Source organism: Coturnix japonica, chromosome 2 (genome assembly GCF_054131305.1).
Source record: "Coturnix japonica strain WE chromosome 2, WE-NBRP24, whole genome shotgun sequence".
Classification (NCBI taxonomy): Eukaryota; Metazoa; Chordata; class Aves; order Galliformes; family Phasianidae; genus Coturnix; species Coturnix japonica.
The window spans coordinates 31368193-31440281 of record NC_140664.1 but is presented as its reverse complement, the minus strand read 5'-3'; positions in this window follow the sequence as shown (position 1 = coordinate 31440281).

Genomic DNA, 72089 nt, shown 5'->3' with positions numbered 1-72089 from the left:
TGTCACGGGCATAGGTAAATCTAAGTAACCCGTGACAGATTTTTTGGTGGAGAATGTGGGCATAGAGCTTTTTAGCTTTTAGAACAACTCTCTCTTTACTCTTAAAGAGCTTCGTTAGGGGAGTGTTATCTTTTCGTAGCTGCTCACTGAGAACGTGACCTTGAAATACCAGACAAATTGTCAACATTAAGGGCTGCTGTACATTCTCAGCACTGCTATCTAACTTTTGTGTAGAAAACAAAGGGATTTCTTTCTCCCTTAGAGCAAAGCTAGCTAGCTCTGACTTTTACAGAGCCTGCCAGCTATGAATCCACTCTTCATCCCAGTTGCTCTGTTTAAGGGATTGAAAGCAATTATGATCTTCTTAAAGTATTGGTCAACTATTAACACCATAATTTGGTGTTGTGGAATTGTGCAGGTATATAGCCTAATAAGGTGGATACTGATGGAGACACCTGCCTGGTACTTTTATGAGATGTGGTATGGTCAGAATTTTGGCACCTACATCCCAGATGGAATTGTGAATCTTACAAACACTTGCATCCCAGATGGAATTGCAAATCTTACAAGTACTTGCATCCCAGATGGAACAGGCAATTTTACAAACACCACCATGTTTAATTCATTGTACAGGCTAAAAAAACCCTTTTTATTTAGGTTGTACTCTCAGATTTCCACACGCCTTTCAATAACTGAGATAGGGTTCATACTTGCATCCATGTTATCACTATTAATGAATGCATATATGTTCCTATGCATTCGTTCTATGCGGAAGTCTCCTCCAGAACCAGAGAATGATGACTGGCAGGGAATATGGAAAGGTTTAGGAAAAGTCTTAGAAGCATGGGGACCCGCAGTGTCATGGGATTTCACTCTTGAACACCTAAGGGACCCTAAGAAATTAAGTGAGTATTTGGGTCAGAGATCTAAGGAGGTAAACCTTATGTGGGGTTTGGCTTATGCATACCGTGCTTTGTATCATACTATTCTGGAGAGAGAGAGTTTCCGATCTGAGATTCAAGCCCAAGTTAATTCTGATCAGTCACAGGAGGCATCAGTAGCAATATCAGTTGCCCCTGTGGAAGGCAAGAAATGGAAACGGGTGTCCACGCGTCTAGAACGAAAAGAAGGAGAAGCACAGGGGGGGGCTGCAGAAGACCCAGGTGCCGGGCATGGAGCAGTACCGAAAAAAGCAAAGGCAAAAACCAAGAGGCATGAAGAGGAGACTGATGATGAGGAGGAAATCACCTATTGTCGACCTCTGAAGCTGACTGAAATCCAAGGCTCAAGAAAGGAGTTCACACGGCGTCAAGATGAAGGTATCCTTGCTTGGTTGCTTCGCTGCTGGGACAACGGGGCCAACAGCTTGTCTCTAGATGGTAATGAAGCTCGCCAACTAGGAAGCATTGCCCAAGATGCAGGTATCGACAGAGGGATTAGTAGATGTTCGGATGGAGCTGCCACTCTCTGGTTGCGGCTGTTAGAAGCCGTGAGAGAAAGGTACCCCTATAAGGATGCTTTGAAGCCTAAATTTGATAGTTGGAATACCGTCCAAAAAGGTATTCAGCGCCTGAGGGAATTGGCCATGGCGAAAATGTTGTACAGCCCTGATCCAAGCGAACTTGACCCTGAGAGAGTGAGGGCCGATCCTGACATGTGGCAGAAAATCACAAGTACAGCACCAGAGAGAATGGCACAGTCATTGGTAACAGGTTCTAAAGGGTTCGTGGACAGATGGCCCCGAGTTGTTGAGCTGATTATAATGCTTCAAACCACCGATCAGCAGCTCCCTCAACTGCATGCCGCAGTTTCTGCCATCTCACGGCTAGAAAACCGAGTAGATGAAATGTGCAAGAAATTGTTTCCATCAACTAATCGTAATGATGATCCCGTAATAGTATCAGAAACAACTGATGAAGGTCAATCCTCGTACGGGCCACCAGGTCTAATGAAGGATCTGATCAAAGTATTCCAGTCCTACTCCTCACCTGCATCATCAAAAGTCTCAGCTGTTAAACGCACACGCTTCCCAGCTCGAGCAAAGAACAACAGTACGATTGCACCGCGTGTTTCCATGTGGCGCTACCTACGTGACCGTGGAGAAGACATGAGGAAGTGGCATGATCAGCCCACTTCTGCACTACGAGCACGGGTGAAAGAACTACTAGACATACCAACCACCAGTGGAGTTGCTCCAGTCATCACAGGTAACCAATAGAGGGGCCCTGCCCTCAGTCAGGGGAGGGAAAGGGATAATAGAGTTTATTGGACTGTGTGGATTCGATGGCCTGGCACATCAGAACCACAGGAATATAAGGCGCTGGTGGATACCGGTGCACAGTGCACCCTAATGCCCTCCAGTCATGAAGGGACAGAATCAATCCATATTTCTGGAGTGACTGGGGGCTCTCAAGAATTGACTGTGCTGGAGGCTGAAATAAGCCTCACTGGCAAAGACTGGCAAAAACATCCTATTGTGACTGGCCCAGGGGCTCCATGTATACTGGGTATTGATTACCTCAGAAGGGGGCATTTCAAGGATCCTAAGGGGTATCGATGGGCCTTTGGGATAGCTGCTGTAGACATGGACAACATTAAGCAGCTGTCTGTTTTGCCTGGCCTGTCAGAGGACCCGTCTGTTGTGGGGCTGCTACGAGTAAAAGAGCAGCAGGTACCGATTGCTACAAAGACAGTGCACAGACGGCAGTATCGCACCAACAGGGATTCCTTGCTCCCCATTCATGATTTGATTCGCCAGTTGGAGAATCAGGGAGTGATCAGTAAAACTCACTCACCTTTTAACAGTCCCATATGGCCAGTGCGTAAAGCCAGTGGAGAATGGAGGCTGACAGTAGACTACCGTGGCCTGAATGAGGTCACACCCCCATTGAGCGCTGCTGTGCCGGACATGTTGGAACTCCAGTACGAGCTGGAGTCAAAAGCAGCCAAATGGTATGCCACCATTGACATTGCCAATGCCTTCTTCTCTATTCCTTTGGCTGCAGAATGTAAGCCACAGTTTGCCTTCACCTGGAGGGGCATTCAGTATACTTGGAACCGTTTGCCCCAGGGGTGGAAACACAGCCCAACCATTTGCCATGGGTTGGTCCAAACTGTACTGGAACAAGGTGGTGCTCCTGAACACCTGCAGTACATTGATGACATTGTTGTGTGGGGTGATACAGCAGAAGAGGTTTTCACAAAAGGAGAGCAGATCATCCAAATTCTTCTACAAGCCGGCTTTGCTATTAAGCGAAGCAAAGTAAAAGGACCTGCCCAGGAAATTCAGTTCTTAGGTATAAAGTGGCAGGATGGACGTCGTCACATCCCAACAGATGTGATCGACAAAATCACTGCCATGTCTCCACCAACTAGCAAGAAAGAGACACAATCTTTCCTGGGTGCAGTAGGCTTTTGGAGGATGCACATTCCAAACTACAGCCTCATTGTAAGCCCCCTTTATCAGGTGACGCGGAAGAAGAACGATTTTGCATGGGGCCCTGAGCAGCAGCAGGCTTTTGAACAGATTAAACAAGAGATAGCCCGAGCTGTAGCTCTGGGGCCAGTACGGACTGGACAGGATGTAAAGAACATCCTCTATACTGCTGCTGGAGAGAAAGGCCCCACTTGGAGTTTGTGGCAAAGAGCCTCAGGAGAGACCCGAGGCCGACCCCTGGGATTCTGGAGTCGATCATATAAGGGGTCTGAAGAGTGCTACACTCCAACTGAGAAGGAGATCTTAGCCGCGTATGAGGGGGTTCGGGCTGCTTCCGAAGTAGTTGGGACTGAAACACAGCTCCTTTTGGCACCTCGACTGCCAGTGCTGAACTGGATGTTCAAAGGACAGGTTCCCTCCACCCATCATGCTACCGATGTCACCTGGAGCAAGTGGATTACGCTGATTACACAGCGAGCGCGAATGGGAAACCTCAATCGTCCAGGAATCCTAGAGGTAATCATGGACTGGCCTGAAGATAAAAAGTTTGGAACATCACCAGCAGAAGAGGTATCACGTGCTAAAGAGGCCCCACCATACAACGAATTACCAGAAAATGAAAAGAAATATGCCCTATTCACAGACGGATCATGTCGCATTGTAGGGAAGCATCGCAAATGGAAAGCTGCTGTGTGGAGCCCCACACGACAGGTTGCAGAGGCCACCGAAGGTAAGGGAGAATCAAGTCAGTTTGCAGAGGTAAAAGCTGTCCAGCTGGCCTTAGATGTTGCTGAACGGGAGAGGTGGCCAATGCTGTATCTTTATACTGACTCATGGATGGTGGCAAATGCCTTATGGGGGTGGTTACAGAGGTGGGAACAAAACAACTGGCAACGGAAGGGTAAATCTGTTTGGGCCGCTGAATTATGGAAGGACATTGCTGCCCGAACAAAGAATATGGTTGTAAAGGTGCGTCACGTGGATGCACATGTGCCCAAAAGTCGGGCTACTGAAGAACAACAAAACAACCATCAGGTAGATAAAGCTGCCAAAATTGAGGTGGCTCAAATTGACTTGGACTGGCAGAATAAGGGTGAATTATTTCTAGCTCGATGGGCTCATGAGACCTCAGGTCATCAAGGAAGAGACGCGACATATAAGTGGGCCAGAGACCGAGGGGTGGACTTAACCATGGACGCTATTGCGCAGATTATTCATGATTGTGAAACATGTGCCATAATTAAACAAGCCAAAAGGATGAAACCTCTCTGGGAGGAAGGGCGGTGGCAAAAGTATAAATATGGGGAGGCGTGGCAGGTTGATTATATCACCTTGCCACGATCTCGCAGTGGTAAATGTTATGTACTCACCATGGTAGAGGCAACCACTGGGTGGCTTGAAACATACGCAGTACCCCATGCTACTGCTCGAAACACCATATTAGGTCTTGAGAAACAAGTCCTGTGGCGACATGGCACCCCAGAAAGAATTGAATCTGATAATGGGACACATTTTAAAAATTCCCTTATAAATACTTGGGCCAAAGATCATGGCATTGAGTGGATTTATCATATTCCCTACCATGCACCAGCTTCTGGTAAAATTGAACGATATAATGGGTTGTTGAAAACTATGTTGAAAGCAATGGGTGGCGGAACATTTAAGCACTGGGAGAAGAATCTGGCAGAAGCCACTTGGTTGGTGAATACTAGAGGATCTGTCAATCGTGATGGTCCTAGTCAATCTAGCCCCCTACACACTGTAGAAGGAGATAAGGTCCCTGTTGTACATGTAAAGAACATGTTGGGAAAAGCTGTTTGGGTCCTTCCAGCTTCTGGAAAGGGCAAACCTATCCGTGGAACTGTCTTTGCCCAGGGACCTGGGTGCACTTGGTGGGTAATGCAGAAGGATGGGGATGTTCAATGTGTGCCACAAGGGAATTTGATGCTGGGGGAGTGCAGTCAATAATTTTATGTATTTATATGTATATATGTTTGCATGTGTAGTGTATTTTAGTTATTATAGTTGTACATTTAGTTATGTTACATGTAATTCTACTGTTTAGCTATCATAATTTTACATACGTGTATATATATGTATATATATATTTACCATGATGTAATAATGTAGAATAAGGGGTGGAATGTCATGGTTTTGTAATTTTGCTATCAGTATCAGTATTCCACATCATAACATCATGTAAAGTATGGATACTTCTATTGAATGTGCAGTCCACAGAAGAAGACTACATATCCCAGAGAACAACAGGGTTAATGATAAGTCACGGGACCAGGACGCTGTATAATCTCGTTCCCAGGCTGGAGTGCCCTCCTTCTTCTCTCGAACTTCTCGGAGAGTGGGAAGCGTTCCAGCCGTGTCGCCTAGAGTTCACAGTAGGCCTCTCGGTTTTCGGGGACTCTCTCTCTCTCTGTTTCGTTCAATTTGTTAGCCTCAATTATATTATATTGTGTTATCTTGTATTTCGGTATCATATTTAGTAAAATAAGTTTTTCCTCCTTAGATTGTCGCTGTTTTATCCCACTCCCTTTTTCCCCCTCCTTTCCGGGCCCCGGGAGGGGGGCCCACGGGGTGGCTTCCCCTGTCACGGGCATAGGTAAATCTAAGTAACCCGTGACAGGAATACACACAAAGCTTGTGCAGATGAAGATCCTTCCTTTGTTTATGCATCATAAAGTGAATGTATTCAAAGGCTGGAACATGGTTGGCAAAAAGATGGAGGTAACATCCTTCCAAACTTGGATCAAAATTCTTCATTTTGTAGAGGACATGATTTACCAGTGGTCTGTATCCTAACAGGCACTGCCTGGAGCACAGTGCCCAAGAGTGTGTTTCCAGTGCAGCTCCATTGCCAGGACCATGAGGAAGGGTGAAGCAGAGCCATGAGCAGCAGAGCAGCATGTTGCACTCAGTGGGCTGCTTGTGAGAGCTGACCTGTGGCAAAGCATCTCCTGAGGTAGGTGGTGAGGAGACAACCCTGGGGATCTCAAAAATAGGGGCAGGGGAGTTGTTCAAGGAATGTTTGGACACTGTGTTGAAGGACATGGTTTAGTAAGAACTATTGGCAATGGGAGGGTGGTTGGACTGGATGGTCTTTTCCAACCTTGGTGATTCTGTGATTCTGTGAAATTGAAGCTGGGTTTGGAAATAATGTACCTTGAGAAGATTTTGCAGGGTTGTTAATCAGACTTCAGAGGAAACTACTTTCTCTGAAATGTTGCTCATTTTCTAGATGTCAGGACACTTTAAATGTGTTTATCAACATCCTTCCCATCCCTGCCAAGTCAGCAGCAGCAAGCTTATGGAAAGAAGGAGCAGAGTTACCACTGATGGCTATTGAAGAATAGCAGAAAAGTGGGAAAAGGACTGCAGGAAGATAGGTGGATACAGAAATCAACGGATTTGGAGTGTATGCCTCAGAAGACTCTGACAGGGAAAAAGAAGAAAGCAGTTAAACTGAAAATCAAGATAAGAATTTTCCAGGGTCGAAAGTTCAGCTGCACTGAATAGGGCAGAGTGCTGCCATAGATGGGAAAGGTGATGAGAATTTGGTCTCTGGGAACCAGAAATTTAGTCTTTAAGAAGGCCTTTTTGAGCTGTTCCCACTTAGTTATAAGGTATCAGTGGCTGAAGAGAAACTCTTAGGTGAACTCTGGGAGAAGACATTTTGTCAAGACTATCAGAGGTAGTGAGGAGGCCAACAGGACAGAGGCAGCCAATGCATATGAAGGAAAACCATATTCTTGCATAAATATATACTTAAAGGGATGAGTGATGATGCTAAGACAGAGACAAAGATATACAGCATCAGTAGTAACACAAGAATAATATTCCAGGTCAGATCAATAGTCCATTTAATTGGTCTTTGATGTGTCAGAGCAAGGTTTAAAAAACCATTTGAAGTCAACTGCCTGCACCGGAAATAATGTCCTAGCCCGGATGATCAGGCAGTCAGAATACTTTTTTCCTCAAGATATGGGTACTCACAATGTTAGGAGATAATTTCCTCTAATTCTATGTGACTGAATGCTCTCAATATCAATATCTGCAGAAAGGTTTTATACATTTGCTGAATCCTGCTGATTTTTGGCTCAGTAATATCTGCAAACTGAGTTATACCAGTCAATAAGGAGCTATGTAAAGATAACATTTTACTTTGATAAGTGTTAACCATTCCACTTCATTTAATTCTCTCTGCTCCTGCTTTTAAGGGAGAGTGTAGAAAGAAATCTTCAGGAGAGGGACAATGTATTTGTGGGCAAAATGTTGCTGCTCTGATTTTTTCATCTTACTTCCTACTTACTGTAGTTAACAGTTTTTTATTGGTTTCAGGCAGGTAATAAAGAGAACTTGTGCCTTATGTTCCATAACAAGAGGAAATCAAGGTTGCTGATTTATTTTTATTGTTATTCAAGAATGTTGGCTGTATTTGTCATACAGTGTTATATACTGGGACAATGTTTCTTGGTTCTTCCATGTTGAGATCTTTGAGCTGCAGATCCTATGAAAGAAAAATCTTTGAATGATTCTTTCACAAACAAATGAAAACACAGACCCAGGGTAGGATACGTTTTCTCATAGTAAAATATAGCAGGGGTTATTTGATACAGAATTTATTCAATAACAAAATACCGTATGTTAGTAAGGCCACACTTATCTCACATTATTCCACACATTTCTTTATGCAATTAGAATTTATCCTGGTCTGTTAGTATATTTTCATTGAAAGATTTCAAATAAATCTTTTCCCAGTAGCAATGAAGAGGGGTTGATATCATATTTAGTGTTTCACCTCCGTGTCACCTTTTTGCATTTTGATGCAATGCAGCAGAATGACTGCTACTATTTAATTAAACAGGAATCTGGATTAACTCCAGCTGTGGGCCATGTAATCAGGGCTTGTGAGTGCGTTCAGAAAGGGGTGTTTTCCCTTCCTCATATTTCATTCCTGCATGGAAATCTGCTCTCACTCAAACCTGTCCACATGCTGCAGTAAGTGATTTTCTCTCCCTTCTGAATTATGCACTGAAGTACCCGCTCATACTATGCTTCTACGGAAAGAAACAAAATGCACAAACACCTTGACTTGTCCATTTACTCTAAGTACTATTTAATGATTAGGAGTTTTCTTGTTGAAGTATATATAGACCATTTAATCAAGTTTATACTATAACTACAGTAATAACTGTTTATACAGTTTAGTGCAGATTTATGTCATTCTCTAAAATGACTACAGTTTTACTGTTTGGTGCCCACTGTATAAGATCGGTGTAATGCTCAGAAGTTATTTTACCTCATCTTAAAAAGGCATATAAAAATCATGAGCCACAGGCATGTTTTCAGTTTTTACTACTTCTCAAAGCATGTTTGCTTCCACTCAAAATAATAATTATATGTCTAATAAATATGACAAGTTGCACATCTACACTTTTTCCTAATGAGGGAGAAGGATCATAGGACCTACTTGTATGTTTTGGTGAGAGTCAAGCCTATCCATAATGATCTGTGTGTTCTCCAAGCTGAACGTGTGTGTGCAACACTGCAAATGTGTATGCAAATTCCCTAACTGACACATTGATGAGAATCTGTGCTCATATTCAGTTTTGAATGGTCTTTCTGAGTGTGCACTCTGCCCCTTAGATGTCATCACTGATCCGTACTGATGCTTTTGATAGAGCATCTCTTGGCCAACCGAGAAGACAATTGTCAAATAGATGTTGTTCATTGTTCATTTCCAGAGACTGGACATCTTTGTGCAGTAATTTGATATGGCAAGTTTTCTCAATCTATCAGCAGAGATTCAGATGACACACAATGAAAACTAAAACGGAGTTTGTCATAATCGAAATGTTCTGAGACTTTAAATTTTTTAAATTCTACCACTTGTGTAGGTAAATGCAGGGTGGGTAAAAAGCAATACTAATTGGTTTTAGTTTAATGCCGAATTTGCTGCTAAAAGCAACAACAGAAACCCAGTCCTAGAAATAAATTGCACTTAATTTTCTTCAGAATATATCCATTTTCCTCCTTTTTAAAATTTCTATTCTTATCTTTCTTCTGCTCTATCAGTGTGAAAGGGCTGTTGAAGAAAATTCTGGAATACATGCACAAATGGTTTTGACTTTGGATAAAGTTCCTCAAGGATATTATAAATAGCAATTTTGATCACCGCAGGCTGCTTGAGTTAGTTACATAGTTGGGTGCAGTAGGATGTTTGTTTACATGTGTTTCTTCCATTCACTGCTTCTCACAATGCTGAAGTTTTAGATGCCTCTTTCCTTCAGTTTCTATTTTAAAATTAAATAAAGAAATAAAAATAAGAAAGAACAAGTAGAAATGCTCATTTCCTTTTTTTAATGCTGGAAGTTTACCGAACCATTTCCTGCAGATGTTCAGCCCTGCTCTTCTATGTACTCTTCATGCTGGTCTGTAGAAAGTACCTAGTCATTGTAGCGCCACTTCCCTCATACTTCTGATCAGAACAGTGGTTTTATGAGAAAGCTGGAACTTCAGCCCTAGAATCTGCCCTAATGAAGTTCTAATTAAGTTGCCAGTATCACGAAAACCAGAAAATCGCACTAGTTTAAGGCTTAACCTTCAAGGAATTTTGAACAGAGATGAATAACATTAGTTGTGAAAAACTGTGAGAGCAATTGCAGGTATTAATGTGTATGGATGCGTGTTCATCTTTCCACACTGTTAAGTGGTACAAGTCACAATGGAAATGTGCATTTGTGTGCTTCGGAATCAGGGAAAGATTCTTATTCTTGAAGGAAATAAGGTTGCTGAAGACAGCTTAAGTGAAATTAGAAGTGCTCTCTGTACTTTTTTTATTTCTCTCAGCAATCCAGGTCATGGTCCAGGGTTGTACTCACATCATTTCATTGTTATCAAATCTCACCCAGCAATAAACAGTCAGAGTTTCTGTGCTTTCTGATTTTTTTAAACAAACGCAGATTTATGATTACATTTCTATCCATGTTCTTATTCTTGGAGAGCTATTTGTCTCAGAATTTATATCGTGTATATCATTTGGATATTTAACTGCATACATATGAGCTATAGCAACTACATATATGCTCAGACGAATTTCACTCCTTTGGAGATAGGGGCATCAAAAGACAGTGTGGGGTGGTATGTGTTTTTCTGTATTATCCTTCTTCAAATTCAAAATGGGGACAATATCAATCTGCTCAGTGCAGATATACTTCAAAGCTGACTTTCACCTTTAACATTACTCTGGATTTTTCTTTCCATTCAAAAATGACTCCACGTTTGTCTTCAACACTGTCGTGGTTTTCAGCTGCAGAGACGAAGCAAGTCAGCCAGGCAATCCCACGACAAACTTCACTAAGGACTTCACAGTTAACAAAACAATGAATGAAACATCATTCTGGCACACAGAACAGCTTTCTGCTGTCTTCTGCCGCCTTTTCTTTTTTTTTCCCCTCCCCCCAAGTGGAAAAGCAACTTCAAAAACAAGGTGCTGTCATTTTAGCAAAGGAGAATTAGGACTGTGAAAGGATGAAGTGTCCTTGCACAGAAAGACTGCAGCTAAAATTGTATCAATATTCCTGTTATAAACTGATAAACACAGAGCTCAGTGAGGTCAAGTTGTACATGCTTGAGCTGACATGCCAATCTGCCAGCAGTCATATGGTTCTCATATGGCGACACGCCACAGATGCCAGGAAAATGTGAGAAGTTTCTGGCTCATTTCATTTCACTCTCCTGAATGCCATGTTTGCCTGCACGCACATACACACACACACTCACATACACAGAGAATGTAGATTTTCTATTTTAAATTGAGCTGTTACAGCTTGTGTACTCCCATTTTCTTAAAGGGTTTGTAATACTTCACCCAAACTGATTCCTGAGGCTTCGTAGCACGGCTCGTCTTGGAAACAAGTGCAGGCTTTTCTTCTTACAAGCCTTCAAAACACTCCCCTAGCCATTTTTAAATGACATTAAAAGACAGAATTAGAAAAAAGAGACAGACAAGATAACAACACATCATATGTGGATGCATTTTGCACGCTTATAATATACATTCAGGCAACAGAGTCTTAAAAGTTTCAGCTGCCTCCAAATGAGACTTCTTCCAAACCTCTCGTGACATGAGAGCAGTTCTTTTATTAATGCTTGAACAGTGGCAAGTACTTATTTCTTTGGTGCTGTTTCTTCAATGTGCATTTTTGTATCAAGAATATAAAGTCTTTGTCGCATGGACTGACATGATACTACATTAACAATTGTCTATATTTGTATTTGGTAAACAGACCACAATTATTCATTGAGTATACAATGCACAATTTACAAATCGCTGAAATATGTATTTTCACATTAGACCATCTTTCAAGCTTTTACAGTCTTTTGTGTCAGGTTCAATTGTCTTCAAGATGAATTGTTTTCCTTTTTCTTCTTTTTATGTGTTACTAAAACAAACAGGCTGAGGCAAATTCAACTACAGCCATGCAACATTTTTTATGAAATTACTTGCTTCTGCAAATACAGAGTACAGCTCACCCCTGCCTCACCAAGTCAAGCTACTGTGATTTTAAATGAACTTTATTAAAATAATTAATGCAAAAACATTGATTACAATTCACAATATATATATTGTCTGCTTCTGTACAAACATACACACAAATACAAAAATATTGGTGAATTCTCCATATAGAGTCCTGTTTGAAATGAATTCAGCTATGACATCTCACTTGTCTTTGGTCAGAAATACATCTCTTCAAGGACTAATGCTAACTGCAACAATACCATATTTCTAGGTAGAACATTTTAGATTAGTCTACAGGGAAATAATTTCTTCTTTTCTAGACTTCTCTGGTCTCACATTCACCAAAGTCTCAAGTTGAGAAGACCTAATCAAGAGGCAAAAAGGCAAAAGGCAGTAACTTTCTTGTGTTAGTAAAGTTATAATTTGGGGGTTTTAGCCACTAAATTTACAAGACCCCCAAAGGGAAACAATAAAGATAATTCTCTAGCTTTTAAAACAGGTCCCATCTCTCTGAAAATATCAATAGTCTTAATTCAGATGTATTCTGTTTTCTTTTACAGATAACTGATAATGGAGGGACAAAGGTGAGCGCAGCCTATAGGTGATATACATATATATATGGGTTCCTTGATTTGCCAAAAGTTTTGTTCATGCTTCCTTAGACTCTAAATAGTGTCCAATTCCTCAAACTCATTAGTGTTTTTCACTTGAGCTTTACATGAAAGGAACTGGGAGTACATCTCATGAGTGCTGATCACACATCCTGATGCTGGGGAAATGCCTTTGCTGGAAATCCTAGCTGTTTTTTCCAGCACCCCCGGTTTCTCGGAAAAGGCAGTGCAAATGCCAGAAGACAGCAGAAGTGGGTGTTGATGTAATCTCATATCTTGTCAACAGGGAGTTTGAGACCTTGGGGCAAGCCATATCACATACCAGAGGTCAGGGTATATAGAGTGATGTCTCAGCTTCTGGCATACTTCACATGGATACTCAGACAAAAGACAAGGGAATCATGATATTACGAGTCCTATCAAAACTTTTGTTAAATACCTGAAACAGTTACTGACTGAATTTAAACTAAACCAGACAAATTTCTTCACTTTGAAACAGAGCTTTTTTGGAACACTCTCCAGTCTCTGTTTTCCATCTCTCAAACCCGGGGATTCCATAATATGTTCAGAGGTCAGTCTTCCTGGCTTGTCTTCCTTGTTCTTTTGACTTCAGTCAAGGTAACTGGAACATACAGACTAATTTACAAAAAGCAGTCCCCCATGGAACACTGAACGATTTCTGAAATATTTTCTCTTGAACGTGTCACTGAAAACAGCATTGTGTGAAATGAAGTCCTCAATATCTTTGAAATTTCCTGCTCTTCTTGTTCCCGAGTTCACAGAAATGTCACACACGCAAACTAAAATCTAGTCTTTTTTTTAATGAAACCATCTTTCTTTCTAATAATGTATTTTGTTTGTTGGTTGATTGATCAGTTGGTTCTTTTTTAACATGTATTTACCCAAGAGATCCTTATTATTACAGTGAGATAATAAAGAAGTTGAGGGTTTGGACTTCATTTCTCTGCATCATATGTTTGTACAAATATGTTGGAAAAAACATTTCCGTTTGTGCTTGCACTGGAGACAACAGATTGCAAATATCACCCAAAGTGTGCCATCCACCCAGACCTCATATATACATCTTACCTGGATTTTATCCATAGCCTCCAAATGAAGATGAAGAACTTAAAGTGAGACAGTTTGGTTTAACTCATTGCACATCCTCATAAGATTGTGTTGCTGGTATCAGAACAACATATTCCAACACTGGTTTCAGTGTTGCATATGCATTGCATATTGTATGTCTGCTATCAATACTATGACCACTTTGCAGAAATGAAAAATATTTCTCCATTCCCAAACAAATTAAAACACTAAAAGATTATTCACATGACAACAAACATTATACATGTAGTTCTTTCTTAATGCTTCTATCATAATTTTTTTAAACTTAATTTGTCAAGTTCATAACTATCACTTGAAACTTGCTGACAAGGAACCTGATAACACATCATATCAAATTCCATTTTACAACTGTTTCCTTGGAAACACAGGCATAAAAATGGGCCATGCACAATGGAACAAAATCAAACAAATCGAAATAAACCTCAAAGAATTTCCACTAATCACCAAATCTTTGTTTTGTTAGAACTCATACCAAAAACAAGGGTAATGAGTCTTACAGTAAGAGCATCATTACCACCACAGTGCTATAGTCCCTACTTGTTTTGGCCTGGATTCATTAAAGCACTTTAGCACATATGTAAATTTAAGTGCGTGAGATATCTAAATGAACAGAACGAATCATGCACTTAAGGTTATTTATATACTTACAAGAGGTGGCTTTGTCTCCAGAGGTTCATTCTTTATTAGCAAGAGAATACATATATATATACTGCAGGTTATGCATACATTTGTAGAAGACATGCTCAGGAATGATAGAAACATAAAATTCTTAAGTCTTCATGTATCATAAGTTATGATTTCTGAGTATTTAAAACCCTGAAAAGATAACTGGATAAATGTAGGGAGACATTAATATTAAGCAATCTTAATATTATATAGGTGTATATAGGTGTATAAGTTTTATTTAGCATTAAAGTTGCGTGCCAGCTGAAAGAAGTGAAATAGCTTTTTTTTTAATTATTTTTAAGTTGACGTTTGGAATTTTCTTTCACAAGTTTGAAGTAACTTTATAACCAGATTGCAGATTTTCCAAAAAGAGCACTGTGCTGAGATATTCTGCTACCTTGCTAAATTTTTCCTGCCCATTAAGTTAAAGGCTTTTTTTAACTATTAAGCAAAGCAAAAAATGTCCTCTTTTTTTATTGTAATCATTATGATAAAAATGAGTACGTAGGTTTCTGTGCTTGCATCCAAGATACAGCATGCAAGATTTATACGATAGGAGTATCAAAATGAGATATTATGAATGCAGTATTTCTCTCAATAAAATAGTTACCACACACCCCACAAAAATTTAACTCTACAGCTCCTTGGATTTAAATAAGAAGAAAGAAATTTTATCATAGGTTTTTTTCAGAATATCACGTTTTCCTAGCATCTTAGTAAAATTAATAGATAAGAAAGGAACTCCCTTTAGGGAGTTTATTCCATTTCATCCATCACACAGTCTCTTCTGTCTTTCTCTGATACATCTGGTACCAACAACATACTGACTGATAACGTAACTTAATTACTACATAGTATGTTCACGTATTTCAGATCTCATGCTATTTAGCAAAAGGGTTGAGTATTTCTATCTCTTTTCTAGTGAAAAGAAAATTGGCGCACAAAGAAATGCCTCATCAGATAGAACTGGTTATTCCCCATAGATCTGAGATTTGCACCGAGGTGCTTTAATTTCACAGTTTCTTCAAGAGTCTCACAGAGTTCAATCTGTATTGGATGTCTTTCCTGCCCTAAGCATGGAAAAGAACAGATAAAGCTTAAACAAGCTTGTAAAGTGAAAGATATCTCACATAAAGCTGAAAATCCATTTCAAATACTGTTGAAAATCAAACCACTTTATTTTAAGTGCTTAAATTTTAGAAATATATTATGGAATAATATCTTATTACAAATTATACAAATACAACTTTTGAAAAATGGAGAGACAGTTAATAAATTACTGGAACGTTCCCTTCTTTGGGGGCTGAACTAAATGATCTCCTGATGTTCCATTCAACCCCTGCAATTCTGTGATTCCTCTACCTCTCTGGAGTGTATTGGTAGTATTTATCTGACATTCCAGAGTTCATCCTCAGTTCTGGTAGAGATAATTTTTGTGTGAGCAAGCCAAACCTTTAGACATGAAAAGTAATGATAATTGATTTTATTTAAATTCCTCTCCTGTTCTTTGTGGTGGCAATTTCATCTTCATAGTTTTGGGGCAATAGTTATCATGAAACATACAGCAGTAAAATATCTGCTAGCAGTCTCTTAGAAGAAGTTATTACATAAGAATTGGAACCAATCATTTTCAAGCTCTCTATTTTTCCCTGCTACTTTCAGTTCTCTGTTTACCGTCAGTTTAAAAGCAGCCAGCCCCAAGAAATCTGATTTGTAGAATTATAGGATAAATTATTTAAGGTGTAAAACATCCCAAATTTTCTTGAAGTTATTCACTACTGATTCTCTACTCTTGGCTAGAGTAGTACTTAATTATAATTTAAACATTCTTCAAAATTTTTAGTGTTGTTTCCTTCCCAAAGTTTATGCCAAAATTTATACTTTTAAATGGAATATTGTGTGCTTTTATTGAAGTTATACTTTAAGAAAATATACTTTATGCTTTAATTTGTCCAGGACTGTATAACATGAAGGAAGCCAGAAAATATAATTTTATTGCATAAATTTTTCATGAATTCTAAGTGGCCAGGAAGGAATGCACAGGACAGTGCTCTTCTTTGCTAATAAACTGAGCACAGTGTTTGCTGACTAAAGATTTAAGAGCAGGCTTTTGAAACTCTGTTTTAATAAAAGCCATCAGGAATTCCTACCTACTGGAAGGAAGATACTGTGAACACCTAATTTTAGTATTTCATAGGACATCTTCTATCCTTTAATTTTACATAAGATTCCATGGTCATTCTTGGAGATCTTCTATGAGCCTAGAGGATGTTATGAATTTACATACAATACTACATACTGTTCCATGCTTGAAACTGAGCTCTCTACAACTTGCCAGAGGAGCAGTCTCTCTTCTTTTCAGCAGGAACTTTCTCCAAGAGTCGGCTGGAGCTTGCAGTGAATACAGGCTGTGTAATATTTCTATTCACACATTTGAGAAATGCCTGAAGTACCTTGGATGCTAGTAGGTGGAAACAGCAGGCAAAATGAAGATTTAACTCATGGATTTAGTTTGTGCCTGCAGTTATTAAAACATAGATACATGTTTTTTATTTGCACTGAGGTATTTTAACCCCAGCCAAACGCAGGATTTGATATAGACCTGCCACCTCCTACTGGGAGTTTTCCTTCTGGCATCATGGCTTTGGTTCTCTTTCTATCTATTGTCAAATTCTGGTGACTACAATCTGTAGTTTTATCCCACTCAGTTGTGCCAAATCAGGCAAATAGACAGTGTCAGGAGACTTGGAATGATGTTAACAACCTCATGCTGTGTTCAATAGGTATCTGTAATCTTGCAAGGCCTTTATGCCCTGGGAGTAAAACAACCAAGGCCCGTAGGGCTCTTGTTGCAGATGTAGTTTTACTGAGGTTTCTGTTTTACCCCCTTTTTCTCACCTTGTTTTCTTTTTCAGTACAGTTGAATTTGTCAGGTTTAGGAATCATGAGCATACAATGTTCATTGCTTTTGTGCAGGTGCCTTTCACCTCCTAGTCCTGAAACAAGCTGTTTTCCCACTTTATCTGCAAACTCTGCAGGGAATTTTGGCTGCCCAAAATTCACAGGAGGATCTACAGTGCAGGATAAAGAAGTATAGACCATCTGAAAAGAATTCAAAAGTGAACCATGATGCCTACCAGTGTAGCATCATGAATCTCACCATGTAAAATGTAGCTTGTCTCAAATGTAAGCACTGGAATTTCCTTTTATAATAATAATAATAATAATAATAATAATAATAATAATAATAATAATAATAATAATAATAATAATAGATATAACATATATATTATATAATATTATTATTATTATTATTACTATTATTATTATTATTGTTATTATTATTATTATTACTACTACTACTGTTGTTATTATTATTATTATTTCCCTTCCCCTTTTGTTACATAATCTCTCTCCTCCTTTTTTTCCTCTGTCTCCCAATATTTAAACATTTGGCTATTTCCACCTTAAAAAGAATGATGCACGGTAACTAGGTCAAAAGGCCCTAAATTATCAAAGAAATGAAGTATTAAAATTAAATCTCCCCAAAGGTTGTCAATTTCTAATTTTATGTACAGAGAGGAGGGGTGGGGGGGAAGGTTTTGCTTTTCCCTCAATTCTGCCATATTGTCTGATTCACAGCCGGAGACAAACTGAAATGGCCATCTGGTTGATGTGCATACAAAAGGAGTGGTTTGCCAGACAAAGAAAGTACCTTTTATCATACAAAGTGATGCATCTCCTCTTATAAGACCTCCATTCTTTTGCCTCTGGTGGAGCTGCAGGTAGGTAGGAACAGGATCTACCTACCATCCAGATGTAGCAGCTGCTGTCAAAATATGACTGCAAGTATGTAATGTTCTAAGAGTTCTGGTACATTTGTAACATGAAATATACCACCGCCATCAGGAATATTTTCAGCTCCTAGTTTCTGATTTTAGATAGACCATTCTGAGTTCACTATTTGCTCCCACCACAGGAGCAATTACAGGATTTTATGTTCAAATAATAGTACACAAACAATTAGAAATCGAGCTGCGACCACTGTGAAAAATGACCTTTCCAAATGGGGATTTGGTTACAGTGCTTATGGCATCAAATGTGAGCATGTTGTGGCTGTATAATCCCATTCACAACTCCACCTCTCTAGCTTTTGAAATGGTGATTCTGTGTCCCCATGCTCAAATGAAAGAAGTATATGCAAAGCATCCCCTTTCTACCTGTATCAACTTTTGCAGTCTTAATACAAACATTCAAATACTTCCAAATAGTCATTCCATAATTCCGATTTACTCTATTTCTATTTTTACCACTGGTATCAGCATACCCCCCCCTATTCAGGCTGTGCAAATTGTCCCCAGAATTTTAAAAGAAAAATTCACTGTAGGATGCCATAATCACCATTTCTCTTTCCTGATAATGGCTGATCAGAGTAATGTGTGTATAAATTAATCTTTTCCCCCTCTACATGGTACTTTTGGTAGATGAAAGACATTCATATGTATGAAGTACTGGCACTGTTGTTTGAAATTCATCCTTTATTTCAATTTTCTCAACCTCTGTTCTCCATTGAAATCTCCTGCTCTGGACTCTACTGACCTCCTCTTAAGGGGGTATTTCATTGCCTTTGCTGCAATGATAACCATGGAAGTAGAACATCCCATTTCCCCATAAAGCTGTCTGGGAAACTGAAATGGAAATTGCCCTGAACTGCCAATGGAAGAGACTCCAATCCTGAGAGTGGGTTGCTCTAGGTTGATATTCTCCTGCTCCTGATTTCCTTCAGTTTTCAAAAAATTCTGAAGAAGATTCAAGTAGAATGCTTTTCTTACTATTAAATGGCCTAAGCAGAATGACGTTGAAGAAAATGAAGCAAGCAGACAAACAAAAGGTGGGTAAGGAGCCATCCTGGATTTTTAGGAGTAGCTGGGAAGTTCATCTCCCTAGTACATTGCAGGCATGGCAATGTTATTAAATGTTCCCCAGGCAACGTTGCTAAGTTCCAAATTCTGTGTTTTTCTTCTAGAAAACAAAACATTTTCCTTTTCCAATCAAGTAACCCCTCCATCAGTGTGTAACAAAATACCCAGAGTACAGAGTATGAAAGCTGTTCAATTTCTGACAGTTACTGTCATACGTATGCTGTCATGTTGTAAGGTCATATTAAAGTAAGGGACGATTAGCTTAAATGTTGATCGTGGAATCTGGGAGTGTAATTGCAGCAAAAATTTTCTAATAAGGTTTTAAAGGTTCAATACATTATTTCAAAATAAATGTGCACAAAGGAGATCTTGAAAGATGTTACTGAAATATAAGTGTCAGTCATGCAAGAAGTAGAGATTTAAAAACAGCCTTTGTATTCACAGGTCCATGACATGAAGTCCCTATTTGGAATACAATAAAAGAACATTCAAGGACAAAAACATTCCCGGCCTTAAATTCCCCTTAACTTCATTCAATTATCTTAGAACCTGTGTGTTTTTCTTTCTCATGACATATAACAACAAATTTCTACATATTCACTAAATCTCTCTGTAGGGGAAAGACCTCCAGATTTCTGAGTCATGTCACAGCAAATTTCTTTTGGACCTGGCTTGTTCGCAGTTGATCTAATACATTTCTTTATTGTAACCCACAGTGTTCTCTGTGACATGCATTACATCACACACTAAACAAAAACTAAAACCATTTATGATACTCAAAACTGCATCTGAAGGTGATTTCATTCATCTTCTGGTACATGAACCTGCTTGAGTGCCTTTTTTCTAGTAGGAGACAGCCTTTGCATTGGACTTCTGAAGATCACGGGAGAAGAAAAGAAGCTTTGGAACAAGGGCTCTCTGCAGAGTAGCTGCAGACTGAGGCTTTTCAACCAAATTACCTGACCTGACCTTACCTTTCATCATGGAAAGTGCAGAGAAGACTTCCCTGATGCTTTCCCTGTGAGCAGCACACAGGTCAGTGCAAGAAACAGAAAGCAAATAAAACAGAAGGAGATTGCCCTAAGAATAAAAGCTATGACTTAGGAAGACCTCAACTTGTGTTTGCTTGTGGCAAGTGCATTAATTTTCCAAAATAGTTTCAAAACCTTAGTATTAGATGACTTAGTATCTGACTACATATTTGTTGGTTGCCATAATAAAGTCAGCTATTGGGATGCTTTGATATTTTCACAAAAAAACGTCAATCTTTTAGTGCTATTGCCTACTCATGGATACCTTACACTACCATATTAGCACTGTCCTTCAGACTGTACCAGAGGAAATGTCCATGCAGTACTCAAATGTTTCCCTGAGGATGGACTGGACACCCGGTCTACTGTGGTCCCTGGTACCACACCACAGGAAAAGGAAAGTAAGACTTTATGACCTCAAATCAAACAGAAAGGTTAGATGCCCCCAGCAGTCTAGTTTTAATGCTTCCTCCTCATTCTCTCTCCAGAATCTCCTAATAAGAACCAAATTTGCCACAGTTTTTCATCCAGTTTCCAGAGAGCTGCAGTAACAAAATACCATTCTGGGTGGTGAGGATGATGGTCTTACCATGGGACATTTTCTCCTAGTCTCCTGGTGTCTGAATGCTGGTGACAGAAGACATGGTTCTTCTCTTGTGCATGGAAAAATGTGACAGAGTTAGAGAGAAATGGGGTTACCATTACAAAAACTACATACTTAGTTGTTTATTTTGCAGGCATAAAATGTGCAAAGCAGCAATATATGGTCAGCTACAGGTGTGAGATCAGTCAGATGGAACAGGAAGATGGAGTTTAAAATGTACTCCACGTTCCTCACCCAACTGGGGAAAAAAAAAAAAAAATAATAATAACAAAAATTGCCTTTGATAATACTCTGTTGAACAGAGAGGGATAAATGCCAGGGCCTTCTTGAAATCTAGAGAAGATACGCTGCCATTTAATAAGGTCTGAGCCTGACCAAAGGAATCTGTAGTATATTTAAGGAGTTACAAAGATAAAAACCAGTAGCTGGAAAGGCTAAGGGCAATGGGGACATTTTAAAATGTGGTGGTAGAAAACCCAACATGCAAGCAAGCAAACTGAGAAAGACAGTGACCATCTGCCATGCCAAGTGGGGATGCAGCCATCCATCCACTCCTAGTACCAACACAGCCCCGTGGCGGGTGCTGAGAAGACCTTGGGGCAGGACCCCATGGATGAATGGAAGGCCGTCCTTCTCTTCCTCTGTCATCTCCCATCACATCCTTGCTTCAGCCAGGCCTTCATGAGTGAACTTGAAAAAGGAGGCAAATATCATTAATTCAGCTTTCTTGAAAATAATGGAGTCAATAAAGTCAAAGATAGGGTAAACCTACTTTTATGAAATGGAAGTTAGACTGGTGACTTTTGGGGCTCCTGTGGGTATGAATGAAGGCTGAGGGTTCAGTTTGCTGCGTATTTTGCAGGGTCTGGCCCCTGGTCTGATGCTGAGCCACCCCACCAGGGTTCTTGGACACCTTGCAGGATTGCCCCCTTCAGGGCTCTACCCGGTAATCTGTTGTGGCAAAAAAGACTCTACTAAGGTATTTAACCAAAATGGGGAAACAAAAATCACTATATTTAACAGTATAACATAGTGATTAAAATCACTATATTATGCAGTATTTTTAGCAGAAATAGGAAAATCTAGCACTTAATACGTAGCATAGTTCATTTGCAGTCATATAATAGCTGTCAGCTAATGCCTGATAAACCCTGCCTAAATTGGAATTTTATTATATCTTTTTTATTATATATCTATATTTATTCTGACACAAGTTGTCCAAACTTGTCCAAAAGACTAGGGGTCCATTTTATGTGCCTGGGTGTCCAAGCACCTGCCAGCTGTTTGTCCCTTGAATTGAGGACATCATGTTTTCAATTTCCTTCAATAAAGCTATGAATCTGGCAATTTGCTGGCCTGCTTCAGCTAAACAGAAAGGACAATTTGAGAAAGATCATAGTTCAGGCTCAGTCAGACGGAAACGATTGAAAACAGAGAGCTGGCCGCTATGTTTCCCCAATGCAGCTTGCTGTCGCAGTTTGACTGACAAACTGACTTTTTTGAGGTGCTCATGCCCATTTCAGTCAGAGTTTATTGAAGGTGATTTTGATCTTCTCCATGAGGCCACAGCAGCGGCCATGCCATCTGTCACCTTGATTGCATCGTGGATTCTCTGGAGAGAGTGCGATGGCTCCTGATCATTTACAGATTGTGCTGCTTTCGCCTCCATAAGGACCACATGCACAGAGCCAGATGGTGAACATACACGCTTATTATAAGTCTTTATCTCTGTGCAGGAAGGAGAGGCACCATTAGATCTCCCTCAGGAGCTCCTCTCCTCTCTACCGTCATGCTGCTCTTCGGCAAATACAGTCTTCTTCAGCTGTCATCAACCTACCTCCGAAAATTAAAAAAATAAACAATAATTCCATCAGCGCAGGCACGAGATGTACGGGCTCTGACACAGAGCAACCAACCCCCCTCCCCCCCCCCCCAACACACACACACACACGCACACAAACACATTCGGTCACTCCCGTGACTGTCAGCATTAGGTGGAAACAAGTTTGTTTGCGAAAAGACAGCCCGCGTGCAATTAGGAGAGGCTTCTTTGTGAAAATAAAGCAATGCTGTCCCAGCCGCTCTTGGCACATTTCGCATTCAGCCCGTCCTTTCTTGAAAGCAAAGATCGAGCGCGCAATCGCTATTTTCCAAAGGCAGCTTTGTGTATGTGCCTGTGCCACATGGGCTGCTCCTATCAGGGTCTGCTTCAGGATGCTGTGTGCCACGGGCTGTGGGGCTGAATGGAAGGGCAATTCTGACACACAGAGCTGAGGTGGGGAAAGAAAGCAGGGGCAATGACAGAGGTGCGTCAATGCTGGACCGCTGCAAACAGCTTCGTCATCCTAAGGCTGCAAAGAGCCACCCGACAGCATCTGACCATGAGGGGAGAGGCAGCACCCACAGTCTGTGTCCATATTGGTCCTCCAGGTCTCTGCACCCAGGTGTAGGGTCTGAGTACTTCTCCCCTAGATCTTCTTTTTGCATAGCAAATACCTCATGCTGGTAGCAAACTTCTACTTGCCCCTGCTTAGCTGCATTTTCTCTTTTAAAGAACTGTAATTGTTAAATCTTAAAATCTCAGCAGAAGAGCTGTTGAAGACACACACTGCCGGGCTCTGCCAAGCACAGTGCATCCTTCAGAGCGAAGCGCTGGCCTCCGTCCAACCTCAGCGTCTTATCTGAAGCACATTGAGATTAATTTGTTTGTTTCTTTCTTAAAAGTGCTTCTTTCCCGAAGACACGATGTCAGGGAGATATGATTCAGAGAAGAGACCGACACATTCCAAAATGCTAAGGGAACTTGTTAAGGTCACTATCCCAGAAATGGAAACAACATGATTTTTTATTATTACTATTATCATTTTGATTTATTTTTTTAATGAAAGAAGAGAATGTTCTGGGGTTTTGTTAAGAAATAGATGATAGGTTAAGATAGCATCACTTACACTGATTTTTTCTTGCTCTTTTCCTTTACACTCATACCAGTGTTCCCTGTGATTTCTCTTAAGTAAGGAATTTCTACTGTGGAATAAAACACAGTTTCACTGCTGGGATTCTGTCCCACTTTTCCCTTTATTCAGATTGTGTGGAAGAGAAAAGCAGATTTTCTTTAAAAATATTAAATTGTTTCATAAATGAAAAAGGGTTTCAATTCTAGCTTTGGCGGCTCAGGTTACAGTGAATCTTATTTGTCAGCCCCAGAATAACACAATGTCACATAGCATCTTCCAATTTCAATACAAAGTTGTGTATTAACATTTTGCTGAATTCTTCCCCACACTTTGTGTCCTGAATGCTATGGCGTCAAAAGGAAGGGGGAAAAACGGGGGTGGGAGGAACTTATTAGAATATTAATTTATTAGAAATTAGAAATACGTTTTCCAATATGAAATTAAATCAGGAAAAACATATACATATGCTTACTGTTTGCTAAGATCTTAAGCATATATACAGACATTTTATCCATCATCTTGTAGATTTGCTTAGGCTACTGTCTGATATTGGTGCTATATTATGTGAATCTGTAATTCCCCTAGAAAATATCAGGTTCAGTGATGCTTACAAGTGTGGGACATAGTGAAATCCTTCTGGATACTAGTAATTGTATCAATCTATCATCACCTATTGTCTTGTTCTGCCCAACCCTAGCACACCTCCCCAAATTAGGCTACCATGTGGCTATCTTGTATCTCCTCTGTGGATAGAATTTTATATTGTGCTCAAAATCTCTGATTAATCTGATTAGACCAGTGAGTGACTAATCCCTTAATCTCCTCAAGAGCACTGTTATGTCTGCTGCGTGTCAGATTTGTAACTAGTAAGCAGTTAAGTAAATGCTAAAAGTTAAGCATAAACTATTTTGGACCCATTTTGGCATCTGTTTTTCATTACTGACCTTTATAGTTAAAACTGTATGGAGAGCGGGAGTGAAAATCAGAAATTTCCTGCTGAGATGGCTCTGCTGCTGCAAGCTGTATCAGCCAGCAAGGACCAGCCCAATGCTGCTCCTCTCTTCTAAGCGGTTCAATTACAAACAGGTAGCTTCCCCTTTGCTTTCTTTGTTTCTTTCACTCTGGAAAGAAAATAAAATACGTGTTCTCTATATGCTTATAATTCAGAATGAAAATTCAATTGGAGATTAATTTCCAACTATTTGCTTTAGCCTTGATTTTCATTAGAGTCAGAAATCTTTGCAATCTTCACCTGAGCAAACACAGGCACCTAAAAAAAAAAAGAAAAAAAAAGAAAAGAGAAAAAAAAATAAAGAAAAAAGAAAAAAAGAAAAAAAAAGTGTTTTGCCTTAAATACAGGGAGACTGTGTGTAGAAGTGGAATTTGGGGCAGAGGAAGGAAAAAGTGCAATCTTTGTAGAAAAAAAAATGTGTAGACCTATTGCTGGCAGATGTAAAAGCATCAAGTCAATATGGTAACAAGGATCAATATGCCCTCAGGCAAGATATGATTATGACAATGCTGAATGCATGTATAAATTTACCACTCCAACTAGCTGCCTAGGAACAAAATAAATTCAAAGCAACCATGCAGAGAGGAGTCAGTCTTGAGCCTGATTTCCAGCTCACAGACGTGGCCATGACACAAGGAGACACTCAGATGGGACAGGGGACATCCAGAGGAGCTGGGCCCTTTTGTTGCCCTTCCAATGGACATCCCTATACAGTCCCAACTCCATGTTCCCCACAGAAAGCACAAGATACTTCCAGACTGAGTTCTATGGCTTCTACCATCCACAGAGTGGCTTTATGTGGCATGCAGACCACAGTTTGACACCCGAGCAATTAGGGTAGTGCTCCAATCATGGAACACTGAGGGTAAAATTGGGGGTGAAATGATCTTATTTGCCCTTTTTTTCAGGGGGTATCTGTGAGGATTGTGCAAATATCACAAGGTAGCAAAACTACTGCAGATTTTTGTAAACCCATCCACATAGAAAAGCCTGGGATAAAGAACATCCATTAATTCTCTCACACTCGCAAACCAAAAACTGCATCACTAGAGGTTTTTTATTTTTTCTATTTCACAACATTTTTAGACGCCTTTATTTTACCTTGATAAAGAAGAAAGAGAATCAGGCAAACACAAGAAATATTGAAGGAGGAATATGAACACAATAGATTTTAGGCCAGATTTCCCTTTGGATGCACAAGCAGAACTCCCACAGATTTCAATGACAGAAACACTGACAGCAGTGGGAATCGGGCGTATTCATCCAAGGGTATGATTTGGCCCATAGAATGTGAGGGTTGTCCAGCTCATGGAAGCAGTGAGCAGTGTACTACAAACACTGCCTCTGTGTGATATACTGGGGTTTTGAAATGGTCTGTGGTGCTTTCTGCGTATTTAAAATGTATTTAATAAAGATAGCCAAGGCTGCTCAAATCAACACCTGTTGAAAAAACAGACTCACTAACAGATGTAGAGTTTGCTGGAGAAAGGTTATACGTTTAACAGGTTTCTACTTGAATAGACAAACAACCCTCATTTTATAGCCCATCTAAAGTCACAGTGCATCCACTGGAGAAAGACAGATATTTCTCAGACTTGCTTCCTAAGCTCATCTTTGCAAATGTTTTCTATCCCTGCTTGCAGTGAAATCATTTCACCTGGACAATGATAATGGCTCATATAATTATGACTGTACAGGAGCTGAACTCCCCATGGATAACGGGGCTCTTATTATCCTTAACCTCTGGTGGTGAACTCTCACCTCGGTGGTGTGACTTGGGATGAGCTGGTGGCTGAGATAAGAAGGGTGGTCATGCAGGGCCTGGCAGCTGATGGGTAGGTCATTAGCACTTATGGAGGGCAACCACCAAGGAAGGGAGATACACAGAAGTCCTCTGCTCCAGTTCTTCCTTGCTGAGTGGCAAGGAAGGCTCCAGAAATTGCTTGCGGCAGAGCCATCCTCTTTAATGCAGTTTCCTCTATTTTTTCATTGTGCTGATTTAGTTGGTATCTCCCATTAAATTAATTTCCACTCTTTTCTTTGCCCAGACACAGTGGACAAGAGATTGCAGAGCTCTCGCTAGTATAAACTTTTCACTCTGGGTGTGAGATGAGAGATGCTATTTGCCTTCTGCTTCTTCCCTTCTGTGCCTCATACATGCCTTCAACCTCTACCACTTGAGTGCATCAGTAGAAGAAAACAATGGCTCCCCAGGGCAGAAGTCTTCCTTCTGGCTATAAATATGGTTTGGGAAACTGGTGAACTTAACATGGCCTAGTCCTTGTAGCAGGTAGGGAAAAGGGCTGTCGCCAGGAGGGACTGGTCCTGATCCTCTAATGTGGTCTGGCTGAACTGAAAAGTCATCAAGAAAAATGGGAAAAACACATTGTTTAAATGTACTGAATGTAAAGACCTGAGAATTAATTTTTAAGATCTGCTGAAGCTTTTTCCTTGGCAACTCTTTGTTTACTTTAATTCTGTGTTTCTTCAGTCCTTGTAAAATATTTTTTTCCTTCTTAGGTTTAGACCACATATTTTATATATTTATATATATTTATATAGCAATGTATAGCAGTATGTAGAAATGTAGCAATGGAAGATTTCTGTATTCTGTATGTCCCATCTCTTCCAAACAACCGGGAGTCATCAAAGTCCACGCAGCACTACAGATTATTTCAGCTCACTTCTAACAATGTGCTTTGCTCATTCTCTACTTATTTTATGCCTGGAGCTCCCATGGGCCATGTGGAAATTGGAGAAGTCCCTGTAGGGTCATTTGCCTGGACAGGAGCAGCGTGGGAACCAAGTCAACTGTTCAGAAACAACTGTGCCTTCTTATAGGGTGGGTCACTCCTGTCTGGTATCAGCAAGTATCCAGGAGTACACACAAGAGATTGAGAACCTGCAGTCACATTTAAGAAGAGAGCAAGGGCAAGTACAAGGAAAAACAATGACAACCAGGAGCACATCACTGGATAGGAGTGAAATGCAAATCTTGTGACTATTACTTCCCTCCAGAATTGAACAACCACAGGGGGTGTGATAAACCATCTGTAAAACTTTCAGAGAATAAATTTCAGGTCTTAGTCTAATTTCTTCCAGTCATATTAAGTGCAGAGCTAAGTGGGCATTTTCTTCCCTGGGAAAATTCACTAACATTGAAACTGGGGATCTTAGATAACACATACCCAGGCATCTCAGATCAGACGTGTACTGAGACCATTTCTGGTTCCCTTGAACCTTTGGCAGCATTCTGTCACAGTGCATGTGCTGGTAGGTTTCAATCCTGATTAACAATTCTGTATTAATCTCACACAAATCCTGTTTCTCTGGAACTATGGAATATACATTGAATTCTGTTTTATAATACTGAGCATAAATTACATGCACAGTATGGTAAGTGAACACTGAAGCAAAACCTGCAGTGATTTAAGAGCCTGAATTTAACTAAAATATATTCTCATCCATGTGGACAAGAAAGAGTCAAAGCCAACAAAGAACTTGCTGTTTTTCTTACTTGGACATTATTGAATTTGAATTCATGTGTGTCACCAGAAAATGAAATCAACAAAAACAGTACAGTCTGAATCTTTTTTTTCACACTATTAAGGATACAATGACCTTTCTGTATGAGAACCACATGCTAATGAAATTGTTGATAGTCTAAATATCTCCAACGCAGAAACAAACCAACTAAAGCAACAACAAGAATAAAGTAATCAAAGTGAAGCTATAATGACAACAGTGACCCATTTAAGTATCATTGTCTGCATGAAACAGATCAATTAAATAAATCTAGATAGATCAATCTCCTAGGTCAACTTCAAAAATATACAGTTTGATACCCTCAACAAAACCAGAAAATCAGATGATGTATATATTCATCCAGATTCATCCAGGGTTCCAGGGTTTAATTTACTTGAAATATTTCACTATAAAATTTTTCACTTTTTTTTTTTTTTTCTCCATCTACCTCCATGTAATTCGGACACTGCACTGCATCAGATTGCTCATATTCTCTCATTTGAGAATGAGGTTTTCGTACCTGTGGTACACAATTAGATAGAGATGGCCTTACAAACCATTTGGGGGCGAACACATACATAATATGTACTGCATTGTGCTTTACAGTGGAATTGATAATCATGTCTTTAGGTAGCTTTACACTTCCCCTTCTATAATGAAATTAAATCACCATCACTGGTGCATCAAAGCTGGTTTGTTTTCCTATGATAAAACTTTCAACATAATTGCTAGAACAGTCTATGGTTTCTTTTCTCAAAACCTTCCTTCTTCCAAAACACTCATCATTTCCACCAGCCTTTCCTCTTCAAACTTAGCAGCTGTAGTTCTTCTGTGCAGCTGAAGTTTGGTACAAGAGCAGAGAGGGGAAAGCGGTAGCTGAAATAGTTTATGTTGACGTGTGGTGTCCATATGGACAGTATAACTTAACAGTAAGGCTTTTCTCTACTGGGTTTGATCCTGGCCCCAGGAGTCAAACTCTGGCTGTTAGGGGACTTGTTGTAAGTAATGGTCATTTGTGTTTCATAATTATCTTGAATAAACACAATTAGTTCCACATTCTGCTGTTTTCTTCCTAAGGCATCTGTAAACATTCTGTACCATTCTAGCAAATAGCTTTTGGCAATCATTAAAAAAAAAAAAAAAGAAAAAAAAAAAAAGAAAGAAAAAGAAAAAACCCAAAGCAAAATGGTTCTCAGTGGATCCTTTTAATTTATTCAAAAGAGCATGCCCAGAGGAGCAATGAGACCTACTAGACAAGAATGGCAAAGGGATATTATCTTTCACGTAGTTAACCACTGTAACTCACTTTAAAGTATCTAGAGTCACAGTCCTCATGTGGTTGAATTAGAACATGGACTCAAGAGTTTTCACTTCAGGGTTTCTCCCATAAGTCAGCCTAATGTCTTTGGTATAGAAATAATATAGGCATTCTACTTCTATTCTCACATTCTAAAAGATCTTCAGCAAAGCTGGCCAAAAGCCTTAATAAAACAAAGAAAAGGAGTGCAGATATTTTTAAATACATCCATGCAAAAATCTGTGCTTTTCTTAAAGCTACAGATGCTCTGTAGCCTTTGAGCACCAAACAGTTTACTTCTCTCTGTGCCTCATTTTCCCCATCTGTGACAAAGGGACAGATAGCATCTGCCCACTTTTGTATTTCTCTTTCAACTGAAAACACTGCAAATTCATAGTGATACCATCCTCCATAAAATAGTCCACAGTGGCACCCCATTGCCCCTGTTATTTATGTATGATTAAAATAAAAGAATAATATTTCATCAAGATAAAGGGTGTTTGTTTTTTGTTTTTTTTTCATTGCATATTAGGAAAACAGAAAATCAGTAATCTTTGCCCCTTAAAAATGAAGAACTTTGCCAAACAAACAAAAAAGCAACAACAACAAAAACCAAACAGCTTATTAAATAAGGAGGAAGAGGCGTTGCAGTCATTGTTCTAGCAAACAGGCGGTTAAAACTGGGTGGAAAGTGTCAATTGGTAAAATTAGCTAAAAAGTTAGTTCGAGTTTTTGCCCTACATTTGGACTATCAAAACTGAGGCAAACTTTTCAAAGCAAATTGCTGAGGATTGCCAAGTTAACAAGCTGTTCTGTGCTGCAAGGGACATATTTATGGACATACTTTCAACAAGACGTACCTAGTGCTACCAAGCTGTGCTGTACTAAAGAGCAGTAAGTATCAGATAAACTGATTTTTTTTTTTTTTTAAATAAAAGATTTCACACATGAGGATGATTAAGCACAGCTCAAATATTCAGAACTGTACAAACTAGCCCTCCCCTCCAAACCCACTCCACATTCCTCTTATGATAGCACCTAAACAAAGCAAGAAAAGACAGGGAATTCAAATGTAAGGTTATTTTACATAGTTTTCTAATCCATGAACTTGTGAAGAAGACAGCATACAGTTAATTGTGGATGAGTACAAGGTCTTCTGTAGGAATTCTTATTTTAGTGGGGTTGCGTGTAGCACCTTTAATGATTTTTCGGAGTATGTCTTTCAAGTATATCAACTTCTCCCTTCTTAAGAGATTACTGAAGATAATTCTAGCCTACAAGATAAACAAAGTTAATATAGCAGGAGAAAATACCCGAGAAAAGGGCTCACTTTAGTCTCTTTTATAAGGAGCAGAGAATTTCATGGTAATTCTCTTCAAATCCAACCTTAATCACTTGTACACAGAGGGCCAAATACATTGAATTTCTTTATAAGTTCCTACTGAGGTCGATTCTGAGTACAGGACTTTTTTACATACCCTGTCTCCTCTGTACACCTCCAGCCCGCAGGCAGAGTATGGTGATAGGTTTTACTTCAGTTCCTGCTCACAGAAGGCTGAGGTCTTTTCTGTTACCTGGGGCTAAGAACGTACACATGGAGCGCACCCATTCCTGGAAGGTCATCCGTAAGCAGCCATCATACATGTAAGCCCACCAGTGGTGTTAGAAAACCCACCAGAGAATGCCTTTCATGGTTCATAAACAAAAATAGTTCTAAAACAACAGATTATTTGCCTTTGACCTCCTTTGTACCCCCTGGTTTAAAACAGAAATGTAGAGCAAATAAGTAAATCATGTCTGTGAACTTCTGTCAAAGCTCACTGGACATTTTGGGTCTACTCATGTACCTAGAAATACTATGGACTTATTCTATGAGGCACGTGATGAAACATAGCCTCTTTCCTAGGATAATTTTCAGCCTTAGTACAGACCTATTTTCCTTTGTGGTGCTCCCTGAGAGTCAGTATTCCACCACTGAAATGCAGGAGCCCCAATTGAAGCTTATTCAAACCAGAACCCATGCCACTTATGAGGAGGCAAATCCAAGATTTAAAAAAAAGTAGGAGATGTTTCATTTTTCTCCTATAGATCATTTTTTTCAATGTAACCTTAAGCACATTTCTGAGTAGCTGCTGTCTCCTTTGTCATTTGTACATTGGAAGTGTCATATAGAAGCCTATCAGCTTTTTAAGAGATGAGATACTTCTATTCAGAGCACCTTTTTCAATACTTCTGAAAGAAAAGTATCTATTGAAATTTTCTGTTATTCGACAAATATGAAGTTTAGTTTTCATTATTTTAAAGTACAAAGTACTGAGTAGCTTAAATAGGTGCAGAAAAGGCGGTTGAAATACAGGATCGCAAATAACCAAATGCAATCTAAATAAGTCATCTGCATGCAGCACAAAAACCAGAACACTGCAGAATGTTTTCTCACTTTCTTTCTGGACTCCTACTGTTCCCAAAAATGATTTAACATTTACCTTTCCTTTAAGAATAACTTTAACCTTAGGGGCTTTCAAGGATATATATGCTGATTTATCCATTTCAGACACAACAGTATCCCTCCCTCAAATATCTGAAAATGAATTCATTTAGTGCCTGCAAGTCAGACTTCTTTTTAAGTGTGAACTCGAGTTTTGGAGGATTTTTTCCTTCTAGTTTTGGTAAAAGATATTTAAGCAGAAAGAGCAGCTTGTTTCCTTGACAGCAGAGAACCAACTGTTTTGGTTTTCTTTGTTCCATGTCTGCTCAACATACTGTATCCATAGAAATAGCTGCTGTCCCAGAAGTTAAAGCATTTTCATTTTATATATACACAAATAGGGGGTTAATGCTACCTTAACTTCTCAGAGTTCCCATCATACAATTTCACAAACATAAAAAATAAAGGAAAAAAAAAAAAAGTTGAGTAAAGAAAGCATTGAAAAGAAAAGCAATGTTGTACATTCTGCATGTTTTCTGCTTTATAGTTAACATTTCAGAAATACCAGTATTAAGGTAGCTATTTGAGAAATAAAGACAAACGTAATGTATCCCTTACAATGCACATTGGTGACTGGCTGTTACAACAGAAATTGCTAATGTTACCGTTCTTAGAGTCACATAACTTGGTGAACTGCTTATTTAAGTGTGCCAAGTCTACTCGTCTGAAGCAGTCCTGATACTTCATCACATATTTTCTTTTGCTTCAGAAGTGAAGTAATAGAAAACCAGGTAACCTAAGTTTGAAGCACTGGGAACAGGTTGCCCAGAGATGTGGTGGATGCCCCATCCCTGGAGGTATCCAAGGTCAGACTGGACAGGGCTCTGAGCAACCTGATGTAGCTGAAAGGCATCCATGCTCATTGCAGAGGTCTAGATGGCATTTAAGGGTCCCTTCCAACTCAAATGATTCAACGAGTCTATGAGGTTTTCTATCTGAGGACCAGACTCACTTTTAAGACAAAGTCACAGCTGGTGAGGGGTACTCACATGGAACCCACTGCTGTGTCTCCCTCAGCTTCCCATCTTTTTCTCTTCATGCAGCTCCCAGCTCTACCCCTGCATGAGGAACACTGTGTCACTTGCAGCTTTTCACAATCTGTGAAATGAGTGCACAGACATTTTGAGGATAGAGACTGGAAAATCCTCAGCAAAGATGAGCATGGAAGCATTTGGCTCCCTTTTTCACCCCTAGAATGGTATTTTACAAAGGTGCTTCCTACCATGAAATGTTCTGCGAGGAAAGACAACTTTCCAGAGAGCTATGAAACAGTGAGGAGGAATATGACACTGAGGTTATAACAAGAATAGGTTTGTCACTTTTGCTTCACATCCTTTGCTTGTAGTTGTTTACAGCATACTGGGCGTGCGTGCACAAACCACAGAGGCAGTCCGTACCTTCCAGAAGAGCAAACTACCCTTCAGGTGTCAGGATTCTCTACTGCAAGAACAGGTGTGGGGAAAGGGGGCAGGAAAGAGCTGTGCTACACAGCTTAATTAAATCACAAATCACCCAGTTTAACTCAGAACAGCCTACTTTCCCTTTTTCATCCAGAAATGAGGACACCTCGCAGCGCTGTGCTGCCCGGCGCAAGGGAGATCTTTGGCGATCCCCAAGAGTTTGAGCAAAGAGGGGGCCTTGCTGCAGGGCAGGGGGAAGTGTGAGCCCCCTGCTCCTCCTGGGCCATGGAATATAGATGAACTGTGAGAACAAGCAGCCAGGCTTGTTCCCATGAGCTGCCTGCTAGCTCTGCCTCTCTGTGTGTATGTATACATGTGTGTGTGAGTGCTGGTGTGGGTGTAAGTACACATTTGCAAAATGTAAATAAATATAAATAAGCATGCACTTGCATTTCTGCACAAACATTTATACAGACACGCAGAACACGAAAGGAAACTACGATGAAGTAGCATCGTTTTACTCCTGGTGCTCCCTGCATGAAGGGAAATGTATGGGCAACAGATTTTCTTTTCCAAACGTCAGCTCAGCAACATCACAAAGCCTGATTTCCAACATGGCCTTTGCAGAACTGCTTTTATCACTTTCTCTCATTGTGTCCTTATGTACAAGGGTAAAGACTATTCTGCTGCATCCAAGTGCAGTGTGCTGAAGGGAGGGTGAGCAGTGGGGAGCCGTTCCTGTGCCACTGTCCTTTGCCTGTTCCTGATTCCATGGCCCGAGGCAATGGTTTGCATTTTTAGGACAACAGCCGGCTATCTGCAAGCAGGAGACCACTCGTCAGGCTTCATTACTGCACACAAAATGACACTAGTGAGCCTGTGGTCACAACTGTGCTTATGGTGTGCTGAAAAGCCATTACATCTCATTGCAACAAAAAACTGCATGAATGTACAGGCTGACCAGCCCCATAAATTGCCAAAAACCTGACAGATCAGCTTATTTATGCAATGTGGTACCTGCGGTACGAGTTCTGGATAAAGGCTACAGTAAGAGATCGGGAACTAAGGGATCTTTTCATCGAAGTTGTTATATTTTAATGGACAATGCTCCTGTTTTCTTTATTGGGTGCTGAAAGAAATAAAGAATTTAATTCTGCTGCATGTTTGCAGCATTAGGCATGGTCAGCTGAAGTGTCTTCCTCTTCTCCACATTATCAACCCAAAAAGCATAGTTAAAATCTAATGACCAGCATTAATGGATTTTCATGTATGATAGTGTTATTTTTCATTGTTTATTCTTTTTAATAGGAATCACACATATATAGCAGTTTAATGTAACCATAAGTGAACTCGCTTCTGCTACAATTACCAGCATTGTTATTTAAGTTGGATAATGACTGTATATAATCATTTTGCATTTAAAGGGTAAAACTGAAAGAGACAAAGAAAATGCAGCAATTAGGATTCTGGAACATTCCCTTCCACAGGAAATTCATATCATAATGTGGCTAGTATTTATTTATTTTGCAGTTAATTGGCACTCATTGATGAGAGCAGGGAACAAAAGCACTGAGGGCCACATTCTGACTGCGTATGTGTGCATATGGGTACAAAGAGAGAAAGGGAGAGGGGATAATTTTATCTTGGGGAAATATGATTTGTAGAGAGATTCTTTTTTCTCTTCTATAACTGGGGAATGCAGAGGGGCTCTCAGGCCCACAGTTTTTTTCTCAAGCAATCTTGCATCCCTGCTATCATTTACTAAGCTCAGGTGTAAGAGTGTAAAATAACTTGATGTTGTTGATGTGTTGTGTTAGTGCACTCAAAGTGTAAACAAGACCAACACCAGCCTTCTTCATTAATAAAATTGTTGTACCCACCAAAAATTTTACATTCATTTCCCTTTCCTCAAAAATATTCCTCTTCATATTCTACTATTCAGATGCTTACAAGCATACAATGTTATGGTGAAGGGGAGGAACCCATTTCTGTTGGCAAAAGTCCTCACCTCTGTGGTAACAGATTCTTGCAAGTGCAGGAGTTAGCTATAGGTCTTGCATCCAATCTGTTAATGGTCAGTGGAGCTCTGTATAGCACATTATTTCTATTGCAATAATGCCTGACCTTCCAGCCGAGCCCTCCGCTTTCTCAAAACATGAAGCATGCTGGGTATGGTAACATGGAGGGGGAGGGCAGTTCTTTACAGAAAATACTTCAGGGGACTCAGCCATGTGGATTGAACTTTACCTGGAAGCTGCATTAAACTTTTTCAAGGCCTCTGGGTTCAAAAAATGTAGGATGCTGTCACATTGATTAAGTATCTGCGTCTTGACAGAAGGTCCATCAGCTATAACTTTGAAGGCCACAGATATGATGATGGAAGTATAAAAGCAGCCCATGGACCTGTAAATGGTAATGCATTACTTTAAAAAGATTGATATATTGTCTCTGTAACAGCTAACAGTAAGAAGAACTAATCTGCCAGAGGTTTTTCAGCATTCCATCATTGAGTTTCTCCTATAGTGACTCTTGCCACTGATACTGAGTTATGTGGCTATAGGCATGCTCTAATGTGCTTTTTCCCAGCACATGTAGACCAATGTATACAGGTAATTGCCTGCATTTGCTCACATTGGAGTCAATAAGAGGCAATTTTATTAAAATCTGCAGGACTGTGTTGGTTGCACCCAAAATTAGGGTTCGAGACTCCACAAACTGGCTATTAGCGAAGACTTATTAGTAATACCAGCATGAGTTTTGCTGTGATTGCTCAAGCTTGATCTTGTATAAATAAATATCATGTTATTCACAAATAAGGCTGAGGTATAGCATAGTCCAATAGATGGAAAAAACAGATCGATCATTTGAAAGCTACAATTCTGGAACAACAGAGAGATGGATCACACTGAGTTTTTTCTCCCATTTACAAAAGGAATCTAATTTTATAAATTACTTTACCCAGGCAGGTAGCTTTGAGCTGAACTGTGACCTAAGAATGACACTATACAACTCTTTTGGTATCATCAGTTGAGCACACAAACTCCTGGTGAAAGAGCATCCTACTGGTGAGCTGAAGGTCCTTGCCCTGGAGAAGAAGCAGCAGCAGAACAGGTATCTGGTGCTAATCAGCAGCACCATGAAGGAGGCAGTAAAATTTCTTCTGCTCTGAGTGCACCATCTGCATGGTACTTTGTTTTCTCAGCAGCGATGTGAGCTGACCCATTTCCCTTACATATTGCCTGCTTGAGTACTGCTCGTTTTGGTATCCCCACTGGCACTGGGGGGAAATAGCCACTGTGCAGAAACTGCAGAAATAGGGGCTTGCCTTGCCACAGTATCACAGTGCTTTACAGTCTAATTATTATTTTAATTAATTCCAGCAGTTTAAACATACTTCGGAAAAACTACAGGTATACAGACCAGAAGAACTATCAGCCTTATCAGTTCTGAAGATGAATCTGTTTGTCCACTCTGTGTTTAATAACATCACAGATAGCTGCTGAGTATCAGAGTAACATCAACTCAGTGAAGCAGAAGAAATACCAGAAGCTGGTCTTTTGTTGCCATCCAGCTGTAGCACCTCCTGGAGTGCAAATGTGGGGAGTTTAAAAGTGTTGACAACAGTAACGAATGCTTTCCACTCATATAGTTCTACGCATTGCACTTTAAAGGTGCTGAGTGTATCTCACCTGAAAAATGAACACAACATCCCATTGTAGGAAGAAGTTTTCAAAGAGATAAGGCAAACTGAAGTAAAAAGAAAGTAAAGTGTACCTGCATACAATAAAAGCAACATTTTCTGGGGCATGCTGAATATTCTTTCTAAGCATCTTCCAATGAACCTGGTGCTCTAAAACAGGTACAGCTGAACACAAAACCAGCAGTGATAGCTAGGGCTCCTTTCAAAGTTTTGCACCATCGTTGTCTTCTGGCATCTTTCTTATCTTGTATACTTTGAGATATATTTTTAAGCAGATTTCTGTCACAATTTTATGAGAAGATTATGTTGATCTTTTCTATGTCCTGGTGATCAAGCACAGGTGCACAAGAAAACGTTAAAAATTGCAGCTATGTTTCTCACACTGATGAACTCCAGGGCCTCTGTAGGCACTACAGAGAAGCCAGCAGTTATGTTCAATATCTGCTGTGGGACTGGCACATTGCAAGAGGCAGTCAATGCCCAATACTTCAAGTCTGTAAGCAGTGCAAGTCACTATAGCTGCCCATCTTCTTAATTTCATTTTTTTATTATTATTATTTACCTTCTGTAACAGTCCTGCCTGTTACCACCTTCTAGAAGTTAGCAACAGATAGTTTGCAGCACCATGGCCTCATAGAATTCACCAGCAGAGAGAACCTGGAAGAAGAGAAACCAGATCCCAGATCCAGAACAGAGCTTTGTCTCCATGCTCTTGATTCAGCCTCTGGAACCCTTTCTGCAGCCAGAAGGACTTGCTGAATATGTGGTTGTTAAGAGTTTTCTTCTCATCCATACCCTCAAACTTTTTAATCCTGTAGGGACAAGTGATCATTACACTACCCACATAAAAGAATGACATAATAGTTGTGCTATAGAAAACTCAAATATGCAGATATTTTAATTTGCTTTAAGTGTTCCATCTGGAATATCACAATGAACTATTTACTGCTGCTCCTATATTTAAAACTGGTAGGCTACACTTAGAGCAGCTGGTAAGTTAATGACCAATGGGGGATATATTGATACATAACTTAATATGCCAGTCTTTCAAAAGCTCTATAAGTAGTTTAATCCTATTGCAGTTTCAAAGTTTACATAGGCTCAGCCTTACCATTTCTAGGGTGAATCTCCTATGACTTACTGAACCTCCAAAGTCCAAAGTATCACCTGAAACAATGTAAACTAGGAATACTTTTTTGCCAAATACCCTGATATGTTGCCTTTAAAAATCTAACAACTCATGAGTTCCAGGTACATGTTTCTTCAGCAGCACAGAAATTATTCCTCCTTTCCTCTTTCCTTTCTCCTCTTTTTAAGTCAAATCATTTAGGCTTCATTTCTGTGCTCAGTGCTTCAGTCACAGTTGCAATGAAAACCCGCTGAAGTCATAATCATGGAAATGCAGCCCAAGATCCACGATTTCTGGCTTCAAACAGTTAATTCTGACATCATTCTTCTCTCAGGACACTCATTTCCTTTCACAAAACAAACATGGGACAAAAATCATATTGTGAACTGGATGATCATCATGCTGCCATGAACGTATAGCTTTGTTGTCTTTAAGACACCTGGAGCCATCTTTACCTCTGCTCCACACAGCCAGGACCTCAAATGCATGTGAAGAGGAAACCACTACTACCACTACTTTTCCATGACAGCTGATGCTCCAACAAGAAGCATGGGGCTCCAAATGGTAGGGAAGTAAATAGATTTGATCTTAGCAGAAAAACAAAACAAAATAAAACAAAACAACCAACAATGGAATCAATATTATTGTACTTGAAGATTTTAAAGAATGAACTAGCTAAACACTGACTTGCTAGCACTGACGTGTTCCATGGCTTTGGCATAGATGGCCGTGCTCGAGGGCAGGGCACTGACTGCTTGCCCATTTGAACTTTCTGTCACTCCTGTTTTCTATGATTCAGATGTGATGAGGAATTTAACCCAAGACTGGAAGATAAAGTGAAATGGAAAACTGGAGATGATCAGATGCTCAAAGGTAACAGTCCATCAGCACTTTCCTACCCCATGGCTCCCCCCTCTATCATTGCTCACCTCTTATTCACCTTCCCGCTTCCTTCACCCGTAGTCTCTCATTTTCAGATGCTCTGCTCGCTGGCTTGCACCTCCAGCTTGATCTGGAGCAGCTGACATCCAGCACTCGGAGTTTGTGACGAGATTGGCTTAAATGGAGTCACTTCTCTGGCGATGAAACCGAGAGCAGATTTTTCAGCCCCTTCTCTCTCACACCCTCTTTTTCTCACCACTCATCCCCCTCCTGCTTTAGGGTGCTTTAATGTGATGAGGTGCTAGATACAGTCAGCCGAAGCTGCTGTTTTAGAGTGGTTAGTGAGAGCGAGCTAACACATGTGCGCTGTGTATACATATTTTATTATTACCTTTCTAGCACATTCGGCTCTGTCAAAGGAAGTATGGCTTTATTTTGCAGTTTTCTGTTATATTTAATGTTTTACACTTCAGGAATGCTTTATAAGTAGGGCATAAGTTGTGGGAGCAATGGAATTCAAATCAGATGCACAGTCTAACTCCAAGTCCCCTATTAACTTTTTCATTTCCCTGCAGAAGTTGTTTCTGTCCATATTTTTATTTCAGCTGGGCTGAGTGGGAGAAAGAACTCTAAGGGAGGTCTTAGCAGATGGTTGTCACAAACTGCATACGGCAATTGAGAATTAGTGTGCAAGCATATGCAACCTGGTACAGTATGAAACATTCCAGCATATGAACATTGAAGTAAATCAAGCCTGGACAGGTTTTTTCATTATTATTATGAAAATTAGAACTTTGTTTTTCTTTCCTTTTGAACATACGGATCTCTGGGTTTTGCAACATATGAGGCAAACCCTGGACTTAAGCGTAACTCCTCAGAAATAGAGGTAGTTAAACTTAGTATGGATTTGGTTCACTACATTTAATGCAAAAATAAAACACGTACAAATGCAAACAATCATTGTATATATTCATGTACATGTATCTGTGAAGCACCTAATTTTATCTTCGTAGTTCCTCTTGCTCAACACGTTCTTTGAATAATCTGTGAAAAAAACCTACTGATGAAAAGAATGGAGAAGAAAGGTGGTTTCAAGAATAACGTGGATACATATGTTGATTTTGTCGTTGCTGTTTTGTTTTTTATTATTTTGTTCATTTGCTTTTTATTTTTAGAGAAGGAGCACCTTTTTGGGAAATACCGTCTGTAACTGGAAAACATCAAGTGGAGGAGCAAGCATCCCTTTGTAGGTCATACTTTGAACAAGCAGGAGGAAGGATTCTGGGACTCTGCCTTGAAATATGGCAGTGTTTGTGCAGGTCTTTCCCTGAGCATGGGTTCAGGGAGCATCTGCTCCCCTGTGCCCTGGTTCCAGGCTGCAGGGTTGACCCTGCACTGGGCTTGTGTCACCCACCTCCCCTCAGCTCCCTCCCTGCCATCCTCTCTGAACCTGGGGCATGCGGGGGGTGAGCAGGGAAGGGATTTTGGGGGCAGCTTTCGCTGTGAGGGAGCCTCCTGGAATCTATGCCTTGGTTCTTCCTTAACCTTCCTGCTTGCCCTTCTTGCTAAGTTATGATAGAAAACTAGAGCTGAAATGGAGAAAGGGGAAAGAAGGCAAATACTGGCACACAAGGAAACAGTGAATTACATATTGGTCGACCAAAACACAAATCAACTCAAAACTACAGGAGTCCACCAACATGCACATAAATCATTTATAACGATAATCCAAGGCTAGGTCCAAATCTCATTAAAGTATATGAATCCTTAATCTATTTTGGCAAAAAAGAGCCAATACACATTTTTTCTTTTTATCATAAATTACAGTTCTGTGGCACTGTGCAAATATTACCAAGCTGTAAGACAGCTGTGCTCCATTAAAATGTGTAATGGTCGCTGATTTCTTACAGCACATGGTCATCAGGCTGAATCTACAGCCAGTAATTAGGAAGATGAAATGTTTAATTGTGCCTTAATTTTGATAAAATTTATCTGTCACACATCCCGTAGTCAAGCAGTATGCTCACAAATCAATGTCATCAGGCCCGAGCAAGAACTGAAGCACCATACTCTTGCTCCTGACAGATATATTTGAATATCAAACTGGATAAGCCACCAGACTAACAAAACAAGCAAAACTTTCCTGATGAGCATGGCTCCTGAGACTTGTCTCGCTGCCAGTGCTATAGGACACAGAGGTCAAAGTCAAAGGTGGGTAGCAGTCTTTCACCTCTTACTCTGCAAGTTCTCAGAGTGTAGTAGTAAGCATAAAGAAGAAAATGACAGAAAACTTCTCTCTGACTACTTGAGGTTGGGGGAGTTGGGTCAGGCAGTGGTTTCCATTCCTTTCTCCCCCTCGCCTTACTTGTTCTCTAGCTGAAAAACCATGTGAGGCACAGCCAGCGTCCATTGTGTAGGAGAGATGCACTTCCCTGCTGGCAGTACAGCAGGGCACATTACAGCAACCAGTCATGTGCAGATTATTACCACACATATGCATTATTATTTATTTTTTTCTTTTTTTTCCTTTTTTTTTTTTTTTTTTCCTTTTTCCCCGCAGTAGAGTGCACATGGTGTGTCAAAATGGTAGAGCTCTGCCTTAGTAATGTCCTGTGCCACTTTTAAAAATGCATGCTTTGCTTTTGATGCATCCAAATATGGGTCCCATTTTTTTTAATGAATGATTTTTTTTTCTGTCTTTCTCATTTGTTTTGTATCATCCTAACAGGAACAGTTACCCAGGACAGACTGACTACTTCACCACGATGGTGGGCAGGGTGGCTGCTACTCCATAATGCCTCTTAATTGTTTTCAAAGTACCTTTGTTGATATTGTCCATCTGTCCTACTGAAGACGCTGTAGCATCCCAGCTACAGGGCTGAACTCAGAAGTGCTAGATGACTAAACATAAGCCTACCTGTGCAAAATAACTGCTCATAACTTCAGATGTTCTAACTGATCCAGAAGCATCAATATGTGGCCCTGACAAACTGGGGAAAGGCAGGATAACACTGGTTTTCTAATGGGCCGCAGTCCAACAGAGGCTACATGGGAACCTTGGCGACATCAGTGAAGGCAGTAGTTATTATCTTCCTGATTTGGTGTAAAGGCACACCTAGTCCCAAGCAACAGATCGGTTTTGGATCAGAAGAACTTACTGTTCCTACAGTGTGTTCATTGGACCAAACCTCCTAGTATTGGCAATCAGATTTCCCTTTTACACCTAGTGAAGGATCAGTCTGGTTATGTCCATTTTTTGTTCTGCTAAATTACACCCCCGTACATAAAGCCATATATTCTACACATAGCTGTAAAGAGAAATTTTATTGAAAAGACAGCAAAAAGGCAGCTTTGGCAGCACCTGCAATTCTCACATTTCTGATAGCCAATTCTGGGAAGCAAATACTTTGGACTATATTCAGTCCGCTTTTAAGCCAGGGGGATTGTGTACACTGGATTGCTTACTAGTTTCATTTTGGCTACAAAAGAGTCAGGTGTCCATCCTAATCCTCTTAAATATGAGAGCAGATTTTAATTAGCCTTCCCACGAGGGTTGTTAAAATCACCTACTTGCTTATTATATTATTACCTTTTCCATTTTCTTATGGTTCCTACTCCAGATCCCAGAAGATGTTCTGGAGTGATTGCTCAAAGGTTGCTGAGGTTTTCTCATGAAACCCTGCTCTCCCCATCTGCTTAACCTTCATGTGGCCTCCATTTACAGTTGTTCAAATAGATGGGGGACTAGAAAGCCAACACCTCTGCAACAGAAGTTGTAAGTCATCATATGAATATGCTTGTGCCTTACTGGTAATTATTTTGCTGTTGCATTTCTGCTTTTCTGCTGTGAATACAAAACATTTATTTCTTACTTAAGTACTGAGATCATCTCAACCTTAATCTGAAGCATGCAATATATATGAAAAATTATTTTACCTACTTTTAATTTATTCTTTTCTTGACTTTCACCCACAGTCAATAACCAGCTTCAGCAAATGTTGGAGGACTGCGGACCTAGACTCCAGTTTCTTCAACAGTGTCTCATGTAATATTTTGATTTAATTACTGAATAAAACAGTAGATCAGATTTGCAATCTGGTTACATAGATTAACTAGTTAAATTACTTGAAAATCAGTGGGCTGCTGTTAGCAGGTCAGTTGTTGGTTTTTGAATTTTCTACCTTTTTCATTTAGAAACATAAATACTAACTGCACCTGTCAGAGATTATCATCAAGATGTTCAACATTATGTTTCCATAATATACTGTAAACTGCAGTATACATTAAAATAATAACAGAAAATGGAGTTAGTGAGAATTTTTGCTTGACTTTCAGTAGCACAGCTCTTGCACTGTGCCATGGCTTGCACACATTGACCAAGGATTTTATGATATCAACTTCACCGCACTAAGAGACTGAAAATCCTCCATCCAGAGAGGACTCTTATTGTTGTATCATTTGTTGTGAACAGAAGGGATTTATATATCTTCTTTTGATGTTATTTCTCGTGCATTGTTGACATTGGAGAATCTGCTCGCCTCACCATATTGTTTTTTGATGAGATGATGCTTGCAATGTACACAGTAATGCCATGTAAAAGGAATAACTGTGTTTTATGCTCAACTGCCATATTTTGAGTTTCTCAGGAATCTGTGCATTAGTGATGCTTGCACCAAGTAGAAAGATCTCTCATTTTTATGAATCTACATAAACAGTGAAACTACAAAATCTTGTTAAAAAAAAAAAAAAGAAGTCTTAAGGCTACCTGATAATGTTATTTTCATCATAAACCTTGCCATTCTGCCTGAAAAAACAATAGTCAAGGTATACAGGCAAGCTAAGCTCACCAGCTCCTTCTACCCTAGATAAAAATGCAAGTACATAATTGCTGAATTTGTGCCTATAGACTGTTCAGAAATTTTGACATTAACAGCATGAAAACAGTTGATTGATGTCAGAATGGTCAGACAGATAGGCAGGATTTTTAACAATGGAGAAAATTGTGAGCTCACCCATTCTGTCTCCTTTGATTTTATAATTACTATTATGCATCGTTGTGATACACCCTTCCACCCCTCATGACAAATCATGCTTAAGAAACATTAGTTTGGAGTAAACGTGGGATCTTCAATTTTAAGTGCAGTATCAGAAAGCAGGAGATATTTCATCACAGCCCCTTCTGAGATGTTCTCACTCTCCTTCATTCTTTCTTATATTTCACAACATTTCTGGTGGCTATAATAAGAAGGTTTCTTCAATCATTTTTTCAGTTTTGTTCAGTTTGGTTTCTGTTCTTCAATGTTAATGAGATTACAGATTTTAACAGTGATTATGACAGTGTTAACAGCCTGTAATCTGTCAAATCCCTCAGAAGTCTGTTTTAACTAAGGTTTTTCATATTTCTATATTTACTTTGTCAATTGTATCGATTTAGTGACTGCAGACAAAATCTTTTTATCACCAATCCAAGTTTCAAGAACTCTGGGGGCAGTCAGCAAAAACTTATAAATTCTTCTTAAGGTAATCAAATATGCAGATAACGCTGCTCTTAGAGTTCGTCTTATCAGATGACAGTCTTAAATTCTCTTCTTTTGTTCATTTGCTTCCTTCCCCCCCCCCACCCCCCCCCCACCCCCCCCCCCACCCCGCATACAATCCACAACAGAGAGCTTTGTTGGGGTTATTTTCAACTCAGTGTATACTAAGTTAATTTCTTAATGGAATTTCTTAATGGAATTTCTAGATCTACCTAAATAATCTGTAGCTGTCACTTCAATGTAACATGATAACACACAAGCAGTATCAATACTTTGTCCTATTCTCTTAGATGTGACAAAGATTATTTTATAGTAATTTACATTACAAAAACTTCCTGCACTGAATAAAGAAAAGTGTGTGCCTACATCATACAGTTCACAGTCTGGACTTCTGACATGATGAAACAAATGATGGAATGAGATAAATAGGTCTGTGTAAGCAGGAGGAAATGATAAAATAAAAATGTTTTGCCTCGTAAAAAAAAAGGATCCCTTCCCTCTGCTTAGCCTGTGTCAACTGGTGTTCTTCTGCTGACACCATTAAAAACTAATTGCAAATATGAATATACAGGAGTAAAACAGCAGATTCCTAGATTTAGGGAGAAGCAATTTCCTAGGCATAATGTGCATCAGTAAGGCAGTAATGACAATCTTTGCTAAAATCTATGAATTATTTGAGATGCTTTGTTTCAAACCAATATTCTGATTATCTCTCCAAAGACCAAACTGTGAATTCCTTCTGGTATCTTCCATTTAAAAAAAACAGGTGATCTTGTAACTATGATTTTGATTATTCTACAATTGAATTAAGGTCAAATTTAACTCTTTAAACTATTTCTGTACAACATTCTATTCCAGTTTCTTTTTGCACTGGGAACAATGGACCTGAAATTTATCAAATACAGACTTGAATACATCATATTGCACAGGTCTGGCTTGGGTTAATTCATGTCCATCAATCTTGTTTGCCCATTATGTCTGTTCCCTCTGTCTTTTTCTCCAGCCATATAACTGGCAGAATATGAGAACACTGTCATTCCCATGTGGAGCTCCTTTAAGGTCAGTGTGATGCCAGTGGACACAGCAATCTGCCTTAAATACCACCAACTGCAGAAACAACATAGCACTATAAACTAGTAAAGTTAAGAATTAATGCTCATCTAGTTTTGTGTTTGTAAAGGGAGTAGCGAGATGCTACACTGTCCTCACTGATCTTCACATGCTAAAAACCTGCAAATTAATCATCAGTAACATAACATTCTACAAAACTACATTTCACTTGGCACTAACTGAACCAAAAAAGTCATTAGAATTCACTGAACAAGGTAAAGATCCTGACAAATTCTTCAAATGAACAACTGAGAAATAATAAATATCACAGCAAATATCACAGTGATTCTGCAGGACAGTGCATTGTTCTGCTGAAATATCGATGGAAGGAAAACTTTGAAGTTTTAGCCCTCATCTTCTGGAGGTCTTTTAAGGCAGTTTCCTGTAAGACCTCCGAAAGTCAAGAATTTACTCAAATGAGGATTAAATGCAAAGATGTGGATGCAAAGGGAGGAAAGCACATTTTAAAATTATTCAGAAAGAAAAGAAGGTGATGTTTGCATTACTCTATTTATCCATTCTACAATAGCTTTTTAATGTTTTTCTTATCCATATTCTTTGGGTTTGTTTGTTTGTTTGTTTTTGTCTTTTGTTTTTTGTTTTTTTTTGTTTTTTGCTTTAGATATAACACTGCTATTAAGCTAACACTTGAAAAATGCTACTTATAATTATCCTCCTTTTTTTGTCTATTAATTTCTTACTTACCTAATCAGGGAGAAGGAATAATGCAATGTAATTAGAAGACCATGAAGCCCCCAAAGAAAGGAGAAAGTATTTCCAATAATTAGCATTTACACAAATAACTTTTCCTTTATACTGTATCAGCAAGCAGCATTTCATATGCTGAACAAATCCTGAAAACAACAACTGTTCAGAGCAAGACCCTTAAGAAAAGGAAGGTGAAGTTGAATGTATTTTCAACATAAACAGTTCATCTATCTTTATTTAGGATTTATTTCTTAGCACCCTGGTTTAGAAGGCTACAAGCCAATATTTGGTTGTAGTCCAACAACATCCCACATCCCCCGGGCAGATGACTTTACATTATAATGAATTAATACATTTTAAAACAAAAGCCCCACATGATCCTATAAAAATCACTGTCAAACAAGAAGTCCTTATTCTTACTGCAGTGTTTGTAGCCCTGAAGAGGAAGGTGATGAGAACACTATTTTTAAAGAATATACTTCAATTCAGGATTTTCTGGATTATCAGGACCTGGCACAAACTCAAATATCTGAAAGCTGCTTCCTTAGAAAAATGGGCTCCACAGTACTGACAGCAGGAACAAAGCCTCATCTCCAGCCTGCGTGTCTTTGTGTCCATCTGGATGGCGGCCACAGCGGTGAGTAACAGGCCTTAATGGAGGAGTGGGTGCAACCTACAGGTTCCCACTTGAGTGAGCTCGTGGTAAGGCATCTCGGCTGAAAGGCTCCACTCGGGCCAGCCAATCTGCCTCCCTGCAGTTGTATGGGCTCCATACCATAACACCACAAGCTGCCACACCATCACCTTCACTGCTCTTCCATGGAAACATGTTCCTGAGCCCTGCCATGCCTCTGCTCTGGAGTTTTACCCTGATCCTACAGTGCTGGCTGGATTTGTCCTAGAAAAGGACAAAAAACCTCAGACCTGTTGGACTGTTTGTTGTGAGCTGTAAGGATGGAAAATAAGCAATTAAATGTAGATATCACTGAAGCTGCTCCGTGGTCTCAATAAAGCCATATTTAATTTACACTATATCATAAGAGAGTATCTAAATTTGTGAGCTGCTATGCCAACGCTCCATTTCCCTACCCAGCAGCGTGCTGAGAACTTGCATGCCTCCACCATACAAACCCAGCATTGCTTTCAGGGTGCACTGTTAGCCTCATTGTACACGCAGTAATTGGCTTTTGTTTGAGCTACTTGGACCAGAAAAAAACTTCTCCTGCTCTGACCCTGGGTGCCAGCCATATTGAAGAATGAAGGGTTGTTGGCCTGCAGTGCCAACATACTCCACCTTCACGGGGAGGCCGTGCCCCTCACGCTCCAGCAATGCCAGACGGCACTTGGATGAGGCAGGCTGGGTCTGGCAGGTGGCAGCACAGGAGGTAGTAAGTGAGAGCAGCACAGCATAACTGGCTGTATCATAGCCGCAGAATGATATCCTTGCGTCCTCAAAACTGTAGGAGTGTTTTTGACTTTGACTGCTTCCAATACCTGACAAATATGAGATCATGGCTTCTGGGAAAAAAAAAAAAAAAAAAAAAAAAAAAAAAAGCAAGCAGATATCTATGCCAATAAGGCTGCCACTGATGGCAGGAGGTGTCACCCACCCTATCCCAACAGGTGGACAACTGACTTCATGATAGCATCGACTCCTTTCTATTCTACCCCACAGAGGGCTGCTTCGGCAGACAAATCTTCCTTTCTTTTGTACTAAGAACAATGGGATATGTTAAATCCTGGGCTAGTTTTGCTGCTTTAACACTTTAAGGTAAATTCCTAAGATATACTGTTTCTAAGAATCGCAGAGCTAGGGGAGTGGCTGAGCAAAAATTGCAATGTGAGAGCAAAAGCAGGCAAGCTTATAAGCACTGGGCCCAAGCACAGCCAGAGAACTTTTATTAACTTTTTATTACACTGCACAATAAAAGCCCATGAATAATTAATTTCAGTAGCTGAAATGAAGATTGGTTTTTGAAAAGCTATTTCTGGTACCAAAAATAGAAATAACGTCTAAAAATGTCATAGTGAACGCATTTTTACCAAAATCACCAAACTCCCTCGTTTCCAACAATGAGTACTGCAGTATAATTTCTTTTTATGGCCAGAAAATCCTTTGACTCTACCAGCTAGTTCAAGAGCAAGTCTGAAGCAGGGCTTTGCACTGTGCAAGCTCTATCTATCCCATAGGCAGCTGCGGCTGTGGCTCATAGGTAAGTGTTCCAGAAGGTGAGATTAAGCAAATGTCTCTAAACTTCAGTGACACATATTGTTCTTTTGGCTGCATGCCTAAAAGCAAAGAGTTTGTGTGTGTGTTTAAAAAAAATGTTGAAAATCATCTAATTATGTTTATATTTACATGCTTTCTGTGTTTTACAAGTCCTCCAGATGAATTTGGCCATTCACTTGGCTAAGCAATTTGGCCAACACAATTGTGAGATGCTGAGGAGAAAGCAACATGGTCAGAAATGTGCAAGTGCAATAATAGCACAATGAGTGATACCTTCTGTTTACACGAGGTAACACAAAAGTGCATCAGTAAGTGGGGACTGTTGGGCCTCCCAAGTAATCCCATTGATCAGAATGAGTAGTCTGAGGGCTCTTTCATCCTGTAATTTGGCAATTAGAGCAAAGAAAATGGTACTGAGTGAAAGGCCAATTTCTGGTTTTTTGATACAAAGAGTTCTCCCAGAAAGTCTGGTCCAGGCACAACAACAGTCATGAGTATGCCAGTGAATTGTCTGCTGGAGAGTTTGCCCAAAATGCATTATAGGAAGGCCCAGATGAACATCGTGCAGAGAAATTCTGTTTTGTTCTAAAAAATGTTTGTGAAACAGAGACTGCCTATTGCTTTCATGATTGTGTTGCTGATCAATTCTGCTTTCACTTACAAGCTTCCACTGTTATCAGCTGTATTTTTTATTTTTTGCATTTGAGTGCACAACATTATTCTCTCTTTTCATAGTCCTGAAACATTCAACAAACAAGAAAGCACGAGGAAGTATTTTTCACTTTGAGGAAGCAACAGAGAATAAAAGAGAATAAAAGAGGGATAAAGAAAAAGAAAGAAAGAAAGAAAGAAAGAAAGAAAGAAAGAAAGAAAGAAAGAAAGAAAGAAAGAAAGAAAGAAAGAAAGAAAGAAAGAAAGAAAGAAAGAAAGAAAGAAAGAAAGAAAGAAAGAAAGAAAAGAAAAGAAAAAGAGAAAAAAAAAAAAAAAAAAGAAGACAAAAATCAATTTGACCATCATTTTGGAATATCAGTCACATATGAGCAGAGTAGAAGAGAAGGTTAAAGACTGTAGCAATCAGAGAGCTGGTGTGCAGGTCGAGGTAGACTTTTGTACCCTTCCTGTCCTTTACACTTATGCATTCTAAATCCTTCTGCTGGTAAGAATATATTCTTATCAACTTCTGTGTTACCATGGAGAAAAGGGGACACAGTGAAAGAACAAATGTGAAAAAACAATGGTACAGAAGAGAAACAAAAATCACTGATTTTAGGAAAATAATCTATCTTTGAAGATATGACAAAAAAAAAAAAGAGAGAGAGAGAGAAAAGAAAAAGATAAGAGAAGATAAGAGAAGATAAGAGAAGATAAGAGAAGATGAGAAGAGAAAGAGAAGAGAAGAAGAGAAGAGAAGAGAAGAGAAGAGAAGAGAAGAGAAGAGAAGAGAAGAGAAGAGAAGAGAAGAGAAGAGAAGAGAAGAGAAGAGAAGAGAAGAGAAGAGAAGAGAAGAGAAGAGAAGAGAAGAGAAGAGAAGAGAAGAGAAGAGAAGAGAAGAGAAGAGAAGAGAAGAGAAGAGGAGACTCAGAGGAGTCCTTATCACACTTTGCAACTATCTGAATGGAGACTGTGGTGAGGTGAGAGTTGGCCTCCTTCTGCGTATCTAGTGATGAAAGGGAATAGCCTCAAGTTGCACCAAGGGAGGTTCAAGTTGGATTTTTGGAAAGATTTATTCTTCAGAAGAGTGGTGAAGTGCTGGAACAGTTTGCCCATGGTGGTGGTTAAGTCACTGTTCCTGGAGGTGTTCAAGAAATGTTTAAAGTGGAAAAATATTCCTGGTAGGTGAACAGTTTAACTTGATGATCTTGCAGGTCTTTTCCAACCCTGGGGATTCTGTAATTCTGAAATGTCTTTTTAGCAAATGTAATCACAGATGTGAAATAAATAAATAAATAAATATCAGGCAATGTTCTTTCTGGATTGGGTATTACCACAAACAGACAAAGGTCTGAAAGGCACAATCAGTTTTTATTTACCTCTGTGAAGTCTTAAGAAATTGAGATAATCCAGAGTACAAGTTTCAGGCAAGAAATCACTTGATACTAATAACTGTGTTAACATTTCACTGAGTATGAGAAGAAACAGGAATCAAAATGCACTCTTCTTTTTCCTAAAATACCTCTGATTCTAAATCCAAAGTAGGCAAAGATTTGATGATAAAGAAGATTCACAATCTAGAATGAAATCAAACTTTATGGTGCAATGACATTGTTGAGTCAGAAGTCTTTTTACTTCCCAGAGGCATCATGACTTGTCAGTGCATTTACAGTGTTGTCAGGTACTTGTATTTGCCACAGATTTTGTACCAATAGCATCTTCTGTTTAAATCTGTTTTTGGTATAATAAATATTTTATTGGGAAGTAAGTACTGTACATTTGAGTAGAGCATTTTACTAAGTATGGGCTTGATGAGTGTACATTGATTGTCATGCCACACACTGGAGCTGATAGATCTGGTCTGGTATTTGTTGAAGCACTACATTCATCGGGCGATGAAGCCCCGCAATAAAGAGAAACTAATGGAAGCAATTAGGAAACAACACCTGTCGGTGCAAGACTGCAACCTCTACATTGACCACAGCCAGAAATTGCTCCCAATTGTTATTCACAACAATGGAAGGCCTCTGGACTGTGAATGCAGGCAATGATAGACTTCAATAAAATTTGAAAATGAGTTTTCACATTGTCCAATTAAATTCTATGACTGTGTCAATCTGTGTTGACACAAACCAACACACAGATAAAAAATTAAATGATGTAACAAAGGTACTAATTGCTATTGTTGTTGAAAAGTATCCTTGCACTCCTAAAAGACCTGGGTTTAAATTTTCCACTGGTCACAGATGGTCTTGAGACTTTTCGGTTCATCCTGACCTCTTGTGGAATCTCTCTTATCAAGCAGGTTAGGTCATTTAGTGTTCTTCACTCAAGATCCAGGAATATAACAGCAAAGTTATTCCTAAACTGGCAACAACAACACATTCACAAGAAAGGTATTTGTCTGTACTGCAAGGTTTAAGCCATCATATGACATTTTACTTACAATCTATTTTACTTGTTACCTCTATTGTAGGCATAAACTATCCACAAAAAGAGGGAACTTTTGACCTTAAGGATTAGAGGGACTGTTAGAAAGAGATATTCAGGTAAAGTGCATGCTTTCCTTCTAATTAGAAAGGAAGCTTCACTCTCATAGAATCATGGAATCGTAGAATGGTTTGGGCTGGAAGGGACATTTATGATCATGTAGTTCCATGTAGTGCCTGCTATGGGCAGGGACATCTCCCTCTAGACCGGGTTGCTCAAAGTCCCATCCAGCTCGGCCTCACCTCCAGGGTGAGGGCATCCACAACCTCACTGGGCAACCTGTTCAAGTGTCTCACCACACCCTCACAGTAACAAATTTCTTCCTAATATCTAGTTTAAATTTCATTAAAATAAAAAAGTCATTAAAATCAAAACAGCACTCTTTTTGCCTGAATAGAATCAGCCATCCATAATTCTAATGCTCTTTTTTTGAGGGCATTTCATTCCCTCTCCTCATTTTTCTACCTTTTTTTGCTTTTCAGGAATCATACGCAGAAGAAATTGCTGCAGACGTGCCCACAGTGTGAGATATTCCACAGGACTTTCCAATTAAGAAGACTATTTTGAGAATAACTTTTAGTCACTATGTAGGAAGCATCAGAAAAACATCTCAAGACATCATGCTCTTTATCTCAGTTCCAACCAGTCAAAACTGTGTTCATAAAAGCTAATGCCTGTCTGATACTTTGGCATATTTGACACACAGTAATACAACATTTTATTGTAACCATCTAAAATAATCTCATTAAACAGAAAAATTAATTGTTCCTTGGAAGAAAAATTTTCAAGATTTCAAACAGTAAATTTACTCTAGATTCTGTAAAAGGAATACAAGATTTTTACGAGTACCTGGATGACTACCTTTCATCAGCATGATTTTTCACAAAGTTAACAGGAAAAGTGAGAAACAGTAGATGGGAGATGAATGTGTTCCCCTCCTTCTGCAGATGTAATAAATAGCTGGGTATTTTGAGAGATAAGACAAGTGCACAAACAGCTGAGCATCAGTCATCAGTGCTTCTACCCAACAGCAAAGGTCAACCATGTATAGCAAACACTTTATTGCTTGGTCTGGAGCATAGAAATTAGCAGTGCAGAGGGACAGCACAAAGGCAACAGGCAAGTTGCAGCAAGCAATCAAAACAAAAAACTCATCTTGGTTTTTTTGTTTTTTTCCCAGAGAAGCAGCTCTATCACATGCCGGACACGCAGCCCTGTAGTGAGACAATTATGAGCATACATGTCTCATGATGTACACTTCTGGGATTCATTTTTTTTTATGAGAACGGCGTCTGATCACAGATAATGACATTCATTTTTAATGATAATTTCACTAAATGGGCCGGTTTTACCTTCTTTCTATTTTCCTTTGGGGAGATTCCTCTCATCAACAAACAAGCATGCAAAAAATATGAACCGATACAAGATACATAGGTGCTCTCTTTTTCATTGGTCACTAAACTTTTAAGATATTTTAACACCTTAATACACCCTTAAAATGCAAAGAACAGTTTCTATTATATGCTTTTGTTTTATTTGAATCAGATAAATAACTATTCCTCCTGAGGCTGTTCTCCAGCATAGGCCCTATTCTGAAATGTTCTTGCCTAGAAAACTGCAAGAAGGACTTCACCAGATTCTCAAGGAAATAATAACCAAAGCACTAAGATTTGGTTTTCTTCATGTTTTCCTTGGTATTTATAGAAGCATATGTATCATGCTAATGGATACAGAAGTTATGTTTAAACTCTTCTGTATTCATGATAACAGTTATCAAACTTCTGTTTTACTCTTCAGCAAGTGAAAGGGAATTCCAGAAGGGTCACAGCTGTGGCTGTGAAAAAAAAATGCTAAAAAAAACCACCAAAAATAATTCTTTATTAAGCTGCTAGCCCTAAAGACTAAAGAAATCTGGCATTATGATAGCAAAGTAGCACCAGGGATTAATACTAGCAATCCAAACTCAAGATTGTTTGGCTGCTGAGTGAAAAAGTGAAGTTCTGCTATCAAAGTAATGTTCAGTGAGTACCTTGAATTCAGTATATAAATTCATAATTCATAAATTCATAATTCATGACATTTTTTTCATTTAAGTTCAATATTTACTACGTTTCATTTCTGAATTTACCCTATATGCAAATTACAGGAATTGTCTGAGAATAGCTCTGCATACTAGTACCTCTAACTCAGTTCATAGTAATTGATCAAGGACTATGTATTGTGAGATGGACTCATCTCATCTGTTGTCCACATCTAAGTAGTCACTCTAGCCAATGCAGAAAACTCAGTTTTTTCCAGGGCAGATTTCATCTTGTCAACAGGACAAGTACTTAAGGATGAGATAAGCCCCCAGCTTCTCCTGTCAAGATGGTTGTTATTCGCTCCTCAAGTCATCTAGCTCTCTTCAGTGACTTCAGAGGGAATCTATACAACTATTTCAGATTAAATGTCTGACATTAATACAATTGAAATATCTGTAAATGTTAGTAAATATCTACCAAGAGCTATTCCAAGAAAATCTTGTCCTGGCAGAGGTAGCAAATCTAAATTCTCTTTCCAAAACTAAAGTCATCAAATCCTTAGTGTGGGTCATTAGTATAATAAATAAATTTCAACTGAGCAAAGTAACAAAAAGAAAAAAGAAAAGGGAAATAATTTAGATTTTGCCAGAAATTATACCAGTTTTTGCATTACTCTCTCATTTCCCAGTGTGTTGGAGGTCTGCTCCAATATGTCTCCTGTCCCTCTTCCCACCTATTGCTTCTCTTGTCATTTCTTTTATGCATCATACTTGTTTGTGGCTCACTAGAAAGCTGTGGTTGTATCAGTGTACAACAGTAGGGCAGGACGAGCTCACTTTAGTGCACATGAAAAGACCTATCGTTCTGATACAAGTCACACTGAGCTTCTGTGATTGATCTTTGTCAAAAGTCTGGAATCCACTTGTTCCCTGTTGTTCCCTATTCATTGCCTTAAAATTTAAAAGCAAATTATTTTTGATAGTATTTATACTATATTTTATGTTCCCCTCCATAACAACAAACACCATAGTATTACTAGATATTAAACATTTTTCAAAAGATTTACTTAATTTTGCAGAATATAGTCAACATTCTTATAAAACTAAGAATAGCAGTTAGCATCTAGTAGAACAAAACTTACTTTTATGGAACATGGGAGAAATTGATCCCAGGCATTGGCAAATATGCATGTATAGATACAAATCATTCACTCCTGAAATTCTCTGTCTGCAACTGGTCTATTGAAATACTGATGAGAATTCAAGGTCATTTCTAATGTGTTATTCTCAAAGCATCAGGACAAGATCATGGTTTTATTCTGAAAATCCACCTAGTTGTGTGAGTAATTAAAACATCGGGTGTCCCACCGGTCATTCTTAACTCAGTTATCAGCAAGAATTCCCCTAACCATAAGTCAAGGATGGAGTCTGTGCATGTGCTGTACATGTGGCTCTCTGCATATGTCTGCACATCATTTCACAGGAAACTATTTCACACCAGACCAGCTTGGTGAGTAGCTGTTGTTCACACCCACCAAGAAATAAGTACATGTGAGAATAATACCTTTACAACTTTGAAATGTCCTTAGACAGACTTTTAATCTCCAGGCCATCAACCTACTGTGAACTCTCCTCCTGACTTTTCACACTTACAGAGAACAGGAGTCAAGCAACACACCACAAGGCAATATGAAAAGACAGAAAAATTCTGGGAAGTGAAAAGTGAAGTGCAAATAAAAATATGTCATCTTTTTAAAAATAAGAATCTTTTTCACTATATATTTGAGCACCAAGCTTAATACAAATTTGATTAGTAAATTAGATTGCAATGCTTAAAATGCAAGATGATACTAATGAATTCTAACAATTGTCTTCAGCTCCATCTCCTCAGTGTCTGCTCCATATGCCATGGCTGGCACAAAAACACCAGTGGTTAAAACACCTGTGTTTTCACAGATTTCCTACCAATGTTAAGTTTAACCTCTGAAAGCCTTTTCATTCCTCCTCCTAGTATTATTTGTATATTTAAAGAAATATAACTAAGCAAGGATGTAGAAAAACACAGATCTTGACTTCATAACCTCTCAGCTGAAGGCTTTGATACGATGTTAGTCTAAATCTTGCTATCAACTTAAACTGAGCATTTTTAGAAAACGACATAAAAGGATAAAGACAATGAATATACTCCTGTCCTTTCAGAAGTGGAAGATACAGAGTGAAATGGCAGATCATGCTGAGAAGAAGAGTTAGTTCTAAGGAAAGCAAACTGTAACAAGTGCAAATCCTGTGTTTTGATTTATTTATTTTTCTCATTTTGTCACTTGCTTGGTGAGGACCTGTTGTACTGGAGAAGTCGTCATTGGCAAGTAAAAGGCAACAGCGTGAGTTAAGGGTGGATTTGAAAGAAGAGGGGCCGTATGGCTGGCACAAAAGAGACAGGAGGTTGTTTCAAGAACATGGAAAATCTTACACAAAAGATGATAGAAGAAGTGAGGGACAGAGAAACCAAGAAGAAAGCACAAATATAACAGTAAACCAGAAACAGAAAGAACAGAAACCAACAATTTGTATCTAAACAATCCTAGTCTTGTAGAAACAAGGATTTCAGCTTGAACTTGAAGTCATCCACAGTCGTTTGTGGAATTCAGGAAACTGGGAGAAGGTGGAAGGAAGATGGGAAGCAGCATATTGTGCATATCAATTAAAAATAAAATAAATTATCACAGCATTAAGAGAAGGGGGGAAAAATGAGACACAAATTGTTTAAGGAAATTATTGAAGAATTTAGTGAGTTTTTCAGCTAAGAAAATAGCTTTAATTTCAAGAAAAAAAAAAAAAAAATGTGGGAGGTGGGTGGATGTCTGTGACCATGTCAGATTGGCATAACACCTTAATTTCTGTCTGTGAAGACAAGATTTTACAAACCTTTCTTGCTTATGGAAGAGGGTGTTCTCTATTCCTTATTTTGTTACAAGAAGCTAACTACATCCTTGATCCTTAAAGTGGTACTCACAAACACTGATTGCTTCATTCCCTATAATGATGTAATGCCAATTTTCAGCTGAATGTTTTGCTTCTTTGAGTTCACCTATACAAAACAGCTGGGAGTTGAAAATGTGATTGTATTGGGTTTACATGGCAAAGTTTTGGCACTGGAGGCTCTGCAGGGTTAGTCCCTGTTAGCAGACCCAGCACTGCTCCATGTCAGATGAGAGCCAGCTCCAGCTGCTCCAGAAGGGATCTGCCACTGCCAGAGCTGAGGTCTGAGTAATGCTGAGTATGCTCTGGGAGGGCAGAATGGAGAAATGAGCAGATTTCCACATGCAGGTCCATGCATGGAGGAAACCATGGTGCAGCAGTGGGTGGGACCTCAAGGAGGCCACAGTCCATTGAGAGCTCCCTCAGGAGGAGGCCCCAGGAGCTGCAGCCTATGAAATGGAGCCCATGGAGGAGCAGCTCCTGAAGAGTGGGCCCTGTGATACAGACCCATGTTGGAGCAGTGCTGGGAGAACTGCAGCTTATGGGAAGTCCATGTGAGATCAGCTGGGGAAGGACAATATCCTATGGGAGGGACCTTATGTGGTGCAGGGGAAGAGAGAGAGTGATCATTATGTACTCAGTTTATCTGACCTTATGGCTAAAGTGAACCTCATCTTCCCTGCCATTGTTTCACTTGAATTCTCTTTGTCTGGGTATGAGAGGAAGTAAAAAGAAAAGCCCTATACCCAGTGTATGGATGGGGCAGCCTATTTGGTTTAGTTAAAAAAATTAGAATGATCGTTGTTCTCATTGGTCTTTGGATATTTGCAAAGGACTCCACTTGGTGGGACAGTTTTGATTTACTTTAAACAAGATTTTTACGCTACAATTGCCTGCAACAAAATGTCACCTCCCATAGAGAACGATTAAGACAGGCAACACTGAACTTCACAAACAGACTGTCTGACAATCTTGTTCCGTCAATACATGCTAGAGAATCATCATCCCAACAAACCAGACAAGCTGTCTCTTTTGACATCTGCTCCTGTTTCAGTACATGAATTATCCTCCTGGGTTATCCTGTTTTCAGCTGCCTCAGCATGGATGCCATCTCATAATTTACCTATTTCAACATTTTATCCATCTTTTCAACAGTATACATGTGTAAATGAATAAATAATATAGAAAAGAACAGCCAGAGAAAAGTGAATGACTTTTTCCAGGATGAATAATATGTAAAAATGGATCACAGAGAGCTACAAGCTGGCATGAAATCTTGTAAAATGTTTTAAATAGTCAGTGCTTATATTTTTTTAGCATTTGAAACTGTATAATCACACAGTTTATTATTATTGCATTAGTAATGAATTTTACCCACAACTGCCTGCCCCCAAACTGTGGACTTCTTTCTTTAAATTGAATAGTAATATTTCTGAGCAAGGACAGCATCTCTACACCCTTTTGAACAATCTTCCAAAGATTAAAATATTAGTTCCATAGTGGCTTTTAGGTTTTACCACATTATGAATAATAATACTTATATTCTGCCACATCCTGCTTAAATGCTAGCACTTCTGCCTACTTACTGCCTTTTAAAGAGTTGTTATTTTGTTATGCATCTAAGAATTTTGCTGCCTTTTAGAGAAAATAAAAAATTTTTTCTTCATTACCATCACCAGTAAAATAACTGGGAAGTTACTGCAATTTAGCTGGAATACTAGGATGAAGGGAAAGTCTTAATTTCCTTTAATAAAGTGATTGATAGACTTTCACTGCGAAACAAGAACACAGAGCTGGATAAGAATAACTTGGCTAAGACAAGTAGAGAATCTGATATTTGCAGACAGCTCAGCCAAATCTATCATAATAAAATTGAGAGGAACAGAAAGATTCCATATAAAATTACAGGCAGCACTTTAGCATACTAAGAGGTAAAATTTCAAAGAATTAGAGTGATAGTTTTTCTTATGGTATTATTTGGCTCATCAAAAACAAAAAAACCAAAAACAAAAACAAAAAACCAGCATGTACAAATTGTTGACATTTTCACCCTTATCTGAAAAAATAGATTAAGATCACTGGTGGGCTCTGTAGGTCAATGATTCTACCAAATGGGCATCAGCTGTTCTGTAACATTCACAGAATACCAGCATAAGCTAATGGAACAGGGGAAGCACCTAAAAGAGACAGGTAAGACCTGGAGGCTGAAGAGTTCTTATTGACGGAGTTCAAAATTGAAAGCTTGTACTCTTAGCACAATGTAGTGTTTCACAAAAGTTACTGACATGTCAAGCTGTCCCTCAGCACTGGCAGACACATCAAGCAGGGCACTTAAGAAAAGCATTGTCGGCATAGTATCAAAAAGGTACTTTATAATCCTGCAGATATTTCAAAATAGGAAGTTAATACTTAGGCAAAGGGGACTAGAGACTTTCAGCTTCAGCATACATTAAGTTTTTGCCAAGGCAAAGTCCTTTTCTGGAGCTCATGAACTGAGTCACAGGAGTAGAGAGTTCTCTATGTCTGTTACTGCAGTCACTGCCGTTAAAGCTTGTGATGCTCCCACAATTCCAATTCTTGGGCTACAATCACAAGTAACAGTCTTCATCAGTATCTCTGCCAAAAGAGTGACCCAACTGGAATGTCTTATCAAGAATTCTTCTCATTATGCAGGAGGAAAAAACAACATTTATCTTCACATTTTCTGACACAGTTGTACAACTGATACATTGCTGTCATTTTTCACATATCGCATCCACCCTGTTTGTTTTTTTTCTGTGGGGTATTAAAGTTTGGAAAACACCAAGACCTGCAAGAACTGTCCTTCGTGCTTTTTCAGGATACAAAGTTTGTTTCCTTTCATGTCATCACCACATGGCTCTGTAGGAGATAGGGTCTCAGCACCACAAGTGTTTTTGGCAGCAACCACTAAGGCAAAAACAAACCCAGTGAGAAGCAATGTTGGTCTGATTTTTTTAGCTATCATTACAATGAAATAACATCTGTGTAGCAAAATTACTTTCATTTATGTACACTTTACTCTCAGGGTCATTACAGATTAGACAGGACAATAAAGTTGTCACAAATGTAATTGTGAATTCCAGCAAACGTAATAACTCTAGCTGAAAAACTGTCTACTGTTTATAAGAGAGTAGTGATTGAGAATTAAGAACAGAGAATATATCCAATGAAGTCACTGAAACATTAGGTTCCATTGATGAGATTTTTTAATATATAGTTTAGCAACATACTCTTTAGGACATTTTTCCTAGCACAGCCTAAAGAATTTCTTTACTAAAATATTAATAATGATTAATAATTAATTAATAATTAATGGAGAGTTAGAGAGTTGAATGGAGAGGAACCAACAAGGACAAGTTCTGCACCTGGGGAGGAATAACTGCTTGCATCAGTACAGGTTAGGGACTGACTTTCTGCAAAGGAGATCTGCAGAAAAGGACCTGGGGGTCATGGTGGTCAGTGGTCATGAGCCAGCAGAGTGTCCTTGTGGCCAAGAAGGTCAGTGATATCCTGAGATGCATTTAAAAAAACAAAACATGCCTCCCCGTCTGCCCTGGTGAGGTCACATATGGAGTACCTTGTCCATTTCTGGGCTCCCCAGTTCAAGGAAGACAGGGAATTTCCAGAGAGTCCAACAAAAGGCCACAAAGATAATGAGGGGCTTGGAGCATCTCCCATATGAGGAAAGGCTAAGAAAGCTGGTGCTGTTTGGTCAGGAGAAGAGAAGACTAAAGGGGAATCTTGTCACTGCTTATAAATATCTAAAGAGTGGGAGTCAAGTGCATGGAGCCAGGCTCTTTTCAGTGGTACTCAGCAACAGGGCAAGGTACAATGGGCACAAACTGGAATATAGAAAGTTCAGTACAAACATGAGGAAAAGCTTCTTTATTGTGAGGGTGACAAAGCACTGGAACAGGCTGCGCTGAGCAGTCCTGGAGCCTCTATCCCTGGAGATACTCAAAACTTGAATGGATAATTTCTTGTACAACCTACTATCTCAGGGAGGGCTGAACTCAGTGATCTCCAGAGTTTCCTTCTATCCCCTTCAGTTTTGTGATTCTTGCTTGATGAAGAAGCCAAACACTAAGGCAAAATACTTCCACCACTTAAGTCAATATCCCCTACTTCATTCTCGTATTTTGAAGGGATTTTCATGCTTGTACTTGCAGTACAAAATCAATTCATGGAATTAACCTGTAAAAAAAACCAATAGATGAAACACTTATTTTATTCATCTTCTCTACTAGACAGTTAATCAGGTGAGTATTCTTCACACTTCTTTGTTATTATTTTCTACTGCAAGGTTATAATTCTGTCCAACGCCAAGCATATCTTATGGCGTGAAATAGGATCACAACCTGAGCTACATGGGATTCAGAATTACAATGGAAATACAAAGTCAAGAATTTGATTTTAGCTGCTGCTTGGGTTTAGAAGGAGGATGTTGTTGTCAGAAGAGTGTTTCGCATTAGTGAAAGACAATTTCACTAGGTGTAGACAGAACATTATTCCTGAGCAAGAGAGCAAAAAGAAGTCCATTCTGGCCATACAGAAGTGAATACAAATAAACTCCACAAACTTCTGGGTCATTTTGTTAGTAGTGTGTCTTGTCATCTTTACTAACTCTCATTCATTCACATTTCAGAATAGGTTACAAAAGTCAGCAAGAGATTAGCTACTTTTTTGCATTCCAGGGCATGGGTTCCTGAGCATCTATATGAGTTAAATGAGACTTTTTACCATGCAGGTATAAGTTATACAGAACCAGAGAGCCAATTCTACTGATCATTTCAGAAATTACATCTTTTTTGCTTCCAGGAGGCACCATATATATCCCTTCTTCCAGCTCAAAAGCATATTCTGAGCTGTGTATTAGCCCACATGTCCAATGGCAATTACTCATAAACACATTTCCTCCTTTAGGTATACAATGTGTAATATTCATTCACATTCTATTTCATGAAGACATTTAAAATTGAAAAAGCATAGAGTCAGGCCTGTTTGGTGATCTCATATGTCTCCAAAGAGGAAGCAGAGAGTACAGCCAATTAGATGCAAAGAGGCAACTGCACTCTGTTCATCTTCTTTGAATGACATAGCCAAATAAACAGCGTTGTACATAGTAAAACTCAAGCCAAGTGGATTATTAATTTAAACATGAAATTTCTACTTTTCTTTTACATTAGTGAATGCCTCTTTAACTTCGTCATTCCCCTTGAGATAAATCTCTGTTTAGTGAACTATATAGTCAATTTTTACATAAAATGAAAGTTTACTTATCTTAATCCAAAATTATCATTTTAGCACCTTTTAATATCCTAGTGATTTTAACCTACCTAACTGCAAATTTGGTATATTTACAATTTTCATTCTGATACAAACATTTTACTAAGATGAAATCAGGAACAGGTAATTACAATAGAAAATGGGGCAGAGTAATAAAAGTTGTCATTACGAACAGCAAAACTCTTGTTTAGGAAGGTTAATCATCATATTGTACTGCTTGTGACGTGTAGTGTTAGAATAAAAGTGCCTTGCTACTAGAGGATTAGAGCACTGTACACAGCTCTAGCAAACAAAATGAATAATTGAAATCCAGAGATGTTATGCTTCACTGAAAAAAAACAATATTTCATGGCACATAAAGTTATTCAGCTTATTTGCATTAAGGTTGAATGATCACCACTGACCAAAACAGAAGCAGTGATGGTACCTTGATGTAAGTATTGAAGAACATTAATAAATATTCTTAGGAAGCAAGATGTACCTACATTTAATCAGTACTTATTAAAATTTTATTCCCTATAGTTATTCAACAGGATCTGTGGTATAAAAACATAATTACAAAAATCAGATTTGAGCTCATTTGACAACAGAAGGGTTTTATGGTGACCTATCTCCAAATGTTCCTATTTGTAATTAAATGCAGCGATCAGCAGTAAGGATTTTGAAGCTGTTTTAGTAGTTCCGCTATTCTGCTTAACATGTGGCACCCGTAATAATTAAAATGATACTAACACATGCACAATTTTATGGCCCTTATGGTGCAACCCATTATGCCAAATAAGGGCCTCTGTTTTCACAGCATACTGCACATGGTCTCATTACACCCACTTTTCTTTTCCTGTCTTCACACTAACAACTGTTAAAGTGAATCAACACACGAAACGTACTATAACAGCTTAGTGTTTATGATATGTGTGCTGTTAGTCAGTGAACAGGAAAATCTAAACATTTACTGTTTATGTAAAGAATAGCGTTAGTGTTAGCGAATTGCTTGGGTCTGCTTACTTTATTATCTAGATCACAAACATAATGACGGGTGTCAATGGCACCTATATTTTCCCTTTGCTTTGCTCTCCTCCATAGATTTCTATAGGAACTAGAAGAACTTCAAATCTGCTGTTCTTGAAATGTTTTCTGTTAAGTAGCTTTCCCTCTCTTCATTAAAGAGAAAGAAAAACATTCCTATCATGATCTTCCACCACAATAAAATATTTCCATTCATTTTATCTTCTTCTTTGGTGTATTGTGTCTGGGCATCTTTCGTTTATCCAGTGTGTTAGGAAGTGACGTAGTTTTAATGCAGCACCTCAGGAAGATCTACAAGAAACTGGGAATTCTAGATTAGAGCTTTTTTATCATGAATAATTTTGCAATTACGCAGCTACTCAAAGACCTCCTACACTCATTTTACAGTCATCAGTTCGGAATGGCTTTCACTCTCTTGGTCTGGGATCCATTCCAAGGAAAATCCCATAGGTGGGACACCAATGTATTGGACTAAATCTATCCTCTGCATTTCATATTATAGCTTTGTGTGAACATTAGTTGAAAGTTCATATAAAGAGTAACAACCTGTCCTTTCATTTTCCCCCTTTTTCCCTTGTGGACTGAGAATCCTAACAGTTTTGGGAATTTGCTGTGTTATTAGCAGAAAGGGGAAACCAAAGAACTTGAATGCAAATGGCATAACAACTCAGCTGATTTCAAAGACATAAAATGAAAATAATCACAAAACACGGCAGTTGGGCTCCAGATATGTTTAGAATGGAGAAATCAACCAGAAAATACTATGTTTAGTATATATAGGGGCCACATACATTTAACATATATTATTTTTTATACATCTGGACTCATTAGAATCCAAATAGGAGCAATGGTGCCACAGTATAGGAAAGGGGACTAAAATATGCATGGGGTTACTTTCACCATTATCTTCATGCCCACTGGGGAGTGATACTGCACAGAAAATCTGCAGTATTGGTCTTTTCATAGTCAGGAGAAGGATGTGACTGGGGAAGAGGTGACTGAGAAGACTGAGGCAGAGATGGGCAACGTCTGTGTATGAAGTTCTCCTTAATCCATCCTGACAAAATATTGCATTAAAATAAGTAAATAGATAAGAAGGATAGCAGATTATAGATCGATAGGTAGGCAGGTAGGTAGATAAATAGATACTAAAAAAAAAAAAAAAAAAAGACAAAAAATAAAAGAGAGAGAGAAGCAACTGATAATTACCTTCTGTCTGAACTTGAGGAAAGTTGAGTTCCACGATCCCTTTTCTTTGATTAAAATGAATGTTTGTGATCAGCATTACTATTTACTACCCCATGATCAAAAACAAATAACCCACTTTGTTTGTTTCTTACTGCAAATGAATTAAATTAGACGCCATTAGGAGCACTAGCTGTTTATATCCTTGTTTCAGCAGTGGTAGTATTTGAAGTTTCCTGCGGTAAGTTCATTACTCGTATTTTGTCCAGAATTAGTGAAGCGTGCTGAAAATTGCTAATGACAGATGTTTCTCCACTCTGTCACACTTCTTGTATCATTTGATTTGGAAAGCAACATACGGTGTTCTGCTCTATCAGTATGTCACAGACTGTCTGTAAACAGCTGGTCATAACTCAGTTCAGTGAAAACCATTACTTTCCAATGAAGTGCTGGACACCCTCCAAATTGCATTTTGGCATGGCCTGAGCTGCATAATGCACAAAGTTCTTCTGTTCTGAGGTTACCTAAGGAAGGATTTTTTCCCTCTTGCACTTGTTTATTGTGTTTCAGGAAACAAAATATATTCTAAAATGGTCAGATAAGAGATGAACAGCACGGGAAATAAAAATGCTTTTCCTTCTCTCAGAAACTCATAAAAGCTGTGACTGGTGTTGTGCTAAAAAAATAAAAACAATAAAAAAAAAATTCAGCCCTACCTCACCATTTCTGTTTGTGCCTCAGGTTGAATGGGGTGTATTATCGGGGTCAGGGCACACAAGATGATGACAGATTGAAATGTCTCCTACCAAATAGTTGTGGCATTCTAACATTGCTATGACTATGGGGCTATTCCACAGCTCCTAATCACAATGAATCCTATTAAAAATATCTCCCTGCAGTTTATGCATTGGTCACATGCAAAGAAATCCATTTCATTTTTGTATGTGAAAAGCACAAAACATGGAGACTAGATTCAATGCCATACTCATGGGCATACATACAGCACAATTTGCTGTTTCTCTCTAACAAAATCACTGCCATTTTTGTTTTAAGAAGGTATGATATGTTATTAGCATGTGTTTGGCCAAATATCTATCACACACATTATGAATATCAGTTTCCATTTCAGTGACATAGAGAGTCTGGAACAGATATTTATAATGAAAGTATAAAGCATTTAGACAGAGTGTTTTAGTAACTTAATCAAATTGATGATGAGTAACATGTGTATTTAAGTGAAATGTTTATTTACCTGCTCTTGGTTTAGGAGACTACAGTGGGAAAATTCATCGAAGCCATCTATAATCCCTGAAAACTTACAGCAATACTTGTAAAGCAACTCTTCTATCATTAGAAATGACTGAGGAAAGCCAGCAATAAAGTTGGATTTTCTAACTTCTGATAAGAGGACATTTTGCCTATCACTGGATGCTATCAAAAGTTGAACAGAAACCCTCTGCTAAAAAACGTTCCATACAAAGAAAGAAATTTTCCAGAGAACTAAGCTACTGGGGAAAAAAATAATGTATCAGTGTCTCCAGTATTTATTTGAAATGCATTAACCTATATGAATAAAGAGCCCATTACGTTAGATAAATACTGAATTCTTTTCTTCATTTATCTGACATGTTGAACACTGCTGAACAGATGGGCTTTACTGAGACACAGTTTACAGAAAGTGTTCAGATCAGTTCGCTTGAAGAAGATGCAGCTTCTCTTTCAGTGTAGAATTTGTACTGAGGATGAATGGAGTGTAAGCTCATGTGGAGGATCTGAGGGGCTTTACAATGAGAAAAAAGAAATTAGAAAACATCTCTAGAACATTTTTGTACCTGCATTACATTACCTCTATAGAGAAATGTTGAAAAATAGGCCAGTACAATTATATGGCCCTTAAGAATGTATTAATGAAACATGAAATACGTGAAGGAGCATGGGAAAGAAAAGGCCATTCAGCAGCAACACAAGCAACAGAACAATTAAGTTTTATCACGTTAACATAACTTCTGCACAAGCTAAATGCATACACTGAAAAAGAAAAAGCTCTCTAATTACTGTTTAGTTGAACTCAGTAAGTAGACAGGGAAATTTACAATGTCAAAATTTAAAATAAATAAATTGCTTTTTCCCGTTCAATAAGTACGTACCTGTTGTTCATCATTACACATGCTGCCTATAATACGAGTATTCACTCCCACAGTTTTTGCCATACAAGAAAATGTCAAAAGTTTTCATTTGACTTTGTATCTCATCCCACTCAACAGGTCAGAGATATCCTTTAACTTATGTTAGAAGTTATAACTTATAACTTATGGTATATAGTGAGATCTAATTAAGCAGTTTCACTTGCTTTTACAGTTATTTTCTTGTTAATTTTGTGACTGTGTCCTCTGGCCCCAGCAAACTGCTGTAACATTTGTAATCCAAAAACACTGTAATTTGTGTTTATCTCTTCCATCAAAAATAATTAGTCATATACTTCTGAAAGTTTTCACTAAATTTGAGTTTTGTAAAGTGTATTTGTTTTTTGAACTGTTGTGACTTTATTCAAACACAGAAGTTCAGTTTTATCAATAGAAAAGGGCTCAGTGTTCACAAGAATGCAAAAGAAGATAAGAGGAGGAGAAGCTACAAAATTTCTCTTATGCTCAGCCCCACAGCACTGCTGAAGAGCATTAATTCATTCAGCTTCAAGAAGTAAAAACTGGTGCTGTCAGACTTTTTTTTGCAAATGAAATCATAAACAAAGATGAATGCCCAATTGAAAGCCTCTTACTGCTTTTCCATGCCAACTCCTACTCCCTCCACATAACTCCTTGAATCTTTGCTCTTCTCCCACTCGTTTAATCCTCTGGAAACATCATGTTCTCCAAGGTACTAAAGAGAAATCATTCAACAGCAGTAAATGAAAAGAACCTGATGACTGTACTGTCAAACCATTTCCTGAGATCTCAGCAGCCCTATCTTGCATGCTACCTCTTAGCATAACTAAAATAACCTCCAGTGTTATGGTACCACTGAGTCTCCATAAGTTTTGATCTAACTAGGCTGAACACATTTAGGTAGCCAGTACTATACATTACTGGGCTGAGTTTCAAGTTCTTTGTTCACCATATGGAGGCAATCATAACAAGACACAAAAGCATGCAGAGTAAGGGGGGGGCTGTCTCATATCTCCAATAAGATTTTGCCAAAGTGTGTCAATCTCAGCACAAGTTGCAAAGACACATAAAAAGGAAACATATTCATGAGTGCACCACAACAAGGCAAAGCTCGGATGATGTTGATACCAAAACAGAGGTCTTTGTTGGGTCTGTTGATCAAAGCAAGATTCTATAACAGATTGGTTTTGTGAAAATGGAAATAACCAGTCAAAGTAAATTTCAAAATAGATACTGGAGCTAAATGCATTATCATCATTCTAAGCACATGCAAAATTAAGATTGACCTCCCAGTACTAGAAGCAAAACCTTAACTTTTCCTCATAAAGAGATCACCAAAGGGCATAGAAAGTGCTAGGCAAAGAAGCTCTTACTGGCACAAGATTTCTGTCTAAAGATATAAGATGAAGGAAGTGGTATAACTGTCTAGTGTTCAAAATCTATTCTAAAAAATTTGATGAGGCAGTTAGCAATCTGGGAGGCTCTAAGAATATAATATATCACAGTTGCAGAGATTTCTGTGTGCCATCAAAATGCTTGCTCTGTTAGTACTGGGAGATAGAGTCTGAACTTGACTGAATGATAAAGTGAGAAGTTACTGGGCAAATTCACACATCAGTTGGCTAGAGTAAGAGCTGTGTTTCCATAACAAAGCCAACAGTTAAAGTTTGTCAAAATCTATAAGATTTCAACATGATTATCAAATATTACCATTAGCCAATAATGACAGCTGATACAGAGTAAACCCTGACACTCAAAATACTGTGATTTCCAAATGCAAGCCATAAGTAGTACATACCAATGAAAAGTCACCAAGCTGAGCAACTTCCCGTCCTCATGGTATCTGACTACACACATGGCTTATTTTCAGCCTTGTATCAGTCTAGAAGGCCACAGTGTTACAGTGGTGGATGAAGTCCAAATTTTTCTCAAGTTTAAATTCTTTGTTCTTCAGAAACATTGTATCTGAGCAAGCAGAGACAAGAATTCTTCATGTATATAATCTTTCTGCAAAAGCGCCCCTTTCTCCAAAAGTTTATAAGTTTTAACAGCTCAGTAAGGTGATGCTTGCAATATTTTAATTCAGAAAAGAAAGGAATTTCTCATTTCTCATGTATTGGGAATTTTTGACTATTCAACATGCTTACCTATTTGATCTAAGGCAATGATTAAAAACAACTTTTTGAATGCCAGACATCAGTGTAATATGTATCAAAGTGGGGGGAAAAAAATCTTAAAGAAGAGTGATTTAGTACAGTCCCAGAAGTGACGCATGTATATAAGCTCATATTTGCAGAGCATGTCTAACTATGAAAGTTGAAGAACATTTTGACCTAACCTTGAATTTATACTAGGAGAACAAACAGCATGTGACAGATTCTACTCATGTTATTTAATGCTCTAGGGGAAAACTCAGATACCGCGGCACTGGGTGTGGTAAAGAACCCAAACAGAATAGAACAGAACAGCTTTGAAAGACATTCTAATGGTTACTACAATATCTGTAATGATAGCAATTTGGGCCACAGCATCTCCAGCGTATCTTAAACACTCTGTGAATGTGAGCTTTACAAAAACTAAGAAATAAAATAAAATAAAATAAAATAAAATAAAATAAAATAAAATAAAATAAAATAAAATAAAATAAAATAAAATATAAAATAAAAATCAATCAACCACACACAAAAAAATCCACACCTAAACCAACAAAGGATGGACAGTATCCAGTAGGAATCTGATTGTTTTACTACAATGGAAATGTAAATATCCTTATTGCACTCTCTTTCCTGGGACTTCGACATGCTCCATTATGAAGATGTCAAAAACATGTTATCAGGTACGATTCTGTCATTTTCACATTTCCGAAGCCTGCAATACTTTTCTCACATTCTGACAATGAAATTTTACCGCATTTTCTTATAAACTGTTTGTACACTTTTTTAAAGAAAGCTTCAAATGGTTCTTACCCAACACATCAGGTTTCATCACTTTTTTTTTTTTTGAAAGTTTTGAAAGAGTAATCTAAGAATTTGATTATTTCACTTGTGGAGGAAAAGGAGACTAAAAATATATTAGCAAGCTTTTATTTTTGTTCGCAAACTGGGTTTTTTTCTTCTTCCTTACGTTATAATATACTGTTTCAAGGACATCACATTAGGCTGTTTAGTTCCCTCCTTAATTACTGTTCCATATAGTTATAAATAGCAGACAGAAGGTGAGCGGAAAATGACAAAACAAGTTTATTCTTAAGTCTAACATAAAACACTACAGGCTAAATATGTACGGGGAATTATACAAACAAGTGTTGAACTATATACACATGTTATAACAGAAGGAAAGACATTTCATACATACAAGGAAAATCTTCCCAAAATAACTTTAGCAAAAATGCCTGTTTATCCTTATCTAAACTTATGATTTGAGAGACTTCAGCCATAGCTTTCTTTGGAGACCAGCATCTTCCTAACGGTATTATTTTGGTGTCTTTTCAAGCTCTAGAGGGCTTCCAGCAAGCCTGTATTCTTATCTCTCCTCTCAGTCCTTGTAACAGCCCTACAGTACACAGCTACCATTTTGACAAGAGTGGGAGCCAAATGCAATGTTACAGGTGAAGCTGTCTCATCTGTAGATATGCAACATATATGATCTTGCTAAGCCGTATTGGGTCCCATGTCACAGAAGTTAGCTGTACTAGCTGGTCTTTTCTGGCATCTTTCAGTCTTCCTTTTTTCTTTCTTTTTTTCTTTCTTTTTTTCAACTTCATTTCAACTCAGTGAGTCACAGCAATCAACCAACCTCTTAGGTTGGATCCCTGATACTAAATAAATGTTACAAGACTTGGGCTATCAGATACAATGATGCATTGAATCTGCCATCCTCAGTTTCCATAGAGATGCCATATGGGCATCTCCTCAGGTTCATTGGTCCCCAGCTAGAGCTACATTCACATCACAGAATGAAAACTGAACTTGAATACTTTTCTACACACACAGAGCAAGTCTGGAAGGTTCATTTAATATTTGCTTTCTTTTGTTCATGAATCTCGCAGTGATTTGACTACAGTACAAAATAATAAATGGTTAACCAGGTGCACAGCTCAAAAACTATTAAGAAAACAGATAGTTTCATTCTACATGAATTCTTAATTTTGTTAAATACCATCTCTAACTCACAAAATAAAATTACAGATAACTGCTTGAATAGTTAACAATTCCCCAGGTAGCCTTTGCTATGACGTATCTGAACTCTGTTCCTACACTTCCTTCTACATGTGATGCTTCAAAAAGATGGGAATAAGTTCCAGGTCTGGATTAGACACCTCCAGTATCTTTCCTGATGAGGACTCCCTAAAAATGTCTCTAAAACAGTTTCAGAAAATGAAGCAGAGCACTTGGCAATGAACAAGTTAAGAATACAGTAACAGCATTTCAAGACCATTTATTTTTAAACTCTATCAGATTTGGGGCTAGATCTGCTTTATGCCTTAAAGCATGAGAGTTTTCTCTCTCAAAAAAAAAATATAGAATAAAATAAAATCACTTACATGCCTAATATAACTATGACTCTTCATTCCTATAAACATGATTCATCTAAAATCCTAAATTCTTATGTTTACTTATATACTGCACATTCGTAATATCCTGGAGGTAAATCAGCCGTGAGTGACGCAGAAAATTCCCTCATCTCACATTTAACTGCATCATTTTGAAACTTGCTAAATATTTCTTTTGCTATTGTGGAGGAAGGAAAACATGAATGTGTTGATCACCTTCTCTGAACCATTCATGACTCACGTATTTTCTTCCATTCACCCCCTCTAAGTAAAACCAGGTGTGCCTCCTCTTGTTAGATAGAAGTTTGATATGCACCTCATCACATTCCTCATTTCTCTCAAGACCTTTTATTCACCTCTTAGATCTTTCTAGTAATAAAGTTCATCCACTACTTTGTGGTAAGGTTCATCAAGTGATATATGTTGTTTTGTGATGTTTTTCCTTTTTTTTTCCCCCCTCCTCTTAAAATTCTTTATAAGTACCACCATTTACTTCTGCTGTAACAGAATAGACATTTTCATTATTCTATTACAATTTGAGCCTGAATATGCAAATACATTGTTTTTACTGTTCCCTGCAGTATGCTTGACTTTACATTTATCAACTCTCCTCAGGATTTCTGTTCACTTGACTAATCCAAACGCTATCATACTACTTGCAAACCATTCCACTTCCTCATCAAATCTTGTCATAGAACAGAAAGTAAGTCTGGAGTAAGTAGGAGTGAGATGAAATGCAAAAGGAGAAAGTTACTCATATAATAAAAGAAAGATGGCCTATAAGGCCTGCCTTTGAAGGTGTCATGGCCTGCCAGAA